At 46.0% G+C, this 64571-nt stretch overlaps 1 protein-coding gene across 1 annotated transcript; it reads left to right on the top strand.

The window, feature by feature from the left end:
• Positions 1-18351: 18351 nt before the first annotated feature.
• IRS4 (insulin receptor substrate 4) lies at positions 18352-45958 on the top strand. Its single transcript, XM_048514276.1, has 2 exons — positions 18352-22383; positions 42937-45958. The coding sequence occupies exons 1-2, from the start codon at positions 18816-18818 to the stop codon at positions 42939-42941; spliced, it is 3573 nt and encodes a 1190-aa protein (XP_048370233.1). The 5' UTR covers positions 18352-18815; the 3' UTR covers positions 42942-45958.
• The last annotated feature ends 18613 nt before the right edge of the window (positions 45959-64571 follow it).

Genomic DNA, 64571 nt, shown 5'->3' on the forward strand with positions numbered 1-64571 from the left:
GCCCGGCCACGCCTCCACCGTGCCCCGCCCCGCCCCATTGGGGCTACGCCACTGTTTGAATCCCACCACCATGGGAACCTGTTACTAAAATTTTTGGATCCCACCACTGGGTAGAGGAATAGGTTGCTTACACTCTGCTTTCCACTCCGCCAAGAAATCTAGTAGCCAGCTTCAGGAAGAAAGGATTTTCCCCCATACATACACCCCCATCCAAATCCAGCTCTTGGAATTGTAATAGTGGCAGAGAGAGTAGAGAAATGGCATAGGGGAGGAGACCGGGACGTATTATCCTTCTCCCTTCCCTGAACATCAAGACTTTAAGCTAGGATAGAGATATGTATTTATTCATTACATTTATTAGATGCCTTTCAACCTTAGGGGAGCTGACAATGCAAGTAATAAAATACAATAAAATCCTAGTTGAAATCCGTAATTTAAAACTGCAAGTAGTCAGAAGAACCAATCAGGTGCTGTCAGGAATAAGACTGTCTCCAGCTGCCTCTGAAAGATCTAGAGCATAGGTGTCAAACTCGCAGCCCTCCAGATGTTATGGACTACAGTTCCCATCATCCCCTGCCAGCATCATGCTGGCAGGGGATGATGGGAGCTGTAGTCCATAACATCTGGAGGGCCGCGAGTTTGACACCTGTGATCTAGAGCAAGGGGATAGACGCAGCTCTCTGAAGAGGTTCCCTAATTGTGGGGTAGCCTCCCCAAAGGCTGTCTTTTTTGGGCCACCAGAGAAGCTTCTGTGATTGATGAGACAGCCCAAAAGGCCTGAGATTTTAGTTTCTGAGCAGGAACATATGGGAAAATGTAGGTGTTTCCGTTGTGTTGCAAAACAACTATAACAACCAGAACTGGGTTATAATCAGAGGTGGGATCCAGCAGGTTCTCACAGGTTCCCAAGAGTAGGTTACTAATTATTTGTGTGTGCCAAGAGGGGGTTACTAATTGGGTCCGCTTTTCTGTCTCCACACCCTTGCCTTCCCCTCTCTTCTTCTTTCTCATAGCCCGGAGCTTGCCGGCTAGTAAGAGGAGGGACCCTTTAACTACTGTTGGGTCCAGGGAACTCTTTAGTTGTTTCTGTTGGCAGTAGACAATAGGACTTGCTATAATGAGTTTAAATTATGGACAGAAAGATACCAGCTGGAAATTAGGAACTTTTTTTTTACAGTAAGAGTTTTTTACAGTAACAGAGAAATTATTAATGCCCGGCCACGCCCCCATCGTGCCCCGCCCAGCCCCATTGATGCTACGCCACTGTTTGAATCCCACCACCAAGGGAACCTGTTACTAAAATTTTTGGATCCCACCACTGGTTATACTAATGAAAAAGATGGGGCTGAGAAGGTATGAGCAGGCATTATTTCATAAGCTGGGGTCACCATGGATAGGAAATAGGTTTAGCAGCACCCTCTCACACCCTAGTGGAGAGTCCCTGAATGCACCCCTTTCCTTTCTCCCATATGAGTGAACAGGTCTTGCTCATTGGAGGACTCTATTCTGGTAACATCAAAATGAACCCCACAACCCTGAGATTGGGTATTCCAGCCACCAGATAGGGATTTTCCAGGAAGATGCAAGCCTTTGCAACAGGCTAGCCCTGACTCCGTATGGATTCCGTAATGACGCTGGCCATTTTGTTTGTAATGAATAATAGTCTTTGTAATCAAGGTCTGTAAATAGATCTCAGCCAGTCTCCAGAGATGGTCCTTGACAGACTTGCAGTTTTAACTCTCAATGGATAAGACAGGATCCATTTTTTGGATATAAAGAATAAAAACTGTCTTTCGACGAAAGAACGTAAAAGAAATGTTAAGCAGCCCAATAAAGAGGCTGGTGTTAGTTCAAGCTGACCAAGACAGTGAATTCGTATTAGAATTGCGCTGGGTGCTGATAGTCACGTGACCGAATGCTCCTTTGGAAAAAATCCTTGCATATAGAAAGCTATTGTGTCAGGAAGAAAACTAGACAAGGACACAAGTTCTCTTTGACCATCCTAGATTTCTCAGTGGAGGAATTTTGGTTCTGAATAAGCAGCATGCCGCCCTGTAAGTCTTAAGTGGTACAGCCCAGAAATGGGTTAATTACATCCATCACGTTGCAAAATCACCAATTAGTAACCCCCTCTCGGCACTCACAAATAATTAGTAACCTACTCTCGGGAACCTGTGAGAACCTGCTGGATCCCACCTCTGGGTTAATTACATCCATCAGTAGTAGCAAACGTAGGTTTATGACATCAGTGAGAACAGTGCCACTGAGTTGTGAGGTTTCCGAGCGGTGTGGCCACAATCTGGTAGCTTTTGCTCCTAATGCTTTTGTCCACATCTATGGCTGGCATCTTGAGAGGCATGTCACAAGAAGATGTGTTTCTCTCCACACAGTTCCCGCTTGGCACTGAGGTCAGACAGAGAGGCTCTGCTTCACGGGAGGTCTGTTAGGGGGCAGGCTGCGGCTTTTACAGCGGAGGTGCCCAGCCTACCAAACTGACCATCACAACAGAACTGTTTGATTCTCCTTATTGTTTGCCTCCGGCCATCAGACAGAATTGGCTTTATTTTATCCGGCTTTTATGGGGAGATTAATTATTGACTGGGTCCGATTTTAAAATGGAAAACTCCAACTTGTAGCTTTGCTTGTTTTTATCATAGAAATGTGACTCAAAATATTATCCATGAATAAAAAGGATTTCCCAGATTCCTCCAAGCCCGTTGCATGGACAGCGGCAGCAAATCCTTTATGACTGCACTAATGTGTATAAGTATGCATGTTAAAAGGGAGAGACATCTACCCTTCCTCCTCCAGAGCATCAATCCAATTTCTTAGAAAACCATTTGGGGAAGGAACATTCTTTCTTTTCAGCCGTTGGACAAGGTATGCCAATTTCCACCTAGGGCATGGAGATCAACAGGCATTAAAACTGATCTTCAGAAGACAACGGATAAGTTTCTCTGGAGAAAACAGCAGCTTTGGGACGGCGGACTCTATGGGGTCAGATACGCCTCCTGAATTATCTCGCCCCCAAGCTCCACCACCAAATCTCTAACCTGGTATTGCCTATACTATGCTGACCCCAGAGATGAGTTTTCATAAAATAAGGATCAGTTTCCTAGAACATTATCTGCATGTACAAGTCTAGATAAACAAGCATTCAACTTTATGCTTAACGGAGGTACAAACAAAAAAGAAAGGATTAACTATATAAATGTAGCCACAACTAGTCTTCCTTTTCTCATGTTAATAGCAAGCGATCGAGATCTTGGAGGTTCGAGATCTTGTCAGTCAACCACAAGTGATCAACTAGTTTTCCTTTTCTCGTGTTAGCAACAAGAACTCTAGTAGATCAAAGAAAGAGTTTCTATACACAGATCAGAGTATTCTAATTTACTGAACATTTTACTGAAAAAGCCAAGCCTCCAAACCTAGTTCTACTGGAACGTCAAGATAATTCTGAATGTGTCAGGCACCAGGGGAGGAAAAGTCATAATTCTACTAGTGAGGAAAAATGAGAGATTATAAAAACTCAAAGAAGTGTAACGAGTACTGAACAGGCAGACTCCCATAGTTTTACAGTATTTAAGGTGGAAGGTTCATCCACATTTGTTTTTTAAATGTAAACCACTGTGTCAGTTTGTTCCAAAGTTACTCTGGCTGCCATTGGAGACTAGAGTTGCCAGATCCCTTAGGCCACTGGTGGGGGATGCAGTGGTAGGGTGGCCAGATCCTGGTTGGAAAACTCCTGGAGATTTGGGGTTGGGGCCTGGGGAGGGGCATCAGAGGGGGTATAATACTACCCCCCAAAGCATCAATTTTCTCCAGGGCAGGGGTCTGCAACCTGCAGCTTTCCAGATGTTCATGGACTACAGATCCCACCAGCCCCTGCCAGCATGGCCAATTGTCCATGAACATCTGGCTGTGATGAAGTATGTGTAGCGAAGCACAGGTATCCTGCTAGTGGTGTGATGGTTCCAGTACCCAAGAAAGATGGTTCAGTGCGTATTTGTGTAGGCTCATGTAGGAGCAGCAGTGGCATAGTGGTTAAGAGCAGGGGTACTCTAATCTGGAGGAACCAGATTTGATTCCCCGCTCTGCTGCTTGAGCTGTGGAGGCTTATCTGGGTAATTCAGATTAGCCTGTGCACTCCAACACATGCCAGTTGGGTGACCTTGGGCTAGTCACAGTTCTTTGGGGCTCTCTCAGCCCCACCTACCTCACAGGGTGTTTATTGTGAGGGAGGAAAGGAAAGGAGTTTGTAAGCCCATTTGAGTTTCCTACAGGAGAGAAGGGGGATATAAATCCAACTCTTCTTCTCCTTCTTAAAACAACTGAACAAAACTGTCAATTGTGAATACTCTATTCTTCCAACCAAACATCCTTCCACAATTAGCCACAGCCTGTGTGTTTTCATTGCTGAATGCTGCCAGTGGATTTTGACAGATTCGCTTGGAGGCTAAAAGTGCAAAATTAACCACTTTAATTACTCCTTTTGGCTATTTCTTCCATAGATTGCCTTGTGGAATTTTCAGCACTCCAGAGTTATTCCAGAGAGAGATGACTCACTTGTTACAGCACTTAAAAGGCATTGCAGTTTGTATGGATGACAAGAAGATCCATTCTTAACTTCACTTGCCTACCATGCTACTCCTATAACCACTACAGGATGCAATCCTGCGCAACTAAGAATGGGCTGTCGAATCTGAACACTACTTCCTACTCTAGGGACAGCCTTGTATCCTCAGTGGCCAAATCTGAAGACCGATCGTGTTAATGGTAAAAAAAGCCAAAGCAGGATACAAAAGACATTATGACCAGCATCATGGAGTTCACACATGGCCATCACTGCCAAAAGGATCATAAGTAAGATTAAAGCTGGATGGTGATAAAGAATGGTCCAACCCTGTAGTAGTTCTGGAACAAAACCAAATGCCACGATCATACCCCATTAAGACCAACACTGGAAGTATTCGTAGAAATAGAAAACACCTCCAGTTAGTTCCAGAACCAGTAACTCCAGAACCAGAGATTCTAGAACCAGATTCTCCAATCATAATTGAATCATCTACACCAGATCCAGTTCAAGCTCAGCCTACAGTAATGACCACTTCCTCTCCTTTGCCAACCACAGAGACAGTAACTTCAAGAGGCACACCAATCAGAAAACCTGCATGATATAGAGATTGATAGAAATAGCAACCTACCGTGTTTCCCCGAATATAAGACAGTGTCTTATATTAATTTTTGCTCCCAGTGTCTTGTATTAATTTTTGCTCCCAAAGATGCGCTATGTCTTATTTTCAGGGGATGTCTTATTTTTCTGTGTTCTGTTCGTTGGGCATGCTTCCAAACAAAAACTTTGCTACGTCTTACTTTCGGGGGATGCCTTATATTTTGCACTTCAGCAAAACCTCTACTATGTCTTATTTTTGGTGGATGTCTTATATTCGGGGAAACAGGGTATAACGGGGCAGAATAATCCCCAGTGCAATTAGGGTGCATGATAATCCACTCATCACCTCAAGATGGGAAAATAACTTCTGTATATGTATAGTAATTATTAATGCTCTTATTAGATAACTATAATTTACTATACATTCAAAAGGGGGGAAGATGTGATGATATGTACCTTTAAGAGTTTGACTTTATGGACAGAATTAAGAGACCCAGGAAAAGCAATTGAAACTGAGATCTAGGAGAGTTCATTCTGAGAGCTTCTGGTTAGCTGTTCTACAGTTCTTATAGTTCTTATTGTTAACCTTAAATAAACTTGTTTAAATCATGAAGGTCATCCTATCATCCATCCAACACCAAGTGTACCAAATGGTTTGACGTAAAGGTCATCATAAATTGGAAGCAACTTGATAGCACGTAATACACACACAACAATAATCCACGCTGACAACATTTCTCATAATGCTTCATTTCCAGTTAACCAAAAATAGTTTCTCTGTTGTAAGCAATGCTTCAAAATGGATAAAGTAAGATTACAAGTTGCAAATCTTTGAAACCATTCCATGTCTGACTGTGCAATTCTGTGTAGAGTTCCTCCAGAATAAGATCATTAAACCAGTGAGCTTAGATTACAGTAACTCTACATAGGATTGCACTGTTGGTTTTGACATCTTTACATTTCACCTAGAGCAGGAGTGTCAAATATTTCTGATCTCCTGATCAGCATATGATAACCATCAGGTTCAAGAACTGCAAGACAGGCATATGTTTGCTTTTTGCTAAAATTCCACCATATAAAAATATTAAAGTGACACTTACTGTGTCATGGTTAATTGTGCCTAGTCTGATCTCAAAAATATAATGCCACAAAATATTAAAATGGATAAGAGGGTGACAGAAAGTCTACCATTGTTCTCTAAGAACATAAGAACATAAGAACTAGCCTGCTGGATCAGACCAGAGTCCATCTAGTCCAGCATTCTGCTACTCGCAGTGGCCCACCAGGTGCCTTTGGGAGCTCACATGCAGGATGTGAAAGCAATGGCCTTCTGCTGCTGCTTCTCCTGAGCACCTGGTCTGCTAAGGCATTTGCAATCTGAGATCAAGGAGAATCAAGATTGGGAGCCATAGAGCGACTTCTCCTCCATAAATCTGTCCAAGCCCTTTTTAAAGCTATCCAGGTTAGTGGCCATCACCACCTCCTGTGGCAGCATATTCCAAACCCCAATCACACGTTGTGTGAAGAAGTGTTTCCTTTTATTAGTCCTAATTCTTCCCCCCAGCATTTTCAATGGATGCCCCCTGGTTCTAGTATTGTGAGAAAGAGAGAAAAATTTCTCTCTGTCAACATTTTCTACCCCATGCATAATTTTATAGACTTCAATCATATCCCCCCTCAGACGTCTCCTCTCCCAACTAAAGAGTCCCAAACGCTGCAGCCTCTCCTCATAGGGAAGGTGGTCCAATCCTTCAATCATCCTCGTTGCCCTTCTCTGCACTTTTTCTATCTCTTCAATATCCTTTTTGAGATGTGGCGACCAGAACTGGACACAGTACTCCAAGTGCGGTCGCACCACTGCTTTATATAAGGGCATGACAATCTTTGCAGTTTTATACTCAATTCCTTTCCTAATTATCCCCAGCATAGAGTTTGCCTTTTTCACAGCTGCCATGCATTGAGTTGACATTCCCATGGAACTATCAACTAAGACGCCCAAATCCCTTTCCTAGTCTGTGACTGATAGCACTGACCCTTGTAGCTTGTATGTGAAGTTTGGATTTTTTTGCCCCTATGTGCATCACTTTACATTTTGCTACATTGAACTGCATTTGCCATTTCTTAGCCCACTCACCTAATTTATCAAGGTCCGCTTGGAGCTCTTCGCAATCCTTTGTGGTTCTCACCACCCTACATAATTTGGTATCATCTGCAAACTTGGCCACCACACTACCCACCACTACTTCCAGGTCATTTATGAATAAGTTAAAGAGCACTGGTCCCAATACGGATCCTTGGGGGACACCACTCCTTACATCTCTCCATTGTGAGAACTTCCCATTTATACCCACCCTTTGTTTCCTGTTCCTCAACCAGTTTTTAATCCATAGGCGGACTTCCCCTCTTATTTCTTCATTGCTGAGTTTTCTCAACAGTCTCTGATGAGGAACAGTCTCTCTCTTTCTCACAATACTAGAACCAGGGGGGAATACATTGAAAATGCTGGGGGGAAGAATTAGAACTAATAAAAGGAAACACTTCTTCACACAACGTGTGATTGGGGTTTGGAATATGCTGCCACAAGAGGTGGTGATGGCCACTCACCTGGATAGCTTTAAAAAGGGCTTGGACAGATTTATGGAGGAGAAGTTGATTTATGGCTACCAATCTTGATCCTCTTTGATCTGAGATTGCAAATGCCTTAACAGTCCAGGTGCTTGGGAGCAACAGCCGCAGAAGGCCATTGCTTTCACATCCTGCCTGTGAGCTCCCAAAGGCACCTGGTGGGCCACTGTGAGTAGCAGAGAGCTGGACTAGATGGACTCTGGTCTGATCCAGCTGGCTTGTTCTTATGTTCTTATGTTCTTACCAATGAGTCCCCTGAAGGTGAGGGGCAGGGATGACGCAGCCCTACTTTTTAAACGTTAGAATTGAAATAATACCAATCGGCATATATCCAGCAATCCATGGGCTGTGCATAGAGGGACTTTCCAGTCCCCTCTGGCTACAGGCCACTGAAAGTCTGTCCGTAAGGGTCAGCAGACCTCAGGAACAGCTTGGGGGCAAAGGAGGAGTTGCAATAGGAGGGGGGAATTAGTGGAAATCACCGCTCCCTGGTCGCTGTTGGAAGACCTGCTTGGTTGGATGCAAGCAATCCAAATCAACAAGGTCAGACTCTGACCTTTTGAAGTCAAGAAGGAATGTCCTTTGCTGTGCCTTCTATGCTTCCATAGAAGAAATTGACTGTGAGCATTAAAGCCTCACTGATCAACTCTTCTGTGTGTGTGTGTGTGTGTGTGTGTGTGTGTGTGTGTGTGTGTGAGAGAGAGAGAGAGAGAGAGAGAGAGAGCATGATGTAGTTGTTGGACTAGTATCTGGGGGATCCAGGTTTGAATCCCCACTCCGCCATAGAAGTTTACTGCATGAACCAGTGGTGGGATCCAAAAATTTTAGTAACAGGTTCCCTCGCCAGCCCCCGCCTCAGCAAAGGGGGCAGAGGCGTACCTAGGCAAACCTGAGCCCTGGGCAAAACATGAGTTGGATGCCCCCCCCCCATGGGCAGCCACCCCACCAGATTTTTTGCACCAGGTCATTTCTAAATCATCATCCCATTATAGAAAATGCCCAACTCACAAATCTGAACACAGCAATGGTGAAACACACAGGTTCTTTGATAGAGACTGGTGAGATAAAAGGTACGAAAGGCTGAGAATCCATGAATTGCAGTACCTGAAAGGGATTATACCCAGTTCAGGGAGTTACGTTATTAGTCGCAATTGCTATATGGAACCTTCACGTTCAATGGCAGTATGCCTCTTGGGGAGGCGAGGGCGTGGAGATGGAAAAGCGGACCCAATTAGTAACTCCCTCTCGGCACACACAAATAATTAGTAACCCACTCTCGGGAACTGGTGAGAACCTGCTGGATCCCACCTCTGTCATGACCTTGGGCCAGTCACATACTCTTAACCCAAGTGACCTCACAGTATTGTTTTGAGAATGAAATAGAGGAAAAGGAGAACAATGGCAGCTGTTCCTTGGTCTCTATTAAAAAGAAAGACGGGTTATAAATGAGGGAAATTATTTAAACCAGTAAGTTCTGTACTTCGGTATTTCCTTCCCCCACCATTTCTCACCCCCAGAAATGACTGAATTGCACTATAGACACATTTTCACAATCACAATACAGATTAAACTGTTTATTCTGTGCTTTAAATTGGGGGACGGAGGTGAAGAACACATGAAACTGCCTTATATTCAGCCAGACCCTTGGTCCATCAAGGTCAGTATTATTGTATTGTTGGAGGCTTTCATGGACAGAATCACCAGGATGTTGTGGGTTTTCCGGGTTGTATGGCCATGTTCCAGTAGTATTTTCTCCTGATGTTTCGTCTGCATCTTGCAGGTGAAATGTCAGGAGAAAATACTACTGGAACACAGCCATATAATCCGGAAAATCCACAACATCCTAAGGTCATTACTGTCTACCCAGATAGGCATTGGATCTCCAGGGTCCCATGAAGAGGTCTTTAACATCATCAAATACCTGATTTTTTTTTATTTTTTTCAGCTAGAAATACCATGCATTGGACTTGGGACTTTCTGCATGCCAAACAAATGTTCTGCCTCTGAGCCACAGCCCCTCCTATAAACTCAGAGGTGGGTAAAAGGGTTTGATTAACTCATTCTGTCCTATTATTTATTCCTACTCATGGGGTCCTCTCCATTTTTTTGCATAAACAACCAGGTCAAAATTGAACTTAGGTTATGGAATCACCTGGTTAAAAAAATATGTTATGTCGTTTTTGTGCTTACAAACAGGAAATGCTAATAAAGCTGTTCTTCTTGCTATACGTAAAAACAACTTTGTCATAGCGACTGTCAAACAAGCCTGTGGACAGAGATGAAAGGGCATGTAAACAAATAGTTTCTGGGAACTGTCTTTTCTGGCTTATACTGCCTTCAGCGAAAATAGTTAAAGGCATTCCATAGTTTAAGAAATCCAAATAATCCCCAGCTCCACCTTGTAGCAAAACAACAGAACCCAAATCAATCTTATCATTTAAAAAAACCTCTCTAAAATTGTTATGAATCATTCTAACTCTGCAGTTACTGCACAAAAATGCCCAGATTTACATAGAAATTAGTCCACTAAGTTCACCAGTATTTCTGAGTGGAAGGACTGTTTTGTAATGTTTATAGGACCAGTTTTCTTATAAAGTTGTATAATGGTATAAGGCATGTTGCTAAGAGACGCCATAAGTATCTTTTAACTGACTGTTGTCAATTAAATTTTAATGCACCATAAATTAATGTGAAAGTTTCAAGATGCAGCCACCTACCCACAGGACAAAAGGGAAGGAACAAAGGGAACATTCCACACTTCTATTGAAGAGGATATCGAAGAGATAGAAAAAGTGCAAAGAAGGGTAACGAGGATGATTGAAGGATTGGACCACCTTCCTTATGAGGAGAGGCTGCAGCGTTTGGGACTCTTTAGTTTGGAGAGGAGACGTCTGAGGGGGGATATGATTGAAGTCTATAAAATTATGCATGGGGTAGAAAATGTTGACAGAGAGAAAAATGTCTCTCTGTCAACAATTTCTACCCCATGCATAATTTCTCACAATACTAGAACCAGGGGGCATTCATTGAAAATGCGGGGGGAAAGAATTAGGACTAATAAAAGGAAACACTTCTTCACGCAACATGTGATTGGTGTTTGGAATATGCTGCCACAGGAGGTGGTGATGACCACTAACCTGGATAGCTTTAAAAAGGGCTGGGACAGATTTATGGAGGAGAAGTCGATTTATGGCTACCAATCTTGATCCTCCTTGATCTCAGGTTGCAAATGCCTTAGCAGACCAGGTGCTCAGGAGCAGCAGCAGAAGGCCATTGCTTTCACATCCTACACATGAGCTCCCAAAGGCACCTGGTGGGCCACTGTGAGTAGCAGAGTGCTGGACTAGATGGACTCTGGTCTGATCCAGCAGGCTAGTTCTAAAAAAAAAAATCTGATGTAAGGAGGACTACAGAATGATCAGGGGTCTGGTAACAAACACCCACCACTAAATTCTGCAGATAAGAGTTTGAATCCCTTCTTGCCACCAAGATTCCTTTTGCTAGGTGCACGTGACTCTTCTGAGTATATCACCCACCTGCCTCAACAGTTCACTGGGCCGACAGAACCCACACAAGGGTTCAGGTGTGAAATTGTCTGCAGGACTCCTCCGTTGACACCAGGTCCAGCTGGGCAAGGCACCATAATGGTTTGACAAGCAGCAGCAACATTTAATGTAGAGAGGCTGGTAGTCACTCAGACCTTTGGGCATGTCATGTTCCCCAGAGGGGTGTCATAGGGGCACAACATTGTACTCACTGTGCATGCTATGGTGCTAGCACACATGCAAGCTTTCTGCACTGTACATATTTAACTGCTAGTAACTGTTGAGGCCAGAGAGATGCTGAGGTGAAACACAAAGTGAACATGGGAAAACAACTGAAGCAGTCACAGTTTGGGGCAGGGGCCGCCCTCCTTTCTTGCCTGTGTGGAATTGATGGTCCTTGCATGCCCAGTTGGAGAAACAGAGGATCCCATTTGCTGTGAGTGTTCTGAGGTGGAACACATGTGCTGAGTCTTTTAGCAATACACTACAGAGTTTGTCCTCTCCCTAGGACAAAATGCTTCCTTTTTGTGTACAGTGCCCTTTCTGTGGGGTTCTTATCACTAGAGTGTTAACTGTGTGTGTGCTAAGTGTGAGGCCAGAGTGTGGATGTAATCCAAGTACTAGAAACTCCTGGGAGACACAGGGTGGGGTGGAGCAGTGGTGGGATCCAAAAATTTTAGTAACAGGTTCCCATGGTGGTGGGATTCAAACTGTGGCGTAGTGCCAATGGGGCTGGGCGGGGCATGACAGGGGTGTTGTTGGGCATTCTGGGGGTGGGGCATTGCTGGACGGGGCTGTGGCAAGGACGCAGCTGCTGCGCCGGTCCTTGGGCGGGAAACAAATGCATGCAGGTGCAGGCTGCCACGCACGCTGGTGCACCTCCTGCTAGACTGCTTCAAGTTCTGTGCGGTACTGCTGAGAGGAGGGGCGTAACTAAGGCCAAAATCATGTGGCAAAATCACCAATTAGTAACCCCCTCTCGACACAGACAAATAATTAGTAACCTACTCTCGGGAACCTGTGAGAACCTGCTGGATCCCACCTCTTGGGTGGAGTCTGGACATTTGGCATCACACTGATGCCACTAGATTACTTTCTGCACGCACTTGGAAGTGATGTCACTGTATTGGGGCGATACTCTAGGATTTACCTCAAACTTTATGGTTTTACCATGGAGTTTAAGTGAATGCTAGATCGTTATCTCAGCACTCTGATGCCACATCCAGATCCACTCCTGTTGTGGTGCTGGCATGAAGCTGGTTTTCCCCTCATTATGCTCCTGCTGTTTAGTGCACTAGTGATGCGGGCCCAGGGGTCCAGGGCAGGAGGTCTCCCTCTAAAGCAATAGATCTAGTACTACTAGGCTGAAGCTCTATGTCAAGTTTAAGAAGATCCATAATATGGCACCACCATATCTCTAGCTATGCCAGCAAGCCGAGACAGGTTTAGGATGAAGTTGTTAATATAGTTAAATTGCCATGGAACTAAAATTTCCATAATGCAAACCACAGCAGTTACTTGATAGTAAAATATTCATCAGCTTGACCCACAAATTCCTCTGCTATTTGCAATTGCGTTAGTGCTTTCTGAAGAATCAATCAATACATAGATATTTAAAACTAGGCAAAATATTAAACAATTAAATCCATTGTTGAAGGCTTTCATGGCCGGATTCAACTGGTTGTGGTGGGTTTTCCGGGCTGTGTGGCCATGGTCTGGTGGATCTTGTTCCATATGTTTCGCCTAGCAAAAGGACACAGTGCGTAACAGACTTTCCTCTGTGACACCTCTGAAGATGCCAGCCGCAGATGCAGGCAAAACGTTAGGAACAAGATCCACCAGACCACGGCCACACAGCCTGGAAAACCCACCACAACCAATTAAATCCATTATTACAACAGAAAATCAGGTGCATAAGGCCCCAGAAAGCTAATGAAAGAAAAGTATATTGCTACCACCAACATATGGACTGCTTTACATGGGAGCAGGTAGTCTTTTCAGTATCCTGGTTTAGGGCTTCAAATGTAAGAACTATGACCTATTCCTTATTTAAACCAGATGTTAATATCACTGCCATAGTGAGTACCCGGTGAAGCTTTCAGTCTTCAAAAGCATTGCCACACTATCCATGGTGAAATAACGATGTGAGCAAAATATGGAAATGTGTGGTCAAATCATACTTTCTAAGGCATGGCTGCAATGGTATACCACTCTAAATTAGCCAGAAACGTATGCACTATGGAAGAGACCTGGCCCTCAGCTGTAAGTCATGGATCTAACAACACTCTCAACCTACAAACCAGCTCGTTTAGGCATAGTGCCAGTCCATTCATAATAGAGTAACTCATGAATTCCTAATCTGCTACATTATCAACCAGTAGCACCTCAGTCTTATAAATGAGCCTTATTCAGCTCATTACATCTTCTGGGAACTTGTTCAGAACATCCAGTGGCACACCTAACATTGGGGGTCATTAGCATACTGATGACATTTCACTCTAAATCTCCAGACAACCTCTCCCAGAGTTCACATATAGCTATTAAACACGAACAGAAACCCCATTTTTGCAGGCAACTTTTTTTTTGCAAACACAAGGCAAAGGGCAGGGCAGACAAGCAGAAGTTATACACCAGTAATATACCTCAAGGACTTCCTGCCCTCCAGTAATTAATTTTCAACGTTCTGTATTCTTTTAATACTCAAATGCTTCAGTCCAGCAAGATCTCTGTGCGTAGCCGAATGGGTGTGCACAGTGGTGGGATCCAAAAATTTTAGTAAAAGGTTCCCATGGTGGTGGGATTCAAAAAGTGGCGTAGCCCCAATGGGGCTGGGCGGGGCACGATTTCTCTGTTACTGTAAAAAACTCTTACTGTTAAAAAAAACTTCCTAATTTCCAGCTGGTATCTTTCTGTCCATAATTTAAACGCATTATAGCAAGTCCTATCGGCTACTGCCAACAGAAACAACTACTTCTCCTCTTAACTGACTGCCTGTCAAATACTTAATACTTTCAAATCCTTAATTTTGTTTCTAGAAATCAAAAGAAGGATACTTTCCTTAAACAAGGAACTTTACCATGTTACTAAAACACGTTTTTAAAACAGCCCAACAGGGAGAATTATCCCGTTTTCTACCTTCGCTAATCAGCCACATAGGAAACAACAGGACTGTATGATTTTTGGACCTAATGGAATTTCTAACGGAAAAGCAGACCCAATTAGTAACCCCCTCTCGGCACACACAAATAATTAGTAACCCACTCTCGGGAACTGGTGAGAACCTGCTGGATCCCACCTCTGGGTGCGCATCTGGAAGCGTATGTGCACCCATTGAACCAGACAGATGTCTTTGTATGTGATGTGCATGTGTACTCAAGACCACCAGTGCACCTAATTCAGGGTCCAGGGATACAATACTTTTATATTTTGACTACTTCATTCATTGTACTCACAATGCGGGACCGCATCACCCCTTATGTCCCACACAGGTCGCTGCGCTCGGCAACAGCAGATTTACTGGTGACCCCTGGTCCCGCGATGATACGGCTGGCCTCAACCCGGATGGCCAGAGCGCTTCTGACTCTGGCCCCTGCACCTGGTGGAATGCCCTACCACCTCCAGCTGTCTTGCGAGGCCCCTCTCGCGGGACCTTAAATTCGAGTTCGCTTAGGGCCTGCAGAAAGGCGAACTATTCCACCGGGCCTTTGGAGAGGCCGGCCGTGGACCTACTGCCCCCTACCAAAACTGTAATCGAAACCGAAATTGAGGCTGCCGTTTCCATCTTATTATGGCTGGGCCTGATCGGGTTGTTTAATGTATAGCTTTTATCGTTGTAAACTGCTGCTTAGGTTTTACTGTTTTTAGTGTTTTATGCTGTCGATTTGCTGTTCGATTCAACAGCCATATTGTGAGCCGCCTTGACCCCTTCGGGGATAAGGCGGCCCATAAGTTTAATAAAATAAAATAAAATAAAATGAAGGATGGCTGATGGGCGATATAACTTTTATGTCCAGGCTTACAAGATGGATGTCTGCTCATTGACTTTTGGGGCCAGGGTGAGCAAGGAAGCAGATTTTTAAATGAATTAATGTTGACAGCAACAAGGATGTGGTAAAGGTGATGTAGTTTCTTTGATGCCTGGTGGTCCACTATTGCTTTATTTAAAAATATGAAGAATGTCCTCAGTCTGAAGTAATTTCACCTTGGCCTCCTGGAAGAGAAGTTTGGCCTATGCTCTGTATAAGAGATGCCTTCTACCATTTTTAATACATTTAGCATAGAATGTGAGTTGCTGGTTACCAGAATGTGCAAATTGTTTCCAAGTCTCCCACCTCATAAATTTTCCTTTGTAGAATAAAATTTCCCTCCGGAAGTAGAAATTTTTTGACAGTCAGCAACTAGGTGAATATAGTCACCCTGCTATTAGGCACAAGATGTCTTGTAAATCTAAAGTGAGCAACACATTTAAGCATGCATATGTGAAAGGGAAGTATCGTGTATAGCAGTGATGGCAAACCTTTTCGAGACCGAGTGCCCAAATTGCAACCCAAAACCCACTTTTCGCAAAGTGCCAACATGGCAATTTAACCTGAATACTGAGGTTTTAGTTTAGAAAAAACAGCTGGCCCTGAGGCACACGTTACTCGGGAGTAAGCTTGGTGAAGCAACCATGCAGCACTTAGAACGGGTCGTGCCCAGTGGCCCAGGCCAGTCTGTGTGTGTGTGTGTGCGAGGGTGATTTTACACCAGGCTGACCAGACGTCCCGCTTTTGGCGGGACAGTCCCACCTTCAAATAATTTGTCCCGTGTCCCGCGGGTTATTGAAATTGATCGATTTTTGCAGGAGGCTGCCACCTGCAGCCTTCTGGGTGAATTGGCACCAGGTCGCAGCCAGCGCACTCCCTTACGCGCGGCCCACGCAGAACCGCGGACCTTCTGGGGCTTGCCATTTCCCGACCTGCAACAGGGCAGGAAACGGCAGCGCCCCAGAAGGCAGTGTCTTTCCTGCGACTTCTTGGCGTCACGCCATACCCGCCGTCCGGTTCAGAAAGGTGACCATCTGGTCACCTTATTTTACGCCCTTCCGCATGGTAATTAGACAGACTTTCACCAATGTGCGCGCATGCCCACAGAGAAGGCTCTGAGTGCCATCTTTGGCATGCGTGCCATAGGTTCGCCACCACCGGTGTATAGCAACTGGTAACTTTGACCAAGACAATTTTGGAGTTGGCTAAAGGCCAAAAGACTTTACACTGAAAGGCACGAATCAACCCCCTAACCTTTTTAAAAAGCGAAAGCAAGCTTACAAAATGGATTGGAGCGATGGTAGGCAGGAGTGTGTGAGCTCAACAATTTCCCCTCAAGACAATTTTTCCAGTCAAAACTTCCCTCCCAATCTAAGAGCACAGCTGGAAAGCAACTTGGAGAAGGCAAAACATTCCTTCCCTGATACGCGCATGCCCCACCATTGCTCTGACCACATTCAAAGCTGTTTTTTTTTAAAAAATATGTGTGTGCTTGCATTAATAAAGCAGGGTCTCACAGACATTTGCCACACTGTCAGCCACAGGTGTCAAATTCACGCCCCTCCAGATGTTATGGACAACAGTTTCCATCATCCCCTGCCAGCATGATGCTGGCAGGGGATGATGGGAACTGTCAGTCCTGCTTTATCTGGAGAACATGAAGTTATTTACCTATGCTATAGCGGTCATGCTGAAACGCAGGAAGGGCTGTTCTAGCGCTTTCTGGAACTAATCTGGCCCTAGAGCAGCACCAAAACTAGACAGGTGCCATATTTTTAAATAATTTAGGTATTTTTTTTTAAAAAACACACCCAATTTAATACCAATTTATATTTAATCCCACTTTCAGTTGAAAACGGCTGCTTAACGTGAGATAATTCAGAAGATCCTGGAACTTAAAAAGAAGTCCTGAAAAATGTTCCCTGATGAGGAATTTTTAAACGCGGGGGGGGGGGGGGGGGGGAAGAGATTATTCATGACTCAACCGACAAACAACCGCCAACTTTTTGAGTATTGGTCAGGTCTTTTTATTTTATTTTTTTAATTCCCTCTCAATAAGCAATGAGTCATTCGTTGTTTCCTGATAAATATTCCTTTATTTTACTTTAATTTCTCAGTCAAGGAAAGAAACCCCCCCCCCCCCTCGACTTTATGACGCCCGGGCATCCCCTCAGAACACAGCCCGCGAGTGACGGGAACACCAGCTTGTTGTTTTGTCTGAGGGAAGCCCAACTGCCGAGTCGCGAGGGGCGTGGCCGCGGGGAGGGGAGGGGCGGAGCCGTCTGCGCGACCCATGCAACGTGGACGCGCTCCCAATTCTGGTCCCGCCCCCTCCGCCGTGCGCTCTCTGGAGCAGCGGCAGTTGGGACGGTTGGGCCCGCCAACGCTTCGCCTCCAACGGCCGTCCGCGCGCTGACGAGTTGTTTACTTCCTCGCCCGCTCCACCCCTTCACCTCCCTTCGGCCCTCGCGCTCTACGATTGGCTCTCGCTTTGGCCAATCACGGCGCCTCACAGGTCATCAAACCTGGATAGGGATGCGGGCGTGTAGGAGGAGGAGGGGTAGACTGTATAGCTCCTTTAAAAAAAATGTAGACGCGGTGGAAACCCCCCTCGCTTTGCGTCTCCTCTTAATGATGATTGGGCAAGCGTATAGGTGGCTTAAGCGTTCATTGGCAAACCGCCCTGCTACTCCTATTAATCTCCCCTTACGGCTTTTTTTTTTTACTCATTCTTGCAGACGCACACACTGAAGATCCCCCGCCTCCGCCTCTTATTTGTGTGTGAGGCGGCGATTGGACCTCACTCAAGTCCCTCCCCCCCCGCTTGCTGCTTTACTATCTCTTTCACACACACACACACACACAGACGAAGGCGTCCCATTCTCCTTCGAGGTCTATTAATTACCTTCGCCCTTCATTGGCTGAAGAAGCTGTCGGTCAACCTCGACCAAGCTCAATCACACCCGCCGGCCCGGGGACAGATGCCTATTGGGCCACTGAGGAAGCTCCACTCGCGCCCTATTGGTCGGTCTCGCCGGCTCCTCCATTCTTTGACTTTACTTTCCACACACGGCTCCGCCCCCTCGGCGAGCGAAGCGCCGCCTTGACTCGCACTGCTCCCCCGCCCGCGGAGGGTCACGTGATGTTTTCGCCGTGGTGCCGCCGCCGCGGCTGCCTGCCTGTGTGAGGAGCGAGCGAGCGAGCGAGCGGGCGGCCAAGAGCGGGAGAGCCAGGCGCGCTCCGACCGGCTGCGAGTGGGTGGGCGCTTGGTCCGTCCGCCGGTCTGAGGCGGCCCGTCAGGAGGAGTCTCCGCTCACCTCCGGCCACGAGTCCCGGCCCGGAGTCCTGCGGCCACCCATGTCCAGCCGGGCCTGGGAGCCCCTTCCGTTCTGAAGGCGGCTTTCCCGCCTCGCCCAGCCCATCGGACCCTGCCCTGGGCCCCTCAAGATGGCGAGTGGGACGATCGGTACAGGCGGCGGAGGTCCCTGCCCGGCGCTGGAGGCGAACGACGGGACTGCGACCTCTCAGACCGGCGCCGCCGCCGCTGGAGGAGGAGGCGACAGCCAGGGGGCCAACGCGACCAACCTTGCTGTTGCTGTGACATCTGAAGAGGATCAGGAGGTGGCCGAGAGCTCTCCCGGCCCTCCCCCTGCTCAGCCTCCACATCATCTGATGCTCCTGCTGAGGAGGTCCCCCAGTGCTTCCCTCTGCCTGGTCCAAGAAGAAGAGGCTGCCCTGCCTGCTGGCAGTGTTGGGGCAGTGGCTGTGGGGCGAGGTGGACCTGCTTCTGCCGGGCGAGGTGGCCCTTCTGGACGGGGAGTGCCCTCTGCCCCATCGGTCGGCGCCACTGGAAGTTCGCTGGGAGACGATGTGAGGAAATGTGGCTACCTGAGGAAGCAGAAACATGGCCACAAGCGCTACTTTGTGCTGTGGGAGGAGAGTCACCTGGCCCCAGCCCGGTTGGAATACTATGACAGCGAGAAGAAGTTCAAGAGCAGCTTGAGAGCAGCAGTGGGGAACGTGGCCCTGTGCTGCCCACCTCCCAAGCGTGTGATCCCTCTGTACCAGTGCTTCACGGTCAGCAGGAGGGCAGATGCCAAGCACAAACACATCATTGCCCTATATACCAAGGATGAGTATTTTGCGATGGTGGCTGAGAATGAGGCAGAACAGGAGGGCTGGTATCAGGCAATCAGTGAGCTTATGAGTCAGAGCAAGAGAGGGTTCTTGGAGCAGGAAGACCAGGCTGATCAGCTGCTAGATGATGATGATGAGCATTATGGAACTGCTCTGAGACCAGGCACTGTCTTCAAGGAAGTCTGGCAAGTCAATGTGAAGCCCAAGGGGCTAGGGCAGACAAAGAACTTGACTGGGGTGTACAGACTGTGCCTCTCCAGTAAGGCCATCCACCTTGTCAAACTGAATTCTGAGGTACCTTCTGTCCGTTTACAGCTGATGAATATCCGTCGGTGTGGGCATTCGGAAAACTTCTTTTTTATCGAGGTCGGCAGGTCAGCATCCATTGGGCCAGGTGAGCTATGGATGCAAGTGGATGATTCCGTTGTTGCTCAGAACATGCATGAGACCTTTCTGGAGACCATGAAAGCGTTGAAAGCCTTCTCCGAGTTCAGACCACGCAGCAAGAGCCAGTCATCTGGTGGTGGTAGCAGCACCAACCCCATTTCATTCATCACTACCAGGAGGCACCTTGGCAACCTGCCACCCAGCCAAACCGGCTTACAAAGACGATCCAGAACCGAAAGTGTTACTGGTGGGACTCCGCCTACCACTAAGAGCAGTAGTTCCTATCGATTCAGAACTTCTAGTGAAGGAGAGGGTACGATGACAAGACCATTCAGGTCAGTGACTGGGAGCCTGATTCATTTGAATACTGCACGGATGAACTTAGGACGGCAAGAAGGGAGTGGGCGATATGTTAGAGCAGCGTTTAGCTCTTCTTATCATACCAGATCTGCCTCTCTGCCCATATCTCATTTCCCTTCCACTACTAGCCCCATCAGCGTTTCTTCGAGTAGCGGCCATGGGTCTGCTTCAGATACTCTTGTAAGGCCTTCCAGTTCATCTGTCTGTGGTTCCCCGAGCGATGGAGGTTTTATCTCTTCAGATGAATATGGTTCCAGCCCTGGAGACTTCCGATACTTTCGTGTGAGGAGTAATACTCCAGATTCCTTGGGTAACACGCCACCCATTAGAGAGGAGAACTGTTTAAGTGAATACATGTCCATGAGCAAACAGCAATTGGACAATAGCTCGAGAGATGATTCCAGGGAAGCTGAAAAATGCATTAGAAAAAGAACTTACTCTTTAACGAAACCTGCTTCTACACCAGCGCAACAGAAAACAGGCCAAACTGCAGCATCTTTAGACGAAGATTCTGTTGGAAGTCATGGACATGTGCCTTGTTCTGAATCGCCAAAACTTAAAGATAGTCCTGATCCAGAATATGGAGAGCTTGCCCTTGATTCTGTGTATAATCAAAACAGGAATAAAACCAGAGATGATGGATACATGCCAATGATGCCAGGAGTTGCATCTTCTCTTGCAAGCAACAGTGATTATCTGCCAATGACGCCTAAAACTGCATCTGTACCAAAACAGATAAACAATTGGTCATCATCTCAGGCTGACTCCAGAGGGTACATGATGATGTTTCCCAGGGCTGTCTCTTCACCGGTACGAAGTCCTTTAACTGGATTTAACTCCAAAAGTGGTACTGACAAGCTGGCAAATAATGAGTATATGGATATGTCACCTGGAAATTCATCTGCTCCAAAGCCACCAAGTGATTCAAATTATATGCATACCAGTGCTAGTTCGAAAGGTTTTGGCTCTTACTTTTCTCTCCCACGAAGCTTTAAGACTTTAGGACAAAATGGTGAACATAATGAATATGTACCCATGTCATCACCTGGGAAATTACTGTATGGTGGCTCTGAAAATGGTAAAAATGCCAGTAGTGAAGTTCTGACTAATGGCCTTTCCAAATCAACTATTCTGAAAGCTTCAGAGGAAAGCTTTGGGCAGAACCGGGTTGCCAGACCTACAAGACTTCCACTAGGTACTAGAGGTAGTAACACTATCCCAAGGATGTATGATCGTATGATTCCACTTGAGCCTTCAAGTCCTGGTGAATATATCAATATAGACTTTGGTGAAAAAGCAAGTAATACCCCATACTCTTTATCTGCAGAAGGATCACCATCATCTCTTGGCTCCAGTAGTGACCACAGGCAATCTCCACTGTCCGACTACATGAGTGTTGATCTGGATGTTCAGTCACCAAAAGCAGCAAAGGACCTGTCTAGTTCTTTAACAGATATTTCAGTTTATGCTAGCTCTAGTATTCCTAGAAATCAGTCTGATGCTGATTACGCCAGGCTCCCGTTTGGCACTGCTTGTGTTAATGCACCAAGTGGTCGGATGGATGACTACACTGAGATGACCTTCAACATAGCAGCCACGCCACCTGGACCATTTGCCACCGAAAGCAAAAACGGCTTGAAGATGGATAGTCCTCCTTCCATAGTCAATCGATTGTGCATTGTTGACCAGTATGCTGGTAACAGTGACTTCTCTGTTCCCATTCCTGAACCTCCAGTGGTCCCTAAAGTCATTCGTGCTGACCCACAAGGAAGGAGGCGGCATAGCTCTGAAACGTTTTCTTCTGCTGCCACTGTTACCACAGCTTCCTCTTTCTTTACTGACAGTAGTAAAAGGCACAGCTCTGCCTCTTTTGACAATGTGTGGTTGAAACCTGAAGAGCACATTTCAGATGGCCACGAAAGCAAGATGTCCAGAGATACTTCAACTGGGTTTCAGAATGGCTTAAACTATATAGCTCTGAATTTACGAGAGAATTCTCTAAACTGTGAGGAGAGCCCTAGTACACCCAATTGCCACCTCTCAAATGGTACTTTGAATCTGGAAGGTGGAGTATATGTAAGCATAGACTTCAGCAGATCAGATGGCTTGAAGTGCAATGCTGCAAGAAAAGGTTTGTAACTTTTTATAACTCCCACTTCAGTGCATGCATAACTTTAATTTTTGTGTCTTGTAACACACGTCTTTAAAACTGGAAAATTAAGCACTTAGTTCCCAGTCTCTGTTGGGTATTACATTCTACAATGGAAAGCTACAGGTGTAGCTTTCCAATGTGTTATATTTATGCCCGGTTGATTTTTTTGGGTATTACATTCTCACAGGTGTCAAACTCGTGTCCCTCCAGATGTTGTGGACTACAGTTCCCATCATCCCCTGCCAGCATGATGCTGGCAGGGGATGATGGGAACTGTAGTCCACAACATCTGGAGGGACACGAGTTTGACACCTATTCTAGAATCAAGAGTCTGGCTGTAGTTAGCTCATTTCTGTTTTAATTTGGATATGCTGATACATTTGTTGGTTTGTGCAACAGAGTAATGGGCTACTTTTAATATGTTTATAATATGTTTGGACAGTTGTAGGTCCTGTTTACCTTTGTGGTTGATTTGGGGTCCATCCCTTACTCTTCAAAACTGTGATAAAGGGAAGTAGCTACATCTATGTTCCCAGAGAACAGACAACCATTTATTTGAATTTGGTGACATTGACAGTCATTAAAGGGTTGGGATTTGGTTTATAATGCATGTTTTGAATTTTCTCAGCAAAAATTGTTCCCTGCAAAGTCTTGGGGAGTGAAACTTCCTGTTTGTAGTGCATCAGTCATAGTCACAATCTCTCTGCTTTCTTCTGAGTTATACAGTCATGCTTTTTTCCAGATCACGCCCATGGACAGTATGATGTGAAACATGCTGAACAACTTAAATGTATTCTGTTAACATGGAATTATTATTTTTAAATGTGGAGACTGACATATCTGGGCTAGCTTGGCCTAGGTCTCCATTACAATCTAATCCATGTGTATACTGGAACTATTGGCTGATGTCGTTTTTTACTCCTCCTTCCCCTGTGTCAGTTAAATTGGCTTACAGTTCCCAAGTAGACATTAATACTTTGGAAGATTTGAAGCCGTGTTCTCAAAAGTGTTTGAAATTCTTGGCTTAGTTTTCAGTTGCATTTTCTTTTCGTAAAAGAAGATTTCTGCTGGGCTAGTACAGTGGCATTCTTTCCTGCTGCAAACGAAGAATGATGAAAGAATTGTCAATGTTTTTATTGTTGTGGTTGTGTAGTGGGCAAAACAATACACTTTATAGTGTACTCTTTATTTTTAGTGCCATGCCTCTTGTGCCAGACTTTTTATATCCAATTCTGTGTCATAATCTAAACAGTGTCTCCAGGTACATAATCTATACGTTGGACTTCTTACAGAGATCAATTTTTCTTTTTTGACATCTGTGTATATAGTGGGAAAAATCAACAGAAGTCATCTCAGACTGTCAATTTTATAACCTGAATCACTGTTTGAAGGAAACCAAATTGCTTAGCTTCTGGTTTATATTTTGCCTTCTGGCCAGTAGTGTATAGCAACATCCAAATATCTGCTTCTCCAATTGACTCATCCTGATCTTGCCACTTAAGCCTTATTACTGTATTCCTTAAAACATGGACTCTGATAGACTAGCTGAAATGCTGATGCAAGGCTTCTAGGCACGTTTTAACTGTCTGAGCAGTCCTATGCAGAATCACTCCATTCCAAACCCATTGAAATGAATGGGCTAAGACTGGAGTAACTCCTTAGGATGGCACTGTTAATGTATTTGTACGCTTGTAGTGGGGCTCATGACTTCTGATTCTTTTGGAGTGTAACATTGGGAAAAAAGCACATGAAATATGGCAATCAGTATGCGCTACTCAGGGCTTTTGAAAAGGATGTAGATTGCCTGCGTGTTTATATTTGTTTGGTCCCCAAGTGAAGCAGTTCTCAAAAGTCCTTTTCGGAATAATTGAATGACAGTGAGTTTCTCCTTTTAAATTAAATAAACTTCGAAATCGAAAAAAAAAAATTAAATAAACCTTAATTTAGCAGTGGTAGAAGTGGTGAAGATCTTACTGATTTTTGTTTTCTACCAAGGTGTTTTGCTCAATATATTTGTGTACTGAAACTCAAATAGGACAACCCTTTTACTTTATAGTGCTGCTCTTTATTACTCCATTTAAACTTTGGACACTGTATGTTTTTCAGTATCTGTTTAAAAGCTTTTACCTGTCAGTATTGCTGTTCAAACTGAAACAGGGTTAACACTAAAGTTTGTAGGCAGGCATTTGGTAGCATCTTACCAATAATAAAGCGCTAAGGTGTAGCATGTTCAATGACAAATCCTCCACCAATAAGGGAGCAGAACTCAAGTGTCACTGCTGCTCTGGAGCTCCAAAAGCCCATCACCCTCCCCACCATCACCAGCAAGCCCTCTCGGCCCCTACCTGCCCATACCCCCCACCCTATCTAGGCCTGCTGTATTTCTTACCCTACAGCGGGCTTTACTACTAATTGTGCATATAACCAACTTGTATTTCCTTAGTGAAGATTTATCCCATTGAAAAGTTTTAAAGTATGAGCGTGAACAAGAAAAATCTGTTGATATCAAGTGGGTGAGTCTGCTTGATTTCAGCACTGGTGATTATTTATTGTCTTTTTAGCTTTTTAATATGATCATTTAATATGTAAGAGAGATTCTGCTATGTGTTCTGGTGCAATCCTGGGGCATAGCAATCCAGCCTTAACTTCTGTTACTCTGTGCTGGGATAGGCACTGCTGTGTTCATTATTTTCATCTCCCTTTTGTAGCTAATCACAGCAAAAGAAAACCTATTCTCAGAGATTAGAGAGTGCCTTACTAGTTGAAAGTTGTGAAGAACTTTTGATAACCCTAGAAGTAGAGCATTGGAATCTTCTTTACTTAGTGACTGTTATCAAGCGAGGCATTTTAGAGACATCATTAAGTGCATCAGTCAGGATAAGACCTCTCCTGCCCCCAATACTGCTGCAATCTCCAACGTATTGCTGAAGCGCAGAGCATGTTTGAATCTACACACTTGGGCTTAGCACTCTGAACCAAGGCCTGATTGTCAAGTAAATCCCAAGGAACTCATTTTCATTCTCTTTGCCAGGCTGCATTGTGGTCTCGCAATTGTTTGCTTTTTAAACTTCTAACAGGGAACTGCAGTCATGCTTCAGTTCAAAGTTTCATAAGATGTATTAAAGTAAACCTTGGAAATCTTATATGTGGTAGTGTAATATTGTCAACAAGTTTAACATAGTTAAAGTTTACTGCCAGGATCCCTTCTTCCGACAGTGATTACAAAAGTTCCTATTTTCCTTGGGTCCAGATCAGTTGTCGGGGGCTTCAGTTAGGTTAGATGGCTGCTCTGCTCCTGTTCTAGACATTTTATGAGAGGGAAAAGTCTGTAGTGTTACTGCACATTCATGAATTATTGCAGCTGGATAGTAGAACAAGGCAGGTTCTGTGGCAAATCAAATCTGACTTTCTTGGAGTCTAACTGAGTTTTGGGTTGGTTCCTGCAGAAGGCGTCTGCAGCTGGAAATGTTTTGTCTTTGTGGAATGTGATTTTCTCACTTCCCACAGCAGCCCTAAAGTGTCACCTGAAATGCTAATTCTGGAGGATGGGTCTACCCAAGAGTAGTGGGGGGGGGGGAGAGCAGATCTACTTGTGGCAATTCTCCAGGGGTTACTATGAGCATAAAAATACAGTAGCTTTTGTTATTCATCTAGAACTCTGCAGGCAGGAAAGCAGTTTTGGGGAGCAAATTCTGTGGAAAGCCATCAGGCAGCGAAAGGGTTCCGCACCCTTCCCTCTCCCTGCTACTTCTCAGTTCCAGAGGGCCTGTACTCCTATAGCAGCATTCTTGTGACACCAGTAGCTGATGGAATTGTGTTGCATGGATTTGCATGTAAGATTTATTTAAGTCCTTGTGTATCAGCTGAAGTGATTTGGTTTAACTTCATGAATCACTGATGCAGCGCTTTCAAATACCGGTACATCAGCTCCCAAAATGTTTGACATTTGTCCATATGATTTTTACCTAAACTAATGAGCCTTCAAAAACTGGTGGAGAATAGAGAGGATTGTATTAAAAAATCTTCATACTTTAAAGATCTGATTCAGACTCCTTGCAAATGTAAGTGAAAATAATCTGTAAAAAGAACTGGAAGTTAGTCCTCTGATTATTTGCTACTTAAGAATCTAAGAATAGATTAATATTATAGGCTGGGGAAATATATGGAGGAGAGAAGTACCAGGGCGTTTGTTCTTAAATACAATGGGAAAATTATCTAATGACCCATCATTTTTTCACAAAATTAATTGTAAATTTTGATGCAGCTTTTGGATGCTATTTTTGTCCATATTTTAAATGTGATGCTGTTGTACCTGTAGACTGACTTGGACATAAGCCTGTTTAACTGTGCTCTGAGTTGTGATGTTTCAGTGATATTTACAAATACTACCTTATGCTGCTGTGAACTACCTTTTGGCTTTGCCCCGGAATGGTTCCCTCTCATTTCCTGTACAAGCAACAGCAGTCACAGTCTTGACCTCAATTGCATCTGTGTTTGAGAATGCCAAGTATCACTTCACCTGCAACTTTAGAACCAGCTGAAGAACGGATTTACACAGTGTAAAAGTGAATTGATTCTCTTTGGATTTTTTAAAGGTTGCATTGTTAATGTTGTAGGAGAGTTAGCTTAAGTTAAAACATTCTCAAGTAGATTTCAGTGTGGTGATGCTGATCTAAGTCTTTAGCATTGGTGTTCATGCATGTTGTCTTCATGTTCTTTCAACTGATCATTTCACTTGTCATTCTTCACTGCAAAGGCTAAAAATTGAATCTGCTAACTCTTTTATTGATGATGGTGATTGTTAGAAGATGCAGCACGCACTGGAAGGAAGGCTGTGTCATTCCTTGCTTCTCAATGTCCCTTTTTTGCTGCTTAAGAATTGGTGCAGGTGGCTTTCTTTAAAACATTAGGGCTTTGTTGAGCAGGCTACATCCTAAATCAGTGATGGCGAACCTTTTCGAGACCGAGTGCCCAAATAGCAACCCCAAACCCGCTTATTTATCGTAAAGTGCCAACACGGCAATTTAACCTGAATACTGAGGTTTTAGTTTAGAAAAAACGGTTGGCTCCAAGGCATGCATTACTTGGGAGTAAGCTTGGTGGTAGCTGGTGGCTTTGCTTTGAAGCATCCATGCAACTCTTCTAACAGGTGAATCACAACCCTAGGAGGGTTTACTCAGAAGCAAGCCCCATTGCCAGCAACCAAGCTTACTCCCAGGTAAAGAATCGCGTTTTAGTTCTTCACATGAAAATCAGTGAGGTTTAACAGCACTTAACAGGGTTACCTACACTGCTTCCCCAAAACTAGGTGTTAGGTTTAATGCTAATAATGGAGCCCAGCAGCCCAGACCAGCCTAGATGTGGGGGGGGGGGGCAACTCTGTTTGTGCGTGCCCACAGAGAGGGCTCTGAGTGCCACCTCTGGCTCCCGTGCCATAGGTTCGCCACCACTGTCCTAAATGTTATTTTGTGGCTGCCATGCCTGTCTCTTTGAAGTGATAAGTTCTTCAGTGCAGGTAGGATGGTTCCTGGATTGTGGACTTTATGATGTGAACATAGCCAAATACCATGAAAAACACACAGGCAGTTTATTGGTAGAACAACTTTAGAGCAGGAAATCTCCCCAATTCTAGAAATAAGCTGATTGTTTGATAACTGACTTTCTCACTGAGTTCCTGTAAATGTCAGCCAAGCTACACGGGAGTTGTAGGTATGGTACTATCCTGCTTAGGTGTTGGGCAGAAGCAATGGGATGTTCATCGTACTTCAAGTCAAGCCTTGAACATTTTTTTGGCCTCTAAGAGCCCACCAGGATCCTTTAAGAACCAGCGTATTGTCAAAGGCTTTCACAGCTGGATTCAACTGGTTGCTGTGGGTTTTCCGGGCTGTGTGGCCATGGTCTGGTAGTTCTTGTTCCTAATGTTTTGCCTGCATCTGTGGCTGGCATCTTCAGAGGTGTATCACAGAGGGAAGTCTGTTACTGGACACAGTGTGTAACAGACTTCCTTCTGTGATACACCTCTGAAGATGCCAGCTACAGATGCAGATGAAATGTTAGAACGTTAGAAACCACGGCCACACCCTGGAAAACCCACAGCAACCAGCTAGACTCACTTTTCAGTCTCTATGATGTTGTATTTTATTACCGTAGTTCCTTCTGCTAGCTTCCACATTGAAATTACTGAACGCTTTGGTGAGCTGGTGCCTGGGATTTGTAGGGCAGCTCTTCTTACTCTGAGTGGGAGAGCATCTTCTGAGCTTGGGTTATTCCCGCCCATTCCTTTGGGAACAGGACTAAAACTTTGTTTGCTTGCCCCCTGTGGGTCCTCAGCTGCTCAGTTTAGGTCCTGCCTCACATGGGAGTCGCAGTGCAGAGAGAGTCCTCCTCTCATTACTTGTTCTTTCCTCCTACCTTCTTTAACTTCAACTGAGGTCCCCTTGCTGGTTTATTTTCCTACTCTCTTTTTTAGTCCTCAGTAGGCGCCTTCTCACCTCCTGCTTCATTTCTCCAACTTACTTCTATTCTCACCCCCCGACTCTCTGCTGTAATGGAGGCATTGGGGGAAAGTAGCAACATGGAGTTCCTCTCCAAGGGAGATTTTGACTCGGGTCTGTTCCCTCCCCAGCAGTCAGGTGTTAAAGCAAGCCAAATCAGTGTGTGTGTGGGGGGGGATGAAGACGCAGAGGCAGGGGAGCAGCAAAACAACAAACAGATGCCTAAACTTCCAAAAGTGGAGTCTTACTGTACTGCATGGAAAAGGCACAACAAGTGCACCAAAGCCAAAAGCCCCTCCAGAAGCCAGTTCGATCCTGCTGGGCAATGATGGCAAACCCGGCCATGAAGAAGGTCCAGCAGTCCCCCAGAGGAGCAACATGGGGCGATGTACTGCTGTCTCTTCCCCACCCTTGAGACTGTAGGGCAGGGGTCTTCAAACTATGGCCCTCCAGATGTTCATGGACTACAGTTCCCATCAGCCCCTGCCAGCATGGCCAAGTGGTAGGGCTCATGGGAATTGTAGTCTATGAACATCTGGAGGGCCATAGTTTGAAGACCCCTGCTGAAGGTTGAGCAGCCATTTTGTGTTCTGACTGGGCAGCTATTTTATCCATTGGATGCAGCTGGCATGATCCATCATTCAGTAAAGGGAAGAATTGCCTTGAGGGAAGAGTTTTCCCGCATCCAACCATTTGCCCCCCTTTTATAAGCCCAGTTTCCATATGACCTTATGTCTCCCACTCTATCAGGGAGATCTCATGGAGAGAGTGTCATGCAGGCCCCAGCCTCCCAGATGCCCCCTCCCTGGTCCATGCAGGGATCAGCCTCTGATGCACCCCCTTCCTGGCCCACCAAAGCGGTCCTTAAGGCACAACCTCTTTCACCTGAACCCAACCAGGATACGCAAGCTGTCTCTGCTCAATCTGAGAAAGAAGGGAGGGGATTTTCCTTGACTGAGGAAGAGGAAAATGATTCAGAGGCTCCCCCTAACCTTTTTCTGGGGATGATTTCCAACCCATACTTTCCAAAGCCCTTCTGGCATTAGATCTGAAAGAAACCCTGATCCCTTTGAGGAGACAAAGTAAGGAAAATCCAAACAAAGAGTTTCCCCCCGGGGCTGCCACCTCTGCCTGGTAACTCCCTTTTTCAAGGGCTTACTGGGAAAATCCCATGTCTAACCAACAATTCCCTGCAGTCACCAAAAAACTGTAGGACCTGGAACAGCAAGCCATGGACCTCCTTCAGCCTCCCTTGATAAGATGTCCCGATATCTGTCCTTCAGTCTTCTGACCTACTGTTGGTGGAAGGAGGTGGTAGCATCAAGTGGCTCCATTGAACCCTTGATAGAAAGTCTCAGGCATCTGCGATCACTATCCAAGCAGCAACCGTGTCAGCATTGTTTTCGATGACATCTGTTGTATGGTCCAGAAAACCGATCCAGTTGATTCCTCCAGACCAAAGGAGGTTATTTGAAGTGGCGAATCGCATCCTTAAAACAGTGTCCTTCATAGCAGATGTTGACATCATGTCTTTCACAGCCATATCCATAGCAGCTGCAGCAGCACCTAGAAGGGCCCTCTGGCTCAGGGTTTGGCAGTTAGACCTACAATCCAAAGCGATCCTGCTGCCATACCTGTACAGGGGAAAGAGACTGTTTAGGGAAGACCTGGATAATATGTTGGTTGACATCAAGAATAGAACCAAGGTTATGCCCAAAAGCTTCAAAAGAGAGGACAGAAGAAGCCTCTACCAGCACTTGTTTAGTTCCTTCCACTCTCTCCACAAGTTTAATCCAGACCACAGGAGACCCTGGTCCTCTCCCAGGAGCTCCTTTCATAGAGGCCCCCGCTTCTCCAGATCTGGGCAGTCCCAGTCTTTCTGCCCTGGAAATACAGAACATACCATGATGCCATCCTGGAGCTGGTGGGCTGTTTCACCATCAGTGGGCTGCTTCTCACCCAGACCATTGAGTTCTGTGCACCATTCACCATGGCTGCTCCATTGAACTTTGCAATCTTCCACCAGAATGACTTCTAATCTCTCCACGGGCAAAGAGAGCAGAGAAGCACCTCAGAACCCAATCAGCAGTAGACCATCTTCTTCAAAACCACAGGAGGAGAACTCCAGCACTTATTCCATCTTCTTAACTGTGCCCAAATGCGATGAGGACTGGTGGACTAGCCTGGATCTCAAATTCATGAACTGGTTCATCATTGCCAAATATTCTATATGGAAATTCTGAAGCATTGAACACTGGAGCTTTCATGACATCCATAGATCATCAGGAAGCCTACATGCATAGCCCAATTTGCCCCAGTCATCACAGGTTTCTGAGAATTCTCCTATGAGATTCTCCTATGATGGCTGGAACTTCCAGCTCAGAGCCCTTTCCTTTGGCTTGGCATTGGGCCCCTTGGCCAGATTTTGTGGAAGGGCCCTTCAACTCTTTCTCCAGCCCTACCAGTTGGACATTGCAAACAGGTGAGACAAATCCTTAATCCTCTCTCCCACAGTCAGAAAGAGCCTGATCTGATGGATAATCCCCAAACACCTTGCCCAGGGTCTCACTTATATGTAGAGAGATGTATTATAAATATTCACGGACGCCAACTTTTCTGGCTGGGGTTCTCTAGTGCAGTGTTCTTGGTCACTGGGGAGCAAACCTTGAGCATCAACCTACTAGAGATCCAAGCGATATGGCATGTGCTACATCACTTACAACCCCAAATCTGAAACTGCCACATTTTCAGCCGCACGGACCAAAGATGCAACAAGCCAAAGCGCAGGTGAACAAACAAGGAGGATCCAGATCTTCACAAATTCACTGAGAGACTTCTTCCCAAGGGATTTGGTTGGAGTAACCCAAGCTCAAAAGATCCTCTCATTAGCTCAGAGCAAAAGGAACGTTCGTGGTGAGTGTCCAAAGTTCCTGTCTCCATAGGTCCAGTAAAAAGAGGAGATGGTTGGTTGAGAGTTGACTAGTGCCTGGAGGGGAGAAAATGCCCATCCCTTTAACACAGTCAATAAGATGTTGTGTTCCTTCTGGCCATGAACATTTTCAGCTGCCCATTTCCACACCTTAAGTTTCTATAGATGGCACAGGACACTCTTCTGCACACCTGTTGGCAACTCTGCGTAGTGCCATGATAGCGATCCTAATATCTCCAACTAATCTGTGACCCGCTTGTACACAGTAAACTAGATTTTCTTTTAGCTTGTTGAACTCAGACTTAAGAACTTTCGTAAAGAAAGTTCTGCAGTCACAGTTTTTTTAAAAATAGCTTGGTAAGAAAATAGGAAGATATCAGCTGGGATCACATTATACATGGTTAAAAAGGGATGCAGATCTTCCTTTGTGGCAGGAGGTGTGGAGGAAGGGGGGAGAGGGAGAGAGGAAGGACAACTTTTCTCTGCTGTTCATCCTAAAACTCTGGTGACTCATCCTTAAACAGTCCGTGTGACCTGGAGAACCGCCTTCTCGGCCCACCCTGCAAATTGCTGTTTGTTTTTCACTTGGTCACACATGGCTTTATTAGGCATCTGGAAGGCAACCTAATGATCACCTTCACACTGTACATGTTGGAACAGAAATGTTTGAGGAGCAAAGCAGTGTTTGCTGGGTTGAGGGAGAGACTGCGGATGCTGGTGTCATCGGAGGTCATTGGAGTCGCTGCTCACTTTCTCCAGGCAGGCTGCCTGTGTCTTGAACAAGTGTGTGGCCAGAGGAGATCCAGCAGGGGGAGCTTGTCCCTACAGTGGGGAGTAGACCAAAAAAAATCCCCTCCTCAAATAGTTCTAACAATTCAGTGCTGTTGTATTGCAAAGAAGGGAGGCAAAATGGCTGTTCACCTGCCGGCCTGAACTATGGCCCAGTTCTGAGTTCACAGACAAATTTGGTTTCTCCGGCATGTTTCTAGAACAAAAACATCTTTGCCCCCGGGTGCATTGTTTTCAATATCCAGGGCAGGTCTAATACTGAGCAACTTTCAGACTCCAGTCTTGTTTACCTTGTAGGACAGCTCTTTTGTTGCTGTGTCTTTCAGGGAGGGTCAGAAGGGAATGCGACCATCAAGGGACCTGGGCTGGTAGTTTCATAGGTCAAGAGGGAGGGAGGGACGTGGTGACCAAACTGAAGGTGTCGCATCGGGTGGGACATGAATTGAAACACATTTAATGAATGGCTATAGGGGAAGCTATAAGCAGGACTGTAGCATTCTGCAATTTCATACAAGTGTGGACAAGCTGCTGTCTTTTACATTCTGGGAAAAACAAACTGGTTTCTAGCATGGATGTGTAGTTGGCACTTTAAGCTCTGACACAAGTCATGTTCCATTTGGAATTCTAGCAAAAGTTCCTAATCAGAGCCAGGTTATTTTTGGCAGACGAGGCCCGTTCCTGAGCCTCGTGGTCTGATTTTGTTTTCCTGGTCAGCAGGAGGGACTGGAGCAGTGAGGGAAGAAGGTGACTTGCCATGAACACCAATGCATGTGGATAGGGACATCATTCAGTCTAAAAGTTCCTGCCAACGGGGCCATTCTATGGAGCATGTTTGTTTTTCAGTTCCTGTTTTTACATTGGCAGTTGCACTGTCTCAGTTACAATGGAGGGTATTTGTTTCTGCTGGGACTAGGGCGAGGCCACTGAAGACAGTGACAATCTGTCCTTCCCTTTGCCCATGTTATGGAGACTGTTAACCTTGGCTAGCAGACATTTGAACCATGTCCTTACCCTGACATTCTACTCTGGAGCTTTCAGCACGCTGGCCCCTCGGCTAAACTGACTTTTGCTAGCACAGCTGGGCTGTGAGAAATTCTGCATAGCAAGGTGTGGTTGTATTTGGGGTTCACTCCCCTTGCCTGCATACCGGGCTTCTGTTTAAGAGTGTGCATACTCTTCACTTCCTGCTTGAGTATTCTGCGGAAAGGGTGGGAAAACTTGCTTAGCCCAGTTCACACCAGCTCCCTGTGGCCCACTCTGCAAGTGAGTTTTAATTGCCTCAGAATGGGAGGGGGTGCTTTCTCAATTCTACCTGAAATTTGGTTGAAAGAATCTGTCGGATTAGAAGTGGCACCCCTTAATTTTTACCCTGTGGGTGGGGAGTATAATTTACAATGGCAAAAGACTAGTGGATTAATGTCCTACTATGACTCCCTTTAATTCCAATCTGAAGGAATACAAAATGAATTTTTCAAACAATGTGAATCTAACACCAGTTCTTTATCTCCCCCCTAGTTTCTAGTCCATGTGCTTGCGAAGACAAGGTTCAAAGTATATGGCTGATGCCTCCAGTGCTTTCTTCTGTTACTCTCTCCCAGTTCTTTCCACTTCCTGTTCTACCCCATTCCACCCAGCAGAAGCAGCAAAATGAATTATGCAGAATGAACTATGCAAATAAAAGGGAATGTTGCTGTGCACACAATTGTGTCTGTACTTCAAAACTTCCTTTTTAAAGTGCCTCCGTGCTTGTTGAATGCAGCGTTTCTTCTGTTTTTAATTCCCTCCCCAGATTCCCTTGTTTTCCGTTCCAACCCATATGGAATAGTTTAAGTACCCACTGAACCGTAGCATTTCCTATTCTTGTCTTCACCCCCATATTACTGACTTCTTGTATTTTTCAGCCTTGAATTCTCTTCTTTCCTGCTTTCAATGTGTTCAGATGCTCTGGAAACTTTGGCCTAGTCAGTTTCACCCTTCAAGGCTATCACAGGCTATTAAATGTTTTCTGGATGCTGTTAGAAAGCATTGCTGGGAGGCAGGCTGCAGATAATTTTTTCTAGATACCTGTGACTTCAGACTGACTTTTTTCCAGAGTTCTCGGGAAAAGCTCAGCATGCCCCTTCGATAGGGAACTTGGACACCACCATCAGGAAAGGGTCAAGCTGCTGCATCTGAGCGTTATAAACACCCACAAGCCAAATGTGACCCCGCTGTGCCTTTTGCTCTTGACCTAAAGCTTGCTTTGTACTTGGGCCTCCTTCACAGAATACAAAACACAGAGTGGGAATTAGCCCTGGGGCTGAAATATGTTTCCTCCACCTCCTGCCTTCAGAGGCCAGCTGCTACTTCTGCAAGGCCAGGCAGGAGCTGGGAGGGTGCTGCTTCCAGCAAAGATTAGGGTGCTTAACCCTTCCTTCAGTCACCATTTCCCTGTCTCTTCCCTGGATCTGCTGAAGAGATTAAATAGGGAAAGCAGAGGCAAAGGAAAGGTTAAACATCCACCATTTGCCTGACACTTCTGCAGTGGAAGATGCACCCTCCTGTTCTACTGGATGGTGGGAGACCGTCTTTCTTGGGTGTTCATCACCTTCTCTCAAGGAGAAGGTGATGAACACCCAAGCAAGACGGTCTCCCATCATCCAGCAGAAGACCCCTTTACGGTGAGTATCCAATGGGTCGTTCTCTCCCCCACCCCCCATCACCCCTAGAGAAATAGTGACCAGACTTTGAAGCTATACAGTGGAAGTAGAATCTTCTCCCCCCCAAGTCTGGTTGTAAAGGGACATAAATAACAGGCTGTTCTCCCACTACTGGTCCACCATGACAGTTCAGAAAATAATTGCTTCTGTGGGGCTGTTCACTGTTTATCATTTTGACCAGAGCAACCATTGCCAAAGAGACAAGTAAGCTAAGTTTTGTGTATATACTGGAAGAAATGCTGCTGGTCATCCTACGCGGAGGTTTCCACCTGAATGGGCACACTGCCTCTGGAGCCAGGTAAATACCAGAATTGAGGAGGGGATATGGAATGGGACCTTTAGGGTTGCTGTATCTTGTTTGGATTCTGGACCAAGGAATCGGCAGTCTTGCTGTGGCCAGTGATCAATGACAAATGGTAACAGAACATTCTGAGTGGATTGCAGGGTAGAAGCAGCAAGACAGACCAGATGGGCGGGAGAATCTGCTATAGTGGCGTCTCCAAAATTGTTGCCAAGTGTGGCTGCTCTGTGTTGAGAATAATAATTACTCATGGCTGCTGCACTTAAATTTGCCATCGTTCTGCTTTATCTCCCCTTTGGATCAGCTTGGGAGCCACTAGTTGACTAGTAAGACAGAGATGTCCAAAGTGCAGTCTGTGTGTGTTTTTCTGTTTCCATGGACATTGGTTAGTGATTCTGAGGAGAGTTTCTTAAGGGATTGTGAGTGGCCAGTGGGAAGAAACAAGACCAGTGGTGGCGAACCTATGGCACACGTGCCAGAGGTGGCACTCGGAGCCCTCTCTGTGGGCACACGTCACAGTTTGTCATGTGGGGGGGCAGAAAATCCCCTCCCCACACATCTAGACTGACCTGGGCCGCTGGGCACAACATGTAGGTAACCGTGTTAAGTGCTGTTAAAACCCCACTGATTTTCATGGGAAGAACTAAAGTGCGATCCTTTACCTGGCTATGGGGCTGCCTATGGGGCTTGCTTCTGAGTAAACCCTCCTAGGGTTGTGATTCACCCATTCAAAACGTTGCGTAGTTGATTCAAAGCACAGCCACCGACTACCACCAAGCTTACTCCCAGGTAAACACGCGCCTCGGAGCCAACCTTTTTTTCTAAACTAAAACCTCAGTATTCAGGTTAAATTGCTGTGTTGGCACTTTGCGATAAATAAGTGGGTTTGGGGTTGCAGTTTGGGCACTTGGTCCCGAAAAGGTTCACCATCACTGAATAAGACTTCTGCTTGGGGAAGTTTCTGTTTCAGTTCAGTACAGAATTGATATAATGCTGAATGTATCCTTGACTGTGCCTGTCTTTGACTTTTCTTGGGGATGGGGAATCATGGGCATCATCAAAAATTACTGTGCTCGACTTGGCATCCTGAAGAATATCCCATTATCTCCTTGGAAAACAGGAGCATAGTCTTCAGAGATTGGCTGTGTGTACTCTATGTGGGCTACTTGTGGGCAACTCTTTTGTACAAATAGTTCAAATATTTGAACTAATCCTTAGGGTGAATAAGTGATAGGAAACATATTTCCCCGTGCCCGTTATAGTCTTTTGTGTCTTTATGTGATTCTCTGAAGCTGGTCTGCCTCTGATATTTTATGGGAAATGTTGGTGTGTGTGTAAATCTGTAACATATGGCAGCTGCCCAGTTCTTGAAGGAATTGGTTGCGGTATTGCGCTCATCATAGCAGGGCCTCTGTGTGGCCTCTTTGCAGTTCAGGGTACTGATTTTGACCACTGAAGTCCTGAATGACATGAGTGCTGTGTACCTGGGACATTGTGGTTCTCCCATATGAACTGTTATTGTCTCCAAAAATCTGACTAGTGGGACTCTTGTTGGCTTCTCAAGGACTGTGCTGCAAGCATCATTCTCTGTTCGTTGACAGTTGGTCCTTCTGCATTCTGTGGAAGCGCTTGACTTTTGGGCTAGCTCTGTCGGCCAGAATGAATAGGCAGAAAGAGGGGTCAGTGTTGAAGCCGGTTTCTGTTTTTTTATATGGACGTGTGTACAGTGTGTACTTCAGTGATTTTTTTTAATGTTGCAACCTACTCTGAGGCAAGACATAGGGCAGTGGTGGCAAACCTTTGGCACTCCAGATGTTATGGACTACAATTCCCAACAGCCCCTGTCAGCATGGCCAATTGGGGGTCCTTTCCCCCAGCATGCTGCATCTTGGGAGCATGTGGGATTGCCCCATCTGGGCTGCAGACAAATTTGCATGTGCATCCCTTGGAGGTGATATAATTTCAGGTTCTCCTGGCTCATCCTCAGCTGCAGCTCCACAGATCTTAAAGAGAGTTGAGGAGATCAGAACGGCCTGGCTTAGGGAAATGCAACCTGCTTTCTTTGACCGGGGAAATGCTGTGTGTCCGGGGTGCAGGGAATTTGTGATTACCAGGAACTGGTGATACAATGTTCTTCTCCCTTCTTGGCACACATTGCTTCCTCGTAGTGAAGCAGAATACAATGTTGGTTATTCATACAAAGTTGTTCATCTCCTAGTCCATCGGCATAAACCCCTCCTGTTGTGTGTCATGTTGATGCCAACTGCATGCCATCACAATTAATACTTGCCATGTGACCAAGCAAGTGGGCTCCTGCAGGACCCCGCTGAATGATTGCTGCAGAAATATTGTTTGCTTAGTAGCCAGGATTCCTTTGTTATTTTTGACTTTCCGTCTTCTTGTGACGGCAATATCAGAGACATGTGCTCCGCAGCAACTTTTGCAGGATGAGCTGGGGCTGTGGTCATAAAGGTTAGAAAGCAGCTTTTTCTAATAGGGTACACTGGGATTTTAGGAAGTTGACATCTCTAGCCTGCACCACATTCTGTAGTTTCTCTGGAGTCATTTGCAATTGTGGAATACACAGAGCCCCTTCTGTTGTAAACTGGTAATGTCAGCCCCTGTTCTTGAGAAGCTGCAAGTACGGTGAGACAAAGATGCTGTGTAGCCAGCAGGACCAGTAAGTGAGCCTGGCCTGAAAGCTTTGAGCCCTCTGGCGGACTGCTGTAAGGAAGCAATCTTGGATGGTCTCCCTGGAATTATTTCCTTGAACCAGAAATGGGTAGTGGTACAGAGGCTGTAATGCTTCCCCTGATCCCCCTTGGGTCATTGGTTTAAGACTCCCGCTGACCTAATCTTGACACAATAGCCAAAATTCCCAAGGAAAATAAAACTCCTGAAACATGAAAATAACATTAAATGTTTTTGTGATTTAAAAAACAACAACTATATTAGAGACTGAGTTGGAAGAAGGATTTAATAAAGAAAAGAACTTGGCGATTTAAGATTGTAAAGATGCTGATAGGTTGTTTTTTTTAAGATACAACTCCTGCATATCAGTTTGCTTAGAAGAAAATCCCTCTCCCAAGTCAGCCCGCTTCAGCACACCATTTTGTTAACTGATGTATTACTGGAGCCCCATCCTGATCTGAATGGCCCAGGCTGCCTGGATTCTGGGTTAGGGATTTTGGAAGCTAAGCAGGGATTGTCCAGGTTTAGTACTTCCTCTGTTAGCTTCTTGCCTTGAAACCCCTACAGGGTCTCTATAAACCTTCTGCCTTGAGTCAGGACAACATCCCCTGGAAACAAGGGCATGGTGGAATACTCTTAAATTTTGGGTCCAGCTATGTTTCTTTCGTGACTCAAACAGTCTTATCTATCCCCTCATTCCTGAACTTCAGCTTTTCCTCTTATACTACCCACACCAGAAGCGCATTTATGCGGACTATCTAACTTCTGAAGTGTCGCTAGAGTACATTTTGTTTGTCTGCCCAAAATGTATGGAATTTAGACCCAATTTTTTCCTTAAGGCTCCACTTTTGGCTGGCCCTTGCCCTCCTAACTCCAAACTGCATTATCTCCTGAATAATCAGGATCCTGTGTTGTTGGAAACGGTGGCCAATTTCTTGATTCATACTCTGAAATAATCCTCTGGGGTTTTTTCTCTGTATATATTATGTTTGTACACTTTCAACATTCCTTCCAGTTCTCTTATTTTGTCTATTTTTATCTGGTGTATCTCCCTTTGATGCCTAGCAAAAGTTACTGTACTTAAAAAGTTAGCTGTGATATGATGGCCCTTTCCACCTCCAGCAAGAAGGCCATCTGGAGGCCTGGTGGGGCGGTTGTTGGAGGACAGACTACCCTCCTCTGTGGGATCCTTCTCTGGAAAAGCCGGGCTAATCAGTATTTGTGGTGGAAGGTGGGTTTCACCATTTTTGTAGCAGTGTTCCCAAGAGCACTGGAATGGAGCGATGGCCGCTCATTTATGCATCACAGGAGTGAGAGGTGAACTTGCTTCTCCTACTTGCTGCAGGCACTGGGACTCCATCATGTTTCTATCAGCGCAGTTGCGTCTTCGGTCTTGGTTCATGGTCATGCTAGAAATGCTGGGGCGGACGAGAGGGATATCTTTGCACGTATTCAGTGACGGCTATCAGATAGTTGGAAGTGTTATTCTTTGGTAGTGAGAGAAACTGCCCATTTAGCTTGCTTGCATTGTTATCGTGTGGCAGTTCTTGGAATTGATGACTGACTGATAACAAAGTGTATGTTTTGCTGCTTTCTTTATCTGGATTATTTATAGCAACAGAACCCACTGTAAGCTGTTAAAGAATTGATATGCATTTAATGTAATGAGTGTTCTCAGAGGTCCTAAAGGAAATGCTGTGGACAGCTGGGAGTTTGCAGTTGTATCAAGTTCAGGTAATGCTCATTTTACCTATTAAGCAGGTTAATGGAAAAAACGGAAGGAGAGAAGAACCCAATTCACTTCTTTCCATGAAGGTTTAACTACTTTCCTTTGATCTGTTAATTGCAGCGATGTAGTGCCATTTACTGCATGCAAAGAAGCATTGTTATAATTAAGTTGCGAGAGGAAAATTCTTCATATTGTATTAGTGTACATTTTGCCACTCAAAGACATAATCTGGTTTTCAGGCATATGCACAAAAGTAAACGTCAAGCACACTTAATCAGGGCAATATAGCCAACAGATTAGTGGCACAGAGAATGTTGGCTGTGGTTGGAAAAAAACGAGATCACCTTTTTATCTAACCCTTGCTCCATAGAGCTCTGTGTGGTTCCATAGTTCTCTTCTCCTGTATTTTACCCTCATGGCAGATCCTTCAGAGGTTGGTTCAGCTGAGAGAACAGAAGGCCCAGCTTTGTTCAGTGAGCTTTATGGTGTGTGTGTTAAATGCCGTCAAGTTGCTCCCAATTCATGGCAACCCTGTGAATCAGTGTCCTCCAGATTGTCCTCTCATTAACAGCCTTGCTTAGATCTTGCAAACTGAAGGCCGTGACTTCCTTTACAGATTCAGTCCATGTAATTATGGATCTTCCTCTTTCCCCGCCGCTTTCAACCTTTCCTAGCATTATTGTCTTCTCCAGTGACTCTTGTCTCCTTCTAATGTGACCAGCATCAGTTTAGTCATCTTAGCTTCCAGGGACAGGCAGGCTTAATGTGATCTAGAACTCACTGATGTGTTTTTTGGATGGTCCTACATTCTCTTCCTACACCACATTTCAAAGACATCTACTTTCTTCCTGTCAGCTTTCTGGAACAGAAGGGATTTGAACTGGGGGTTTCCTGCTTCTTGTTGAACACTTTGACTGTTGCACTTGGCTGGCCATCAGAAAAGTCAAAGAATGTTCTCAAAGGACCTACACTTCTGGATTAGCTCCTGTATGTCCCATATTTGAAGCTGATTTAATGCGGGAGGTTGGCTGTATATTGTGGCTGTTGACTAAATGTGACCATGGTGTGGAGATCCAGTCAGGGCCCAGTGGCAGCTTGCCCCGCCAGGTGAGTTGTTGGCAAGCAGCAGTTGTATCTCCGCCACTTCTGCTTGTGATACCAGGAGGGAAATTTCCCAGTCCTCTGGCTGAGCTGCTACACTTAAGCAACGCTGGCTGAGCTGCTACACTGAAACAGTATTAACTGAATAGTTTAAAAGCAACCCTCAAACCATCCAGCCACGTGGTCTTGTTAAGTAACGTGAAACATTTGAGTTCCTGTGGGGTGGAGCGTATGTGTGTTTGTTAGTTTGTTTTTGAATTGCATAAGTAGAGTTTTTAGTTTGGAAAAGTTGGGGGAGGGTTTGAACTGTTCCTCTCTTGTGGCGCAATTCCTCGTCAGCCCTGAATTACAGCAGTGTTTTTGTATCTGTTATAATCCTGGCCAAGAACACTGCTGGGAGTCCAGGGCCACATACTGAACTAACTCTATGCTACATTTTGGGGAAGGGAACGACACGAAACTGCTTCAAGGACAGTCGTTATGATCCCCGAGTATAACTGGCCAGAGCCCAGTTGCTGAGTGACTGGCTATTGCCTCCGCACCATCATCTGAAGTTTTGACCACTGAGCTCTGGGCTTGATGAACATGTCTGTGTTTAGGCTGCCTTTGGGAGAACCGTCACCTGACAGGCTAATTTCCTTGCCTGCTCTTTTGTAGCTGTCAGCGTACAAAGAAGGCCTGGGTATGCCGGAGGGAGAGCTCCCTCGAGATGCTGGAATACTCCGAAGTACAAGGGATCCATGAGAAATGTCATAACTCATAAGTCACTTTTTGGAATAATATGAACATACTAAGAGGTCCTGATACAAATCAGTTAAGGAGAAAAGTATTCATTCAGTGCTGGAATAGATGAGGCCCATAAGTCAGGGATCCCACGCATAGTCCCCGAGTGGGTGGGGCCAGGTGGGACGTTTGCCTAGCATGGCTTCTTATTGGCCACTGGAAATTTAGGAAGGAAGGAAGGAAGGAAGGAAGGAAGGAAGGAAGGAAGGAAGGAAGGAAGGAAGGAAGGAAGGAAGGAAGGAAGGAAGGAAGGAAGGAAGGAAGGAAGGAAGGAAGGAGAGATATATGTATGTGTGTGTGTATACACACATACACACACACACATATATATATACATATATACATATACACATATACATATACATGGGAACGACACGAAACTGCTTCAAGGACAGTCGTTATGATCCCCGAGTGTGTGTGTGTGTGTGTGTGTGTGTGTGTGTGTGTGTGTGTGTGTGTGTGTGTGTGTGTGTGTGACTTAAATTTATAGGACTTATATAGATATATATTGGCCAATATATATATATAGGCCACTTCACAAGCATCTTCACTCTGTTACTGAGAGTAAACTGCAACAGTTGTTTTGTAGCTACACCCATGTCAAAATTGCAAAGACGCCCACAGGGTTGGAAAGGTTGGGGCCCCCGCCTTACATCATGCCACACACCAGCCCTGCATTGCAGCCTCTGGCCCCGTGCTTTGACACCCCCCCCCTCCCGTTTTGCGGTCTCAGGCGGGCTGTGGGAAGCAGGTCTTTGCATCTCAAAGGACTGCAATATCTGGTTCACCTGCAGCTCTACAGTTGAGAGGCTGGAAAAGATCTTGCAAAAGAAAAGTACGCCCAGTCTTTGGGTCAGAACAAGAGCTGGATGTAAAGACCCTGGGCCACAACTGGTATCAGGTTAAGGTCCCGATACTTTCTACAGATGTCAACACATTCTGTATGCTGTGTACATACAATAAGTCAAGCTGGTCTTTTTCTGTTCTTGCACTAAAATGTATTTCTTCCCTTCCAGACTGATGGCATTACCATGGAAACCATTGTGAGAAGGGCAGGCTTTCCCAGCTGGCGTATCCATAACTGTGTGGTGCTTTTGGAAGCGGAGCCCACCTTCAGCCCTCTCTCTTCCTCTCCACCAGCACGAACCTAGATGCGCATCATCCAAATGATTTTTCATCGAGTGGCTGTGAAGTCTGCGGTTGTGCTAATTTGAATGGACCCTTGATCATAGATGAGTCACGGCAGAGGTCTCTGTGCCCCCTTTGGCATCTCTGCCCAGGTGATGGTGGGCATGCTGGAGCGAAGAAGAGGACGGCTTCCTGGAACACCTCTGTTCTTTCCCATCAGTTTCTGTTTTGAGGAGTCATGGGATGGTGTCTGAGAAATCTACCTAATATGGGTTTTTGGTGCCCCCCCTCCCCCCAGTACTTGAAATGAATTGCTGACATATTATAAATGTTTTAGAATTGCTGTGGGGGTTTTTTGGAGGGGGGGAGTTCTAAAATCCATTTGGAAGGGATGAGAAGAGTAGCTTAAGGCTACTGAACCTGTGATCCTGGGCGTACTTAGCTTGCAGGTTTCCTGAGAATCAATTAAGGCTTGCAACCAATGTTCAGAATAGTAGATTCCGACGCAGAGCAGCCTTTCCTGTCCCCTAATGAGCGAACTGTGGGAGAATCTTTCTGTCCTCTGCATTTCTCTCGACCACCCCATCCCCAGTGCACGTTCTCTTCGGTGCCTGCCTTTTTGCCTTGCGCATGGTGCAAGAGAAGATGGCCCGTTTACGTCCTCCCCTGTCCAGGCAGGGGAAAGGAGGGAAAAGCTGCTTATGTGTCGTCCCCCCCCCCTCCCCACACACACACCAATCACAGCCACCTTTTTCAGAGAAGCGGTTTCATTGAACGATAAGCCGCTTCTTTACAAATGTCGCCAGGACTGCTCAAAAACAGACAAGGGGGAGCGGGCCGGGAGAGCAGCTTCTTGCTTTTCTCTCCCGAGAAGCTGTCAAGTTAGCAAAAAGTTACAAATCTGGCATGAACGCAAGCCCACTAAACCCACTACGAGCCCAGCGGATTAGTCGGTGCCCACCCTCTTTGGAGCCCATTTAACTGTGGCTCCCATCTTCTGGGCTGTAAGACATGCCCTGGCTGTGGTGAGGCTTCATGACCGCAGGCCCAAGACAGTGTAAGCTTTGGGGTTCAGGGGGGAAAGACGGTACTTAAGTGATTCCTTTTTTTAAAAAAAAATCCCTTTATGGTACAAGAAATGACTAGATCCTCTACCTTCCTCGCTTCAAAAAAAATCTTGTCTGCTCAAATCAAAGATTTGTGAGTGGGAATATCTGGAATAAATAGAACTGAAGAATTGGTCGGATGTGATTACGATTAAGTTTTCTGTTAACATCTCCCTGTGTAATTATTTGTTAGTTATACATTTTGGAGACGAGGGGAGTTGGTATTCTTTTTAAGTTCGGATGGAAAAATGCAGAATCTATATATATCCCCTGCATTATAATGTTGATATGCTAGTGAGCTTTTGTAGAGAGAATCCCTTAATCTTAAAACTTAACAATGAATGCTCTCTTTAATTTGGAACCACTGTTTTGTCTCTATTTGAAATTGGGGAGGGTGGGGGGAGGGAATATCCATGCCTAAATCATGTCCTGTAAGTATTCCTAATGAGGTGGACGACACTTCCTTGCTAGTGGGTGTTGGAAATTGAAAATTGTAGGCAGAATCCAGGTGCCTCGCTTTGTGGACAGATGTCATTAAAGAGCATGACACTAGTTGGTACATATAGTATATACTAATAATTAGAAGCACTGATAATGGAAAGGATTGAAAGCGGTACGCAAATCCTCAGGCGCCACGCAGCTGGCCTTCCTCTCCATTGTATATTGTACAGCTGTGGAGCCAGGGTTAGCCTCACCTTCGACCACCTGACCACCTTGAGGTACTAGACAAGTTTGTATAACAAATTAGACCCTGCTGTCAGTCTTGATGTTCATTACTGTGTACTGAAATCTATTTTTTTTTGGTTAGTCTTAATGTTCACGTCACACAACTTTGTTGGTAACCTTTGGCAAACGTAGTTGGCGTCCATGAGATTACGCAGAGCATGGTAATCGGCAGGAAGAGGCTGCTGCAGAGTTTAAAAGCACAGATGAATTGTTCCTGAATCTAGAAAAGCCAGGTTTTCAGGCATACAGTTAACTAGTTGCTGCTAAACAGGTTTTAACTTTAAAAAAAAGAGAGAGAGAGAGAGACCACTTTTCTAGACCACAAAACTGTCTTGCCATATACATTTTGTTCGGACTCTGTAAATTAACAATGCAATAGGTACTGCCTTTAAAAAGAAAGCTTTACGTCTTTTTATTTGAAAAAAAATCGGGTGATAGTTGGAAAGAATAATGGGGGGGGGGTCAGTACATGTTACATTCTTTACATATTAGATCCTGAGGCTGAGGAGGTACAATATACAGCACTGATTTTGCAAATGCCGAATAAAATAAGCAAATGGGTAACCTCAACTCTACTGGTACAAATACTAACAGGCACAGCATAAGAAATATGCAATTTCTTTGTCTTAGTTTACAGCAACTAACTTATTCAGTATTGTGCTGGAAGGCCGTTTCCAACTATATAAAACATATCATTCTGTGGGCAAACTTCCAGCACCCGTTGATGCTGCTGTATAGTACAGGGAAAACACACACACACACACACACACAAGGATGGAACAATGTTTGTCCTGTAAATTTAATTTGATATTTGGACAGTTACTGTCTGTACAAATGAAAACATATATGGTTGAAACTGTTCATTATATTTGCTATTTCTGCTTCACTGATCTGTTTAAAAGTTTTGAGCTGACTGATCCGGCTGTGTCTTCCATTGTAAATATTGTTACATTGTTTTTTCATGGTAAACCGCAGCACATTTGCGACTTGGGGAAACTGGCTTGAAGCTCTGTATAGTGTTTATATTTATCTCGATTGGCTTTCCATAGAGCTACTTGCAGTAAATGTGTTCATGATAGTTGCGTCTTTGCGTCTTTCTTTAAAACGGCCGGCTATAAAGCGGCGCTTGATGTTACACGTGAATGCTAATAACTGGTCATATCCATGACCTGGATGGCCCAGGTTGTCCGATCTCAGATTTTGATGTAACTTGTTGCTACAGGGTAACGGTTTAAATAATAAAAGCTGAAAGAAGCTCAAGTCGAAATAAAATAAAGTTTTGAAAACTTTATTAGCCAACTCTGGGCAGAGACAGGATCAGGAGAGCTCACCCAAAATGGCAGTGTGTTCTTACTTTTATAGTATTAATGACAAGTTACATCAAAATGGCAGCAAAGTATACACCCCAAAATGCCCACATCATCAATCAATCATACAAAAGGTGGAGATTTTCCCTGTTCCCACAGTATTTTGGGGTTGTCCAAAATCCCCATTGGAAGATGTCAGATTTCACCCCTTTGACGTAAAGTGACCAGGGTTGGTCCTGGTTAGTACTTGAATGGGAGACCACCAAGGAAGTCCAGGATTGCTTCAGGAGGCAGGCAATGGCAAAGTTCCTCTGCCCTGACCTAAATAGCCCCAAGCTAGCCCAGTCTCATCAGATCACGGAAGCTGTGTAGAGTCTGCCCCGGTTAGCACTGGTTAGTTGGATGGGAGGCCACCAAAGAATATCAGGGTTGCTGTTTAGAGGTAGACAGTGGCAAATGGCCACTGTTCATTTCTTGCCTTGAAAAGCCTTATGTCAGCTGTGACTTGACGGCATATTCCACCCCCCTGCTATCAGTGGGCTTAGGTTTCCATTTGCATTTATATCCTGCCCTTCTACTTTGAAATGTGCTCAAGGTGGCTTATGCCAATTCTCAGGGGGGAAGAGGGAAGGGCCACTTGGAAAGGCAGGCTCCTGATTCCACAGATGAGACGCCTCTTAGAGCCCTTCAGCTCAAAGCGGTTGTGGCTGGCTTTCTTGCTTAGGGCTTCATGCATCCGTTAACTCTCGACAGTGCTCATTTCCGTGTAGCTGATTTCTAACGAATCCTATCAAGGGATGCTTGCAACTGATGTTGGCGTTGCAATGTGTCTATATCACTTGGTTCAGAGGAATATCATCATTCATGGGAGGAAGCAACCCATGAGCTGGGGACTTGGGACTTTGAGTTGTGGTGGCTTCTATATCCTGCAAGGGGTATTTCTGAACTTCAAGCAATGGAGCCATTCTAAACCTATTCTGTCTTGTACTTTGAGGACTTTAGGTCAGGCGCTTCAGCTCAGTCGTTGCTGCGCAGCCACTCCGTAGCATCTCTGGCAGAGAAAGGACTTGTACCACCCACAGCTACCTGAGAGCAGAGGCCCTTGGCATGCAAAGTCTGTGCTCTGCCACTGAGTCACTGGTCCCCTGATGGCTAAGACCCTGGAGACTGCAGGCCACGAGTGCCATTGCTCAAAGTGGTGCATTCCTCGTGGGTGAAGGCAGCGGCTTAAAGGAACAGCAAGAACTGTTTCAAGAACGGGAAATGCTTCAAGTGTAACATTAGCACGTAAGTCAAGTTTAAGCAGCTGCAATTGACCTGACTCTTGCACTTTATAAGACTTTTGCTTGCCCTGCTTGAAGACAGCCAGGATTTCACTTCAGGAGTACACATTTTGCTCGTTGAGCGAATAAGACCTTCCATTGCCTCAGTAAAGATGAGCACAGCTAAACTGTGGCTCATTCCGCACATGCAGAATAATTCACTTTCAAACTGCTTTCAGTGCTCTTTGAAGCTGTGCGGAATAGCAAAACCCACTTGCAAACAGTTGTGAAAGTGGTTTGAAGACGCATTATTTTGCGTGTGCGGAAGGGGCCTGTGATCTGATAGGCTTTTTGTGCGTTCTTATTCAGCATTAGACGTGTCTTCACCCCTTAGGGTTGTATTCTCAACGAAAGTTTGTGATTAGGCAGATTGGGCCAGAGCCTTAATTATTGTGGGCTTCATGTATCCCCAGAGCATTGCTGAGGTTTTATAGTGAAGGCAGGAAAGTACAAAAGGGGTGGGGAGGGGTGGCAGTTGGAATGGGATGAAGAGAACCTTCTCAGCGTAACCTCTGTGTCCAACGATAGCACCCAAGCTCAATCCGGTGGTCAGTTTCCCAACATTTCGGTACTGCAGATGTAGCCATTTAGTGTTCCGTACTGGTGTTGAAACTTCATCTCTAAGGCAAGTGAGTGGTAAATGGTCATTCATGGGAGCAGCAGTGGCGTAGGGGGTTAAGAGCTCGTGTATCTAATCTGGAGGAACTGGGTTTGATTCCCAGCTCTGCCGCCTGAGCTGTGGAGGCTTCTCTGGGGAATTCAGATTAGCCTGGGCACTCCCACACATGCCAGCTGGGTGACCTTGGGCTAGTCACAGCTTCTCGGAGCTCTCTCTGCCCCACCTACCTCACAGGGTGTTTGTTGTGAGGGGGGAAGGGCAAGGAGATTGTCAGCCCCTTTGAGTCTCCTGCAGGAGAGAAAGGGGGGATATAAATCCAAACTCTTCTTCTTCTCAAAAACAAACCGCTTGGTCCGGTTGTGGGAAACAAAGGCTGGCAGGTCCTAATCCATGACAGAGTTGACTGCCAGCAGGAAGTTACTCAGCGCCAACCATGGAAGCTGAAGATGTCCAAACGGCTAAAATCACAACCTTATCAGGCAAATGCTGATCGTTTTGCAACAGCTACGCTGGCCGTCAGCTGGTTTCTGAGCGCAGGGCAGGGGGCTGGTGACGAAGTTTAAAAGCCATTCACAACCCAGGAGCTACATAACTTCTGTATATCCTTGTGTACCAACCACGGTCATTGGGCGGCCATCTGTCGACTGGCATGAACCAGAGCTCAGACCCCTTTTCCATCACTCCAGCTCTGCGGGGTCCCTGGAAAAATGATGGAGGGTTCCTTCTTGGAGATCTTCAGGAGGCATTCAGACATTCTGAGGGTGTCTGAAGTGGCAAGCATCTTGTAAAGGGGGAGCACACACATTTTTGGTTTTAACTGAAAATGTTTTTAGCTATGGTTGAAAGCCACCTGGCGCCACAAGGAAAAGGGAGATATAAATGTTTTAATAATAAATAAAACAGACAACACGCTGCAGGACCGAAAGATGGACGTTTGATTCTAAATGAAAGATGGGATCATAGTAAGAGGAATAAAAGAGAGCCTGCCACGGGGGTGTGGAGAGACTCTATTAAAAGGGATCCAGTGGGGATCCTGGGGTTTGATATCCCAACTGTTTTTGTGCATTCATCCAGCTCCTCCTGTCCCCCTTTTCCCCCCCGAGGTGAGGATGGCAGGGGCTCTGCTGCATCCTGGCTGGCACATTTCACCAAAACGGGCTGCCAGTCCGATTAAAATCAGCAAAAAAACCCCGATGTTGCAGCTTTAACATTCACTGTTTTCTCCCACAGCAAAAAAAAGAGGCTGGTATCCCTGACTAACCACGTCTTCGATGCGACGAGCAGTTTAGTGGCAGGAATTTAAAAATCCATACTTTTAGAAGAGGTATGGGGCATTTGAAAATAATCTTTGTGGCCCTATTGAAGGTGCATCCTAGTAAACTCAGGACATAATGAAAGGTGAGTTCTGCAAAAGTTCTGTTGATTGAGTCATCGAGACGGCCTCGTTTTTTTTCCTCTGGCGATTCCAGCGTGCCCACCAAGAAAGCAAAATCGCTGGGCGTTCTGCGTGCTTTCTGGATGAAACAGATCGGGCTCGGCCGGCTCCCCTTTCGCTGGGCCTCATGTTATAGCAAGCAGCATATGTTAGGAAGAGAAGAAAAGAGCGCAGCCCCGCTGCTCGGCCCCAGCAGAAGGCCATACTGGCTGGTCAATAAACAAGGCCCACTATCTGAGTCCGGTCGGGGCTCTTGCAACACTTTGAATTGAATAACTGCTCCAGAGGTCTCCGTTGCGAAAGGGCTTGTTGGACCTGACCTCCAGTCAACGTTGGCGCTCCTTGTGACCTGGTTCAGAGTTGGTTGGTTCTGAGCCTGCAGGAGGCAGAAAGACTCAGCATTGAAGCCTTCCAATTCGCAGGGTTGCACGGCGAGCATCTGAGCAGCTCCTAGTTGGGGAAGGGAAAAAGAAAGAGGTTGGACTTCTGCCCCACTTGTCTCGACTCTAAAGAGTCTCAAAGCAGCTTAGAAACTCCTTCCCTTCCTCTCCCCACAACAGACACCTTGGGTGGTAGGTGGGGCTGAGAGAGTTCAGAGAGAACTGTGATTAGCCCAACGTCACCCAGCAGGCTTCGTGTGGAGGAGAAGGGAAGCAGCAGTGGCGTAGGAGGTTAAGAGCTCGTGTATCTAATCTGGAGGAACCGGGTTTGATTCCCAGCTCTGCCGCTTGAGCTGTGGAGGCTTCTCTGGGGAATTCAGATTAGCCTGTGCACTCCCACACACGCCAGCTGGGTGACCTTGGGCTAATCACAGCTTCTCGGAGCTCTCTCAGCCCCACCCACCTCACAGGGTGTTTGTGGTGAGGGGGGAAGGGCAAGGAGATTGTCAGCCCTTTTGAGTCTCCTGCAGGAGAGAAAGGGGGGATATAAATCCAAACTCTTCTTCTTCTCTTCTTGTTCACCACTTGTGGAGGAGTGGGGACTCAAACCCGGTATTCCAGATTAGAGTCTACCACTTTCAACCCCTACACCACCCGGGCTGTCATGCTGTGACCCTGGATTGGTACTGGTAAAGTTGCTGAGTTTAAATTAAGGGGCTAATTGGGGTAGGCTGGAAATTCCCCAGCTTTGATAGGGTGTAGTTTGGGGGAAATAGGGTCCTCAGTGGGACATAATCCTGCAGAGTCTCCTCTCCAAAGGAGCCGTTTTCTTTAGAGCAGGGGCTCTAGAGCTGGCAGGGGCTGATGGGAATTGTAGTCCATGCTGGCAGTGGCTGATGGGAATTGTAGTCCATGAACATCTGGAGAGCCGCAGGTTGCAGAACCCTGCTCGAGAGAAACCGAACTCTTGTTTGGAGATCAACGGTATTTCTGTGAGATGTCCAGGCCTTACCCAGAGGGTGGCGACCCTAAACACATTTTAATTAGCATTTGGTCTCCGTAAATGTATTTATTATTTTGAGATTTTAGACCCCACTTTTCTAGACTTAAGAATATACAAGTTTGCCCAGATAGCCAAAATAGCCAGTAACATGAAACACATAAAAGAGTTTAGTGCTTTAACAAGACCATGAGAAAACAACACATTAGACCCAGTGGTGGGATCCAAACATTTTAGTAACAGGTTCCCATGGTGGTGGGATTCAAACTGTGGCGTAGCGCCAATGGGGCTGGGCGGGGCACGACAGGGGCGTGAACCGGCATTCCGGGGGCGGGAAGAACAGAAAGGACACGAAAGAGGGGAAGTCAGAGCGGCGTGGTGATTTGTGTCAGGGTTCGAATCTTCGCCCTGCCACAGATACTCTCGGGAAGATCAGGGACATGTCACTCATTCTCAGCCTGACCCACCTTGCAGGGTTGTTGTTATAAGGAGAAGGTTAAGCTCAGTGTTGTAAGCCACTTTGCATCTCCTTTGGAGAAGAAAGCAAGGTATAAATATCAAAATAAATAAAAAATGGTCTAACATGGGGAAACCAGGAAAATATCGTGCCTGCTGGGTGTACGCTGGGTGTGGTCTCTGTTCCAGGTAAAAGTACACAAACAGGACAGTATTTCCCTTTGAAGAATTTTAGAGTAAAAAATCAAAAACATTTTGGGGAGGGATGTTTGCCTGTAAAACTTCTCTTCTGGCAGAAGGGAGGAATGGAAAAAGGCCTGCTCGTTCTCTCTCCCACACCCCCCACCATAATCTGGGTCCTCAGCACCAACGGGTGGCTGCAGAGACTCCCTTCAAACAGAGGTGTGAAAATGAAAACAGGGCCAGACAAACATCTGCAAGCCACCTTTACAGCAGGGATTCCCAACAGGGTGCCCATGGGCATCACGGTGCCCACCAGCACTTTTCCAGGGGCCTGCCAGATGTTTTTAGAAATTGGGTAGGGCTGGGTGCAGTTTGTGATGGCCCGCTGCAGAATTGATCGGTGCACAGGTTTTAAAAATCAGCCGCCACCACAAGACAAGAATTTTCACTCTGTTTTTGAAGCATCCCAGGGCAGCCTTTTTGGGGCTGTGTCCACCCCATTGTGCCACAATTCCAGGGATCCTACAAAGTTGTTAGCATCAGCGTATCAAGCGCTGGTCTGCCCAGCCCAGAAAGCAGAACATTGAGGTAGTCCAGAGATCAATTCTAATTCCGGGCACTTTCACATATGCTGCATAATGCACTTTCAATTCACTTTTGCAATCATTTACAAGTGGGCTTTTTTGCCATTTCACACAGTAAAATCCAGATGCAAAGTGGGCCACGCACTGGGGTGTGTCTGTCTCTTTGTGGCCTTCAAGGCAATCTTATGGCTGATTCCCGAGCCCTTGGGCAGCTTCGGTTGTAACCGGGGAACGCGTGACACAGAAGCGAGGAGGAGGAAATGTCAGGCCAAACGGAATAAGTAAGTCTCCTTCAATGGCTCCTCTTGAAAGAGAGTTTCTTGCAGCTCATGTGGCTCTGTGACTCATGCCGCTAGAATGCAGGCTAGGAAATAACAACATGTATCTGTTGTGCACGTTTGGTGGCGGGCCTCCTCAACGTTCCCTTGACCAGCTGCAGTTCGGCATGGCCATTTCTGTCCACTTGAAAACATCCTCTTTGCACGCGGACAGAGATGAATTTCTTTCCAGGTCAGACAATTCTATTGGGATTCCCCCTCCCTCCTGTTTTCAAAGTAAACACGCTCTCTCTTCTTTGCCCTTGCTAGTGAACAGCAGTTGCAAAAGGAATGGGACATTTTCAAACACAGCAAGTCTTAAAAGCCATTTGGAGAGAAACATAATGGGAGATTTAGACAGACAGACAGACAGACCTATTTAAATCTCCAATACCTTCTAAAATGTGGAAATGTTTCACAGATGTTGATCCTGGAAAACTTCAGCTACAGCTTAATTAGGTTGGACAAACTAAAAAATCTCAGTCTGGGTAAACAAACACCGCAAACCAGGAGTCCGAAATGGTTTGGCCTCTCTGTGTCGGGGAGGGACTGTGCGCAGTGGTGGCAAACCTTTGGCACTCCAGATGTTATGGACTACAATTCCCATCAGCCCCTGCCAGCGTGGCCAATTGGGCAGGCTGGCAGGGGCTGATGGGAATTGTAGTCCATAACATCTGGAGTGCCAAGGGTTCGCCACCACGGGACTGTGGCCTCTGTTTTGCTTGCAGAAGGCCCCGGGTTGAATCTTCGGCATCAAGATCAGCTAGCGGGTGATGCCAAAGACCTCTGCCGGAGGCCCCGGAGAGCCACTGCCCACCTGAGTGGACAAACTTACCTGGATGGACCAAGGGATCGATTCAAAATCAGGCGGCTTCCTGGGTTTGTGTGCAAAGCCCAGCAGCAGCAGCCAAAGATCATGCTCTGTAAAATGTAACATCGCTCTGGGAAGATTGACCGGATGTGAGACAGATGTGGAAGATCTTGTTTCCAATCCTCACTCCTGTGAAGCTCACGGGGTACCCTTAAGACAGTCACAATCCACCAAACTCACAGAATAAGAAAGGAAGAGTGAAGTTGGTGGGGGGAGGCCGGCAGCTAGATATCAAAGGTGCTTCTCCCTTTCCCTTCTTGCTTTTTCACTCTTGTCAGATGAATTTGTTTATTTATATCCGGCTTTCTCCCAAACGGGCACCCAGACAGAGGCGTCGCTGGGCCATACTGCGCCCGGTGCGAACTCTACGTTTTCCACCGCCCGCCCCCCCTGCAACACACACACACTTTTCTTAGTTCAACCTGAAAAAGTGGCCTGTTGACTTGAGACTGAAAATGGTCTGGTGGGAACTACACTTCCCAGGAGACCTTAACTGATTTTCCACACACACCCCAGGCACACGCCCGGTGCAATGCACACACCCCTTCCCCCTGGTAGCTCCACCTCTGCACCCATAGCAACAACAGTAACAATATTACAGTAAATGACCAGAACAAGATAAAAAAGAGGCAGGAGTATAAAGAGCGCTACAAAATCCAAGTAACCTGAATAATATTCATCATGCCATCAAGGACTATATGTTAAGAGTGGTTAAGAGCAGGTGTACTCTGATCTGGAGGAACCGGGTTTGATTCCCCGCTCTGCTGCCTGAGCTGTGGGGGCTTATCTGGGGAATTCAGATTTACCTTGTGCAGCACTCCCACAATAATACCAGCTGGCACCTTGGGCCAGTCACGGTTTATTTCGGAGCTCTCACCCCCCCACCCACCTCACACAGGGCGTTTGTTGTGAGAGGGGAAGGCGCATGAGCATTTGAAGCCCCTTTGAGTCTCCTGCAGGAGAGAAAGCGGGGATATAAATCCAAACTCTTCTTCTTCTCTTCTTTGTCATGCAGAGTTACCCAGAGTCCTCCTAATTTTGCAAGCCGCCAGGCTAAATTTAACCACCTTGTGAGTTATTTCAAAATTCCGGTCAGAAAGGAAAAGTGCAAGAGGAAACTGCCCGTGTCATCCTAGATGACTGTTCGGTATCGGTGTTTTTAAGGCCACTGTGAATCTGAACGTAAAAGGCACTTGCGAGTTGCTTAATACCCAAGATGAGAATTTTAAAACGTCGACAGCAAAGGTGCTGTCAGGAATAGCTGCGGCATTTGCACACAAAGCCTCTTACAACATCTTTCTCCCCCTCTCTCGTTGTATCCTCACAACAACAACCCTGTGAGGTCGATTAAGCAAAGAGGGTGCGGCTGACCCAAGGTCTCCCAGCCCGCTGCCAAGGCAAAGTGAGGATTTGAACCTGGAGACTCCCAGATCCTAGACACGCTAACCACTGCACAACACTTTTCCTTAGTCCCCCCAGTCCAAGTGCTAGTTTTGCAGACAGCAGAAGGGCCTGGGATTTGGAGAGTCCCATTCCCAGAGGGGTTGAGAGGTTCGGCTGCGGCTCTCTCCACCTTCCTCTCATTCCTGGGGGAGGGGCAGCCATCTCAGGAGGGGCTCGCTGTTGAGGCCCAACGTTGGCCCAGAACGCCAGGCTCTGATGCTTCAGCAACTGCCCCTTTGCAGCCACAGGGACTGTGCGATTGGCGAGCATAGGCGTGCCCAATCCAATCCAATCCAATCCAAAAACCTTTATTAGGCATAAACCAGAAGTACCATACATTCCAAGTACACAAACAGGATCGTTACATATCATGTAGAACATGGATTAAAAATGTAGCAACTGCTTCAGACATTTCTACATGAGGGCTGTTCAATAGCTTAGACATTTTTTGTTTGTCTGGGAGAAACATAAATTCTTAGAAAGGGTGTTTCTCCCAGACTCTAAGCTCTCAATATCGGCCATACTTCGAACAGTAAAGCAGGATATGAGGGATTGAGTCCATAGCGTCGGGACAGTACCGACAGCAACGCATTGAATTTTGTGGGATGTTAAGGAAACGACTTTGAAGATAGACAGAGGGGAAATGAGTTGCACCTTGCTCTTTTGTCATGACCCATCTGCACTTATAATTAACAAGCTGTTCTCGTTTCAAACATGCAGTCTAGATTTCTGGGGGGGGGGGGTGATCCCAAAAAATAGAGAGGAACAGGAGCTAAAAGCAGCACTCAGGAGAGATTGGCACTCCTTGCCCATAGCCTGTTTTGTAGATGCCGGCAAATTTCCGTGGCGGCAAGCATATGCCATACATGACTCCGCCTGAGAAACCCAAGGAGAAAGATTTATTTTCCACATGGAGTCACCACTTCTGGCTGAAGCTCAGTCATTTCTAGCCTAGGCAAACCTTTTGGACCTGTGCAGCAGCTGGTGAGGACAGCTGAAGACCTGGCACGTTACAGCCCCATGCCCTAGGCATGCCTGCATTCCCAGGAGGCGAAGCGCCTGGAGAGCTCCCCGCATTACAGCCGATCTCCAGAATGCAGAGATCAGCTCCTCCGGAGGAAATGGAATCTTTGGATCGGAATCTTGTGTGGCTCTGCATTCCGGATGCCTCCCCTCCCCTTACAAACCCCAACCATATGTGCCTGGTCTCCCCAGCCCCACAGGAACTTTTCACCCCGGAGCGCGGCAACCGTGGGGGAGGGACTTGGAGTCTCAAGGGCAGGACATCTCCAGACAGTCCCCCCCCCCCCAAACACCCTTCCATGCAGTGGTGGGATCCAAAGATTTTAGTAACAGGTTCCCATGGTGGTGGGATTCAAACTGTGGCGTAGCGCCAATGGGGCTGGGTGGGGCACGACGTGGGGTGGCTGGGCATTCCAGGAGCGGGGCATTCCTGGGCGGGGCTGTGGGAAGGACGCAGCCGCTGCGCCGGTCCTTGGACGGGAAACGAATGTACGCACGCAGGCGCAGGCTGCCACGCACGCCGGGGCACCTCCTGCTAGACTGCTTCAAGTTCTGCGCGCTACTGCTGAGAGGAGGGGCGTAACTAAGGCAAAAGTCACGTGGCAAAATCACCAATTAGTAACCCCCTCTCGGCACACGCAAATAATTAGTAACCTACTCTCGGGAACCTGTGAGAACCGGCTGGATCCCACCTCTGCTTCCATGTACAAGTGCCAAATGGAATGTCAAAATATTCCCTTTGGAGAGGCAGTCCCAACACCATGCTGCTCCGTTGCAACCACCAGAATATTATTTTAATAAATGAATCGAAATGATTTTTCACGCGAAGATTTCCAAATTTCTGCTATTCGAGTTAGGAAACGGTTCCGAGACCTCCATCCGTCCTGCAGTTTCCCAACGAGCGACACAAATATTAGGCAATGGGTTTCAATAGCTGAGATGGCAGGACAGTCTCTTGCATGATTCCCCTTGCGGCTGCTGCCATCCAGTGGCCACCGCTGCTAATAGCACCTTCTTCAACGTTTCCCAAGCTTTTCAACAAGAATCAAAATATATTCTCAAAAGCTTTCCTTGCCAGATTCAACTGGGTGTTGAGGGCTTTCTGGGCTGTGTGGCCATGGAGAGAAACACACCTTACTGTGACAAGCTTCTTAAGATGCCAGCCATAGATGCAGGCAAACCGTTAGGAACAAAAACTACCTGACCATGGCTACTGTCAGATCCCTGGATCAGGACCCAATAAACACCTGGTTGGTTCAAGGATTTACTGGCAGACTTCAGAAAACAATGAAAAAGACGAATCTGGCAAAAAGGTGCCAAGCAAGTGATAAAAAGGTGCCAAGCAAGGGAGCAGCAGTGGCGTAGTGGCTAAGAGCAGTGGCTAAGAGCAGGTGCACTCTGATCTGGAGGAACCGGGTTTGATTCCCAGCTCTGCCGCCTGAGCTGTGGAGGCTTATCTGGGGAATTCAGATTAGCCTGTACACTCCCACACACGCCAGCTGGGTGACCTGGGGCTAGTCACAGCTTTTCGGAGCTCTCTCAGCCCCACCCACCTCACAGGGTGTTTGTTGTGAGGGGGGAAGGGCAAGGAGATTGTAAGCCCCTTTGAGTCTCCTACAGGAGAGAAAGGGGGGATATAAATCCAAACTCTTCTTCTTCTAACTTCTTTACACATCCCCACCTCTGCATGAGAACAGTACAGTAGAAAGAAACCCACACTTGAGGCCCATCCCAGCAGTAGATACTCAAGGCCAGGCCGAAAGATAGCCAGGCACCTGCAAAAGCAAAAACAACATCACACACACACCCCTGCCCCCCCCCCCCAAAGCCAGGCTTGACAGCCACACAGCCTGGAAAACCCCTAAGACATACAAGAATGAAACCCCACAGTGTTCAGAATTAAAGCCATGACGTGCACTTTGCAATATTGTTTTTTTGGCCTTAATTAGTATGTAGGTGAAAGAAAAATGTGTTGACACATAACTGAGGATAACAAAATTGTTGTACTAATGAGGCATTAGACAAAAATTGCTATATTTGGTTGTAATATTTCTTTTATGTTGTATTTGCTGATCTTTACAATATTGAGAGTCTATATTAACTTGCTTGTCAGGAACCTAAGAATAGATTATGGAATTATGTCTGTTAGTTGGGGGGAAGTCTTCAACACAATTATCCGTTTGTAGCATACTTAGTATTGTTGTATTTGATTTTATAATGTATTAACATTCTTGGTTGTTTCTTTTCTTGACTTCTTCCTTTACTCTTACTTCCTGTCTCTCTCATCCTTCTTTCTTCTTCTCTTTCCTTCTTCACATTTATTATGAAATTGTGAACTTATAAGCTTCCAGATAAATTAGGAACTACACCCTTATCAGCCTGTCAGCATGGCCACCTCGGCCATGCTGGTAGGGGGGCTGATGGGGAATTGCAGGTTCCTGGATCATCTGGGAGACGCAGGTTCCTACCCTGGTCTAAACAGATAGCAGATATGCCATTAAAGGTCTCATTTCATTTCATTTCATTTGTGAAAGTGAATGGAAAGTGCATTCTGCATGTGCAGAAGGGCCTCAGTAATAAAAAAGTATATATTTTTTTGCATCATCGGCCTTGACCTTATTTTCTATTTTCTGTGTGTTTGTTTGGGTCAGAATCTGAATCTGCACATGAGCCTTTATTGTCCAGTGCAAAAGCTTAGTTCATTTTGCAAGAGGAAAAACTGCATTGTTTCATACACATTGCACATTTGTGAAATAATTCAAACACCTGTGCATTTCCTCTTTTCAACAGCCTCCAGCTGTCTTAAAAAAAAGAATTCTTTCTCTTTCTGTATTTAGCTGATATGCCATCCCAGAGGTTGACGACTTTTACATTTATTAGTTTGAAATGTTGTAACTATAACTGCATAATTGAATAAATAAATATTTTTTTTTAAAAAAAAGGAAGGGCCAAGTGGGTGCAGGGGAGTCAGCGCAGTGGGCTCTAATCTGGAGAACCGGTTTGATTCCCCACTTCTCCATATGAGCGGCGGACCCTTGCCTGGTGAACTGGATTTGTTTCCCCGCTCCTCTGCATAAAGCCTGCTGGGTGACCTTGGGCCAGTCACAGTTCTCTCAGAACTCTCAGCCCCACCTGTCTCTCAAGGTGTCTGTTGCGGGGAGAGGAAGTGAAAGGGGTTTGAGACTCCTCACAGGAGAGAAAGGTGGGATACATCCATACATCCAAAGGAGCAGCAGTGGCGAAGGAGGTTAAGAGCTCGTGTATCTAATCTGGAGGAACCGGGTTTGATTCTCAGCTCTGCCACTTGAGCTGCGGAGGCTTATCTGGGGAATTCAGATTAGCCTATACACTCCCACACATGCCAGCTGGGTGACCTTGGGCTAGTCACAGCTTCTCGGAGCTCTCTCAGTCCCACGCACCTCACAGGGTGTTTGTTGTGAGGGGGGAAGGGAAAGGAGATTGTCAGCCCCTTTGAGTCTCCTGCAGGAGAGAAAGGGGAGATATAAATCCAAACTCTTCTTCTTCCTCTTCTTTAGAGGAACAGAACCAAGGCTGAAAGGGGCTTGGGGAAGGGGTGGAGCACTGAGGAGTGACACAGCAATCTTCTTCTGCTTCGGACCACTGGCCCATTTTGCTCAGCATTGTTTGCTCCGATCGGTTGCCTCTCCAAGGCCTGCTACCCAACAAGCTCTGTCACTGAGGCAAGACCTCTCCCTCACCCATCAGACCAGTTCATGTAAAAGAAGTTGATTTAGCATAAGGACCAACAGTGGCTTGAGGGCAGGGGCATTTACGTATGGGTTAATGAATAGGTTATGTTCTCTGTTCAAGTCAGTATTACCTTGTTAGGCTAAGACACGGGTGGCCGACCTATGGTGCTCCAGGTGTTCATGAACGACAATTCCCATCAGTCCCTGTCAATTGGCCATGTTGGCAGGGACTGATGGGAATTGTAGTCCACAAACACCTGGAGTGCCAAAGGTTTGCCACCACTGAGTCTTAGCATAAGCACCAACAGTGGCTTGAGGGCAGGCGCATTTACGTATGAGTTAATGAATAGGTCTTCTATGTTCAAGTCAGTATTACCTTGTTAGGCTAAGACAGGGGTGGTTGTTCCATGGTGCTCCAGATAACATGGTTCGTTATCTCCCATCAGTCCCTGTCAATTGGCTATGTTGGCGGGGCTGATGGGAATTGTAGTCCACGAACACCTGGAGCACCATAGGTTGGCCACCACTAGGATTGAACTTTGACTGCTAGTCTGCTCATCGAGGGTAGTAGACGGTGGGCTTTTGATTTTCCCAGGAAAAGATCTGGGCTACCCTCTTGAACACACACATGTGAAGCCGCCTTTCGGTGAACCAGACCGTTCGTCCATCCAGGTCAATCCTATCTACTCTTCAGAGCCTCAGGCAGACGTCTGTCATATCGCTTACTGCCTGGTCCTTTATTATTATTATTATTTATTATTTATTGGATTTAATATACCGCCCTATCCCAGAAGGGCTCAGGGCGGTGAACAGTATAAAATCATATATAAAACATACAATTTAAAACAATTATGTTCTAAAATAGCAACCCATGAAACCCATATACAACCCTCCCTAGAAAAAAGGAATGGGTCCCAATGATGTTAGGGGCCCCTGTAGGCAGAGGGGGGGGGCAGGGGCACCGTCAGCAGCTGGTCCCTCCAAAGGCCCGGTGGAACAGTTCGGTCTTACAGGCCCTGCGGAATTCTCCAAGGTCCCGCAGGGCCCGGACAGCTGGTGGTAGGGTGTTCCACCAGGCCGGCGCCAGAGCCGTAAAGGCCCTGGCCCGTGTGGAGGCCAGCCGCGTCATTGAGGGGCCAGGGATCCTCCAGTAGATTGGCCTCTGCTGAGCGCAGAGGTCGAGCCGGGACATATGGGGTAATGCGGTCCCGAGGGTACGAGGGTCCCAGGCCCCGTAAGGCCTTAAAGGCCACACCTTAAAGGCCACCATCAAAAATGTCATTAAAAAAGCACAACAAAGAATGTTCTTTCTGCGCCAACTCAGGAAGCTCAAACTGCCCAAGGAGCTGCTGATACAGTTCTACAGAGGAATCATTGAGTCTGTCATCTGCACCTCTATAACTGTGTGGTTTGGTTCTGCAACCCAACAAGATCGACACAGACTTCAGAGAATAATCAGAACTGCAGAAAAAACAATTGCTGCTAACCTGCCTTCCATTGAGGACCTGTATACTGCACGGGTCAAAAAAAGGGCTGTGAAAATATTTACTGACCCCTCGCATCCTGGACATAAACTGTTTCAACTCTTACCCTCTAAACGTCGCTACAGAGCACTGCACACCAAGACAACTAGACATAAGAACAGTTTTTTCCCGAATGCCATCACTCTGTTAAACAAATAATTCCCTCGATAATGTCAAACTATTTATTATATATTTATTATATAATTACTGCACTACTTTTTTCATCATTCCTATTACCCATCTCCTCCCAATTATGACTGTATGACTATAGCCTGTGCTGACATTTCATTTCATTTTATTTTATGATTTTACATTTTATGTTTTTATTACTATTGATTGTTTCCTGATTGCTTACTAGACCTATATGACAATCATTAAGTGCTGTACCTTATGATTCTTGACAAATGTATTTTCTTTTATGTACACTGAGAGCATATGCACCGGAGACAAATTCCTTGTGTGTCCAATCACACTTGGCCAATAAAGATTCTATTCTATTCTATTCTATTCCTTGAACATGATTCGGAATTTGACCGGTAGCTAATGGAGATGCCAAGGATTGAACCGGAGACCTTCTGTATGCAAAACAGAGTATATTCCACTGAGGCACAGCCCCCTCCAAAAGGTTTTTCTGGGAGTCTCAGCCTGCTTGTTAAGGCAGCGCCTTGGATCTTTCAGAAGGTCCCTAATCAGCAACTAGAGAAGGCAGGAAACCGAGCAGAGGACTCAGGAAGGGGGAAAATCTTTTCCTTGCATAGGAAGAAAGAATGTACACCCTCCCCCTCCCCCCATATACTTACACGTCACTCTCTTCCGTGATGGCCTGTCCGGACCCTCATACCTGGCAAAAAGTTCTCTTCAGTTACCATAAGAGACAAGATATGAGAAGTACATTTTTTTTATTCGTTAGAAAAGAACGGCTGACTGGTGGGCATCTGCTACATAGAAATGGCGCCAGTAAGAAAAAGCTCCGTTTTTCACCAGTTTTCACTTTATTTCAGTCAAAAGGATTTTTCCAGGTGTGCAGCTATTTCTGGATAAAATACTTGATATCATTTCTGGACAAAAATAAAAAGTGGATTTTGTGCATGGGTGTGCGAGTGACTATCTATGATGTTTGTGTCAACTGTTTTATCTTTTTTTCCACAGGGTATCTTCTGAACCGACAGAATAGTTATGATAGGAATTAATACACTTTTTCGTCTTTCTTATAAAAGAATATATGCTATGGTTGAGCATTTCAAATATTTCACAGAATATGAAAAAATAAAACCTTTGAGAACATTTTTGGTTTTTTTTCCCTGAAGGACAAAATAAAATCCGTCAGTAGCGTGTGGCATACAATATTGACATCAACAACCTGCCTCGAAACAGTTACGGCATCCCGGTACGTTTCCCAAAGATGTTGTGACAGGGACTAAGGGCGGTAAACAAACTTTAAAATGTGGCAGTGGTTTGTCTAGAGTGAGGAAGGCAGATTTCACGGCTGCCTCTCGGCTATACAATATTGCTGCCTAGCTGTAAGTGGTATTTTATGCTTTTATATATATATTTATATATATATTTATTTATATATAGTTTTTTTTTCCTTTGTGAAGACAGTGATTTTTAGGCTGGCTTGTGTCTACACGACTGAGAAGCTGAAAACTAAAAAAAAAATGTGTTTACACAATATACACATTTCATTACTTACAAAGAAAAATAAACAAGCTTAAACATTTCATAGTAAAAACCGGGGACACGGTAAGAATGAGTAGCACCATGAAGAAAGGCACCTCGGAACGGTCACCACGTCGTTTGAGCCATCACAGTGCGTCACGGCATCTTTTCTCGCGGGTGACTTTTTTTTTTAAAAAAGTGTCAACTTGGCATGGGGAGAGAGAAGTGGCAACTTCACCTTCTGATCCTTCGTGGCCCTCGAGCGTCTCCAATTCTACCAAGGGGGGTCAAGTTCCCTAGGCAATTAGGCACCAGAAGACGGCTGTCGGGATGGCACTTGGGAGAGGTACACCGGAATCTGCATTTTCTGGGTTTTTTCTTCTTCTCAGTTTCAGTTCGTTTTCGCTTCTGCACCAATAGCACCATGGTTATAGTGGAAGGACAGTGCACCAAAGGTAAAAGAGTTCTCAGTGGTTTCCATGGCCTCCGAGGCATTACGTCCTCTTCATACAGACTTGACATCGGCTAATGCGTGTCCTCAGGTCGCCGGCCTTCAGTGTTTCCGATTGAGGTTTACTGGATGACAGAAACACAGACACGGTTGATTGGAGGGACAGGGTAAGAGAGCAGAGAAAGAGTATAAACTTTGCACAGAGACGATCTCGGGTGCAGGGTCAGTTGCTGCCTAATAGCAGTAGCAGCGGCACAGGCTGCTCTTGGTCTGAGACCCTGGACAGTGGCTGCCAGGCAGGACAGACCCACACACTGAGGCCCACTCCGCACATGCAGAATAATGCACTTCCAATCCACTTTCAATGCACTTTGCAGCTGGATTTTACTGTGTGGAATAGCAAAATCCATTTGCAAACAATTCTGATAGTGGATTGAAAGTGCATTATTTTGCATGCGCGGAAGGGCATGTTCTTATCTGTCTGTCTGTCTGTCTGTCTATCTATTTTTGCGATTTATAGACCACCCCATCCCCGAGGGGCTCCGGGCGGTGAACAACATCAGTATATTTACAATATATAATGGAGGTTCACAATAGTGACCACATAACAATACGTCAGCTAAAATCCATTAAAATCCATTAAAACAGCGGTCAGCACAACAATGACAGGCATCCTATAACCCGATTCGTTAAAAATCTCCCCAACAAGAAGGAATGGCCAGACTCCTCCTTAGGAGGGTAACATAGATGGAAACAAAAATAAGATGTTAAAATAAATGCGTGAGGGCGTAAAGGGGGGGGGGGAGCTTATGTTCTTAAGGGGCCTGAGTTAGATGGAGTGATGGTGTGAGCAGCTTTGGCTCAGTGGCAGAGCGGATGCTTTGCTTGCAGAAAGTCCCCCGTCAGCTGCAAGAGCCTCCTTTTGCAAAGAGCCTTCAGACCACAAGGCTGGGAGGGACTTCCCAGCTTGAACCCTGGAGGATCGGTTGCTCCAGTCAGAGCTCAATGGACCAATGACCTGTCTTGGTAAATAACTCACACGTAAAGTGGCCTCCCGCTGAGTTAGACCATTGGTCCATTGAGGCCAATACTGTGGCTTTCTTTCACATCACCTGCTGCAGGGGTGGCCAACCTACGGTGCTCCAGATGTTCATGGACTACAATTCCCATCAGGCCCTGCCAGCAGGGCCAATTCCAGAGGTGGCCAACCTATGGAGCTCCAGATGTTCATGGACCACAATTTCCATCAGCCCCTGCCAGCATGGCCAATTCTAGGGGTGGCCAACCTACGGTGGTCCAGATGTTCATGGACTACAATTCCCATCAGCCCCCGTCGCAGGCCACCCCTGACCTACTGCTTGATCGTTTTAACCGGAGATGCTAGGAATTGAACTTGGGACCTCCTGGT

The sequence above is a fragment of the Sphaerodactylus townsendi genome, linkage group LG13 (genome assembly GCF_021028975.2).
Source record: "Sphaerodactylus townsendi isolate TG3544 linkage group LG13, MPM_Stown_v2.3, whole genome shotgun sequence".
Classification (NCBI taxonomy): Eukaryota; Metazoa; Chordata; class Lepidosauria; order Squamata; family Sphaerodactylidae; genus Sphaerodactylus; species Sphaerodactylus townsendi.

What these genes read in the sequence shown, in the direction of transcription:
- IRS4 (XM_048514276.1), top strand. Translation starts at nt 18,816, where the DNA reads ATGGCGAGTGGGACGATCGGTACAGGCGGCGGAGGTCCCTGCCCGGCG.